Raw genomic sequence first — 72,089 nt, 5'->3', positions numbered from 1 at the left:
TTCAGCATGGAAATACGGGGCGAAGGGTGCAGCATTCTCTGACCACAAGCTACATTCAGGATTAGCATGTTAATATGTGCTTTGTATCCACATGCACATTTTTAGCACAACAGTATTTTTGCATTAGCACCAACTTGATATGTGTTCTTTTTTAAATCCACCCAATTGCATCACAGCTCTCCTGTTGGCCTGCTTTGCTTTATTTTAGCCTCCTCGTCATCTCCAACCATCTTCACCACCACATACAAACCCCAAATATAGAGAACATGAATGAGCATAAATGAGATGCTGCATTGTCCCACATCTCCTTGTAGCTCCCATGATCGTAAATCTGCCTCCATGGCCTGTGATCGTTTATGAGCATTTTACATGAAGATCACTCTCACAAACAACGCCCTTCAGCTAGTCATGAAAGCCAAGCATCAAAGCTGAAGACCAATATCGGGTTACATGTTTCGTGACAAGGCCTGCTTGAATGCGTATGACAGCCATGAGGTTTTGATAAGTAACAATAAATAAAGCCTGATTGGTTATGATGGCTGATATATTGTGATTTGGGGAGTATATAAGCTTTAGAATATACGCATTGTCTGGAGGGGAAAGTGGTAAAAGCTTGGCTTCATAAAGCTTCTGGAAGCCGCAGGTCAGTTGAAATGAACTGACTCCCCACATTGGAACATAGCAGAGGTCAGAGAGCCTGGATCAATTGTCAAGGGACCACTCAGATCAATGAAAAGATGTTGAACATGTGGATGAATTAGAGGAAGGGCAAGTGTCAGATGGGTTGATTTGCTGTTGGTCACAATTTCAGAAAATAACTGCAAAATATGGTGATGTATGTTGGAAAATATATCATGTTATCACAAAAAAATAATAACAGAGAGAATTTTGCTTCAAACACGGTTTGCATGATTTTTATTTTAAATAAGTACATAGCTGACTTTTCAAAGAATCGCCCAGTATGTATGAACTGGATCTTAAAGGAGGACCAACTCCATCTTCCAGGAGAAAAGCAAATGATATTATTCACCTTAACTCAGGCCGATGAAGAAAGACCAAGCTGTGTTTTTTTTAATTTTTTTTTAAACAGTAACAAATAGCTAATATGGTTTGTGCCATATTATCACGTAGGCCTTTTTGAACTTCACCTGGTTCCTGATTTGATTCAGTCTGATCAAAAGAACATATTTAAATGCTGAGCAGACTTTACAGGAAAAAAACCACTTTAGAATCAAATACTATTTTTCTCTGGTATATTTGCTCTATTTCTTCTGTCTCCTTCAAACTTTGACTCCTTGACCTTCACCTGCCGCTGTGACCAGACTCTACTCTGGCTGTGCCCAGGCAGGTATGGGCTTAGATGAGCACCCTACTCTGTTGGCCTGGGCCACAGATTAAAAACACGTCTCCCATTTGCCGACTTTCATCTACAGCCAACTGTCTAGCCAAGCATACCCTATGCCTCCTCACCCCTGCCTTCTCTTATCCTTTTCCTCCTCCTGCCTCTGCTTTCTCTCTCATGCAGGGGACCAAGAGTGGCATGCAGGGACAAACCTGAGACCTTACCAAAAAAAAAAAAGAAGAAAAACAGGAGGGGAAGGACATTGAGGGGTGGGGATGGTGAGGCAAGAAAGGAGGCGAGGAGAAAAAGAGAAATGCACATTGTACTTTTCAAATGGATGGGAAATGATTCGCTAGGATTTGCTGACAATTATACGGTGGGGTTTAATCAATTCGGACCATTCACAGCGTGGAGAGGGCTGATCCCCCAGTACAAAGGAACAGTCCGTGGGAGGGCGGTACCTAAGAAAGCACCGGCCTGGTGTAAGTAACATGAGGCAACACTCCCCTCCCCACACATTGCACTGCAGCATATGGCTCCTCTCTGAACTTATTAGCTGGCGGATTAAGGCCAATCGCAGAGACCCAAGGGCCTGTGGCTGGCTCTGTCACACCCTCCCTCCCCCCCTTCTTCACCCCCAGGAATGAGGCTGACTGACAAGGGGCATTGTGTTAGGCACCTAGATCGCCACACCTCTCACTTACCCTGTCATACAGTGCAGTTTGATGAGGTTATTTGGCAGAGAGAACAGGATCTAACCATTAATCTTCAAGCCAAAGAACACACTGTACATAGGCTCAGAAATTACGGCCTCCTGTTATATCTCAACAGCTCCTTTCAAATGTGTCTACATCATAATATTTCATACGATAATGTTACCCTTTTCCCTTGACCACTGTGGTAATACTACCTGCAAATTAGCAAGCTGCTCAGCTACGGAGTGGATTAAAAGCACCTGAATGTGAACACACAGATTAGACCTGTAGATATGAAGTCTAATTAGCATCTCATTGCAACTCGACATGCAAGCTCAACATGAGTGCAGACATGCTGAGAGAAAAGGCTCCATTGGCCAGGGGTTGATTATAGGTCCATTATGCACAAAGTACTTAGTGATGGGCTGAGAGTAGGAATTAAGAGCTTGATGGCCACTGTGAGGGGACCTGGGCTAAAGTACAGGGGTGTTAGCAGTCAACAGGGTCTTGGGTCTCCAGGAGGCCAAAGCTGGGGGAGGCTATACAGTAGTCTCTGGCCTTCCTGAGTATTCATAGAGAGAGATTTGACAAGAGAGGAGCCCCCTATTTAAGCCCTCATTTGATCTGAAAAGCGGCAGGTGATCCTCTGCCTCTTTTTGTGTCGGACCACAGGGGTTTGACGACCCCTTGTGACCTGTCTTACCTGGCGCCCCTCAAGACACCTCATTTAGTGGGGAAGAGAGAGGCTAATTCAGCCTTGGGTATCCACCCATCACAGAGCTCCACCTGGACACAGGGTTGCAGGGTCAGCTCTACATTGAGACAGCAGGGATGCTGGAGGCCTGCTTTACTAATCCCCTCACATACTGGGAGGTGTTGGAGGACCCAAAGGTCAGGGATGGAGCAGGGAAGAAATCTTCCCCAGTTCATTTAGACAGGATTAGAGGGCCAACAGGGGTGGGTCTTCTGGAGCAAGGCCTCACACTTGGAGATCATGAAGGCATTTCTGAGAAGAGCGGAAGGCCTAGGTTTTTGGGTCACTTTCCTCCGAAGACCACCTGTGACCTTTGACTTCACAGAGACATCCACAAGTTATGCTGACAAGTGTGACAGCAGTGAGTTTAATGGAGTTCATATACCATGGAAAAACCTGTTCTCCATTTTATGGTTCCCTCTCCAAGCAAGTGCTTGTTTGTTTGTTTGTTTGCCTTCAAGAAGGAGTTCTCGTTAGGCAGGAGTCGAGCACTTGATCTTTAATGAAAGGGGAAATCCTGCTTTTCCCTGCAGGATGGTTCTTTATACCTTATCTTGAACCTCCTGCTGTCTCAACACCATCCCTCTGCTGACTTTCATGTGCATCTTGTCATTCTGGGGTGAATGACTGTAACTCAGAGAGACAATGTCTTTGTCTTTGAGGAGAACCAATAATTAATGGCTTTTTTATTCCAAGGACTAGAGAGGGGCGGGGGTGAGGAGAGTTTGGTGGGTTGCAGTACCAAACCTCACCTTCTTCTCATACAAAGAAACAATGATGCTCCAGAGAGCGTGTCAATAAGAGAATCACACAGACTACTGGTACTTCAAAGATTTAAATGGATGTCCTAATAGTCAAAATCTTTTTCTCCCAGATCCACAGATACACGCACCTTGGCCCAATCAACGCTTCTGCACTTTGGATCTCACCATTTCTGACACTCTCTCACCTTTAAAAACACCCCAGAAGCCTGGCCTCATCAAAAGCGTTTCTCACAATAAAGTTAGTCACAGTGTGGGCGAGAAGGGAAAAAAAGAAGCAGGAATGAATATATCCAGCGCTAAATAAATACAGTAATCGAGATGAACACAGCCGTTGAGTGGGCCCAAAAATCTGAATCACTGAAGAGAGAACGCTTACACATAATTGCGTTTGGATTACATTTTATTTCTTTCCTTTACTGAATGACAATAAAAATCAAGAGCACACATTAGACTCAGCCTATGATCGCTTCAATAAACGCTTGTAATACTCGGGCACATTTAGCAGAGGCCATTAGATAACCATAGTGATAAAACCTAGAAAAGCATCAATGCAAGGCCAACTGTTAGCATTTCAGATTAGCTCTGTGCTGAACCTTGGGGTTCATTTGCCTCCATTATCAAGTGAATAAGCAGATCGAGCTGGCAGGGATCCATTTCTCTCCACACGCTCGTAGCTCTCCATCTCCGCCTGAGCTCAAATCACGTTAGCCGGTCAAATCAGGTTACCTCCTCTTTAGCATCAAACGCACTTTTAATTCAAAGCATCACTTCATCAACACCAGACGTGTTGGCATGCCAGAGACTGAGTTGTCAGTGCTGCTGCACTGATCCACGTCCACCAGGGTCAGACGGCACGGTGTGTGTGTGTGTGTGTGTGTGTGTGTGTGTGTGTGTGTGTGTGTGTGTGTGTGTGTGTGTGTGTGTGTGTGTGTGTGTGTGTGTGTGTGTGTGTGTGTGTGTGTGTGTGTGTGTGTGTGTGTGTGTGTGTGTGTGTGTGTGTAGGGGAGGACGTACAGATATTTTAGGGTTGGATGAGAAGAGTAACTGACAATCTGGCAGTCCTTCACAATGACATGTGTGCTTGATGGTACACACCGCCTGTAGTCGGCCTCTGTGACCCAGTGCTGTCACCGAGGGTTGAGTGTGTGACAACGTGCTGCCGTTTGTGCTATTGAGGACTATGGTTTGTTAAGGGTGGGTTGGTGGGGGCAAGGACAAGGGTGGGGGTTTGAGCTGGGGACAGGGGTTGTGTCGAGACTGCCAGTCTGGGCATGGAAATACGCCCACTGAAGTGTTTTCCTACCATTTTATCCCACATTGATTATCATATTTATCACTAGGAGACACATAAAGCAGAATAATGTAACAATGTCCTTTTATATTTAAATAAGAGTATGTGTAAACCAATAAAATGTGGGTTTCTTTCCTTTTGCACACAGAATAGGTTTGTGTGATTTTATTCAAACATGGCTCATTGTGTGCACTTTGTAATTCTTGCGGTCATTCAGTTGTGACCCACAACAATTTCACATGAAAAGCAGACTTCTAAGCAGAGAGAAACTGTATGTCCTATCTATAATAAATCACTAGGGAGAATGCAGAGCAGCGGCAGAACACAGAGGCTGAATTACATAGCCTTTGAGTCTGGTGTAGACAATGTTAGGAGTCCAACAACAAACCAGGTGGGATTTACTAACAGACCCCTGCTCTTATCCCACTTGCTGCCTGCCAGGTACAGTTAATGTCCTTTTTTGTGTGCAAAAATGTTCTGAAGAGCAAATAGATGTACAAGGTGCAAATGGAAGAGAGATAGACTCAGTTATAAGATGATTTCCCCCCCCCATGTGCCTGAGGCCACACTTGCCCCATGTAAGACCAAATAAGACCATGAGAAATATAAAATCGCAGGTCTCAGGTTGAGATGCAAAGGCTTCAACTTTCAAGAATAAAAGCAAAACTCCTATCGCTGCTTTTGAAAATATATAGGCACCGCATGAATTTTTCTCAAACCATGTATATTGCTGCACTCTAATGACAAACCTTTTGTTTGAATCTTGCAAACGTGTCTTTTGTGCAATATTTCCCCGATTCTGCACCGCGATTGACTACACACTACACACACGGAGCAATTATGCTCTTGAAAAATAACTGATGTTTCAAGTCGCTCTGACTCGTATACGTGCCAGGAGGTGGAGTCAGGTAGTCTGATTGTGTGAGGCTAATAACAGTGGAGTAGGAGGAAGAGGTGCACAGAGAAGTTAAAAAGGCTATGAGGCTTACAGTGGGTGTAGGCGGACGTCTGGGTCTAAACGACTGTGTGTGTGTGTGTGTGTGTGTGTGTGTGTGTGTGTGTGTGTGTGTGTGTGTGTGTGTGTGTGTGTGTGTGTGTGTGTGTGTGTGTGTGTGTGTGTAGGCAGCATGTAGTACACTAACCCTACTCTGATAAATGTGTGGGATGTAAGAATCGTTGTGGAGCCCCAGAGCCAATCTGCCCAGGACTCTCACAGTAGCCTGAGGGCCTCCTCAGTGCCTTCCTCTACCTGTCTGTCTCTATTTTCCGCTCAATTGCTATTCAAAAACCCCAGGAATTTCTGAATAAAAAAGATGTTTCTTGTAGTTTTAAATGTGTGAACACATTCACACTATGACATTCACTGGCTTAAATTTATTTTTTTGTGTAGACGCTATTTGCAATATGAACAAATAAACACGTTGTGTTCCCTGTTTATTTTTTATTTTTATTTTGCTAGAATGCAAATAATGTCCTTAATTTATAGCTAACTGATCTTGAAGAAGCAAACACACACACGAAAACAATTAGCCCAACATACTTCATAAAGAATCCGTAAACCACTGACATTAGTACTTTGCTGTCAAGTCCGTCATTAAGAGAAGCCCATTATTAAATGCCCTTCTCTGCTGAAAGTGTGAATGAGCTGCTTCGTTACGGCACAAATAAAGCCTCTCTGGAAATCACGCCGCGGCAACACTGTAATAACTCACATGCATCAACAAATAGCGATTACAACAAAAAAAATAAATCTGTGAAATATAGATGACACAAACACTTTGCAAATGTAATTTTTTTGCATTTGAACTGATGAGTGGTGCGATATAGCGATCTGGAATCAAATAAAGATTGTGTGAGAGGCAGAGGGGAATGACGCAGAATGAGTGTGTGATGGAGCTGAGCAGCAGAGAGAATAAGGTGGTTTTGATCAGGAGTTTCTCCGGGATAATTGTCAGGATCTGCTGTTTGGAAGATGACTGACAAAAGGAAAAATATGACAGTGGAATTTGTTGAGGAAACATGAAAATGTGTCAAACATCCGTCAAACAAAGAAATGCAATATTTATGCTCTCTCTCTCTCTCTCTCTCTCTCTCTCTCTCTCTCTCGCTCTCTCTCTCTCTGTGTCTTCCCTGCAAATCATTTCCCATGTCGTCATGCGTCTCACTAATGTTCTCTCATAAAAGGATTAACATGCAAAAAAAACTCTGTTTACATAACAATGACGAGTGACTGTTTAAAAATCTACAGTTCAAAGTATGATGAAGATGATGATGATAAGCGTGTGAAGGTTTGAGCAGAGCTCAGACATGTGTGAGACAAATTTCTTCTTGCGCCGCCTGTAATTTCTTCTTGCGCCGCCTGTAAGTACATAGAACTGCAAACACAGTTCAAAACCAGTCAGATTTTAGCTGTCTGGGACAAATTGTACATTTTAACACACAGAAGTTAATTGATTTAAAAAAACAACAACAATTTGTTCAAAAAAAACTCTCAATAAAATAAAAAATAAAAAACATTAAATGTGAATTTTGAATTAATGTCTTTGTTACAATCCTACATTTGTTTTTATTAAACCGAAGTGAAGCCGTCCTTTTGACACACACACACACACACACACACACACACACACACACACACACACACACACACACACACACACACACACACACACACACACACACACACTCACACACACTCACTCACACACCTACTAAGAAAACAAAACCCCACTAATCATTTGAAGCCTGTGCTTTGTAGGTGGGGCCCCGTCATTATCAGGCCTCAGCAGTGCCAGTTCTTGTTGGTTTTAGCTTTGCATCCTCAATCAATCGCTAACAGGAAGCGCTTTAATCAGGGTTGTAATGCTGCAGTACAAGAGGTGGGCCGGCCCATTGTCTGGGTCTTAAAGGCCGATCGGAGGGGAGTCCTCATGCGTTTCTTTACATTCACCTGCTGGGCCTTATTGGGTTCCTTTCTGAAAGAAAAGGGACACGGGAAATGAATAAAGGACACAGCCAAAGTGTGGGTCTGCTCAACCAGCCTATGGGTTAATCAAGGAGCTACTTGTCATCTCCACAGAGTCTCACAGTTCTGCTGGTTAAGCTCTCCCTTTCTCTTTCCCATGCCAATTCAGACGCACTGAGGAGCCGGACTGGGATGAACAACAGCGGGCCATAACCGAACCATGAGCTAATGATATGCTCCTCTGAAATGAATGTATGAAGCAGAGTGAGGGAGGGAGGTGGTGCGGGGGGGGGGGGAATGAACAGAAAGGGAAAAAAGCTTCATGAATTGCCAGAGAAACACAATTTTCAGAGGGTGGATATATGAGAAAAAGAATGAAATGAAATCTAAAATAGATTCCAAAATATTGAATGGTGGGAAAATGTGTTTTCCATGCGAGTTATTCTGTTAAAAACAAACATGCAGAGGAGGCCTGCTCAGACCGCAGTCAACAATCTGCAAATCCTCCTCACATCTAATCCGTCTCACTTTGTACAATACGTTTTAGAGGCAAAACAGGACCGATATGTCTGTGTATCTGCAGGTTTCTGTTTTATTTGGATTTCTCTTTGTGTTGAGGCACTTTGGTGAATATTGCTCACGCCTTGTCACATTTAAATGGGGGGAAGAAATAAGACCGACTCCTTCGGCACAATTCATGATGGAGTTCAGACCCTGGATTTTCGCTAAAAAGGAGAATTAGAGTTGAATATTATCAAGAATCATTATTTGTGAAGGTGCACAGGGACAGGTTTGTTCAGTTCCAAAGCCTATTAAATGATGCTCTAACCCCATCTAGTGATAAAAATGAGTAATTGGCGTCATCTGCATCTGCATCTGTATGAGTGTGTGTGTGTGTGTGTGTGTGTGTGTGTGTGTGTGTGTGTGTGTGTGTGTGTGTGTGTGTGTGTGTGTGTGTGTGTGTGTGTGTGTGTGTGTGTGTGTGTGTGTGTGTGTGTGTGTGTCTGTGTGTGAGAGATCTCTTAAAGAATGTATATAAAAATAACATACGTGTTTCAGTATAATTCCGGCTGTGATGGAGGAGGAGGGAGGGTGTGTGAAGGAGCTGCTTTTGGAGATTAAAAAAGGAGCAAATACATGAAACAGCAGATTCTATTAGCTGCAAATTAGCTTTTCTTTATATTACTCATGTAAAGACCACAAGAGGGCATATTAAAAACAGGGACACTACAGTTTACACTGCATCTGTGAATACAAATTATTATTATTATTATTATTATTATTATTATTATTATTATTATTATTATTATTATTATTATTATTATTATTATTATTATTATTATTAGTATTATTATCAGTATTATTATTACTGTTGTTGTTGTTGTTTGTTGTTGTTATTATTATTAGTATTATTATAAAGTAAAGACTAAACAATTTTCAGCTTCATATGTTATCTATTGACATCAGTATAATGTAGATCGATATAAATGTGATAAATAGAGAGAAAAAAACCACAATATATTTTATAAAATTACCAGATGAAAATCTTGTAGTAACTGTTATCATTACATTCCACTGATATATTTCCCATCGTCATTCCTCTGTGGAAACAAAATGTAACTGAACAAGGATCCAAATCAGCATTTTACGTCAGCGTGTTTTTCTGGAAAAGTTCAACCGCACTTTATGACATTTTCCAGGATTAAACACACGCGGTTTGTGCAACACACAGAGTGCTTTGGAAATATTCATGTCCTTTAAACATCACATTTGTCAGAGATAATGTAGACTGGTGACTAATGGCTGATCTACCTGACAGGGCTTTTTGTTGAAGTCCACAGGAAGTCCACAGGACGCCTTCACTGCTCTCCAGCAGGGATTGATGCACTCATAAGAAAGCTCTCGAACAAAAGGGATGGCAGCAATTAGGAAAACAAAAGACGGGAGGGGTGCCAGATCATGGTAGGAGCACTTCAACATCCAGACCCTGGCAATTAGAGAAGCCACAAAAAAGTGTGCGGAAACATTGCCTCGGTCGCCTAATATTTTCAATAATTCCCTTTATGTTCCTGCTGTATTTATAGAGAAAAATTAAATAGTGAATGTTAATGAACGATGACAAAAATAGTATTTACCTGAGAATAAATATACTTGTGTGTATGATCACTGTAGGTATTAGAGAAGGATCTTTTTCTTCTGTTATTCCTTCGTTTTCTAATTATATTTGGGTTCGGTTCTGACATGACTACAAACATCAAACCAAAATTGGACACAAAGGTTACATTTGAAATCATACAATTAAACATGGCCTATCAAGAAAAAGAAAATCAAGAGAAACAGCTTATATATGCATGCACCACTTCAAATTTATCCCGTTGAAATTTCCAAAGCTCTATTTGAAGGCTCATTTGGGGCGATTTGCTGTGTCTAAGGGTTCATTCTGACAGGCGCCAGCAGTAGAAGGTCAGCCATTCACCTGTAAGTTCACAATTTACCCTCCCTAATTTTTGCTGTCCTTCAGGTGCAGCCTGCCAACCCTGTTTTGCATTTTAATGCAGACAACCTGATTATTAAATCTTTGAGGGTTTTTTTTTTTCTCCTTTTCTTTCTTTTTTTTTTTTTTTTTTTGTCTGAAATAAATGGTTTGGGTTGCTCGGCAACCCGACTTGATCAAACACTGCTTCCCTCCCCCCAATTTGAGTCTCATAATTCTTCATCTATATTCAGACACTGTGTTCTTAATTAGATTAAGATGCATAAGCCTTCACTGCAAGCGAATTCACGCCGATAAACACATCCCGTATATACGGCTACATTCACAAAGCTTTAAACACCCATTAAAGATGTAGATGGAACTTAGAAGGAGCCGATTTGGCCGGCATCGTAATTTAAAATGCATTTACTAAATGTTACAAAGGAGTGTGCATTTATTTTGAGTATTATATTTAATTTACAATGTTTTGTTGGTTTTTTGTTAAGATTCAAATGGAATAATTGTCCTTTAAATTAAAAAAGAAATTTCAATTTACTTTATTTTGTTGTTGTTTTTTTTTGTCGGTAAATGATATAGATACAAAATTGAAGAAGAAGAAAAAACCCACACATGTTGCCGACAGCCCATCAAATACAGAAGCAACACTCCAGCTTTTTGAGAATAGGTCAGACATTATTGTATCTGGACAACATTTCACCTAAATGGCCTGGCTATTTTGGAAGGGTGAGAACATTGCCTGCTGATATAAAAGGGTCATTTAGAGGACTTGTTGGAGCCCTGTAGTATAAGGGATTGGATTTTCAGCAGAATGACTTCACCCATAGCATCACTCTATCTGTCCTCCTCCACATTTCCCTCCAAACTAAAGGTGCTCAGAATGATGGAGCATGATGTGTTTTTCACTCCCCGATGATTTAAATTCCGGCTGCCATTTACAAATGAGCCTGGGAGACTTTGTTTTCTAAATAAAGCATTTAAATCTGGAGTCGCCGAGGAGAGAAAATCAGAAACATTCTCGCACTGTGTGCATTTGTCTTCAAGGTAAAGTTCAAATGGGTCATCAAATTTTATCCAATTCTCAAAGGTATGACTGTGGAGGAAGGAGCTGTATGCATATGGCAAACCAAGGACAGCTGAATTTGCCGTAAAGAGCACGCCAGCTTTGCTCTCCCTAGAGCTATGGCTTTGATTGAATACTGAATTGAGATGAAATGTCACAAATCTCCACCAGTATGCTGGAAATGAAAATTGGCCTTGGGGTTTTAAGGTTCCCATTAAGGGTGTGCTTAACACATTCTGTTAAGTGTGGATGAAGTGCTTTGAAAATACAACACAATTATGTGCACTCAGGAAAAAGGAAAAAAGAAAGAAAAAAAAAAAAAACGTTCCTAAAAAAAAATTCCTTGATGCTGAGTAAGTCTCACTGATGAAATGCAAGACATTTCAGAATCGGGGCCTCAATGGGAGTGAAATGAGGAAAAAGTCAAGGAAGCTCCAGAGTCCAAATCAAACCTGCCAAAATACGGTCAAAGCTGAAGCAATTATCATGTGGCTGGTGCCAAAGAGCCTGGTTAAATCTTGCATTTTCCTGGTGAACGTTGTTGATTTAAGCTCAGAGAGGAACTCAAAAAGAAAAAAAGAAAAGTTGAAATCCGACTGAAATTGAAGCATCAAAGCATGTTTGTTTGACATGAGTGTAAAAGGGTTCGGCTTCTGTCAACCAATTCTTTTGTACAAACCCAGAAACTTTATTGTCAAATTAGAGTATATGATACCTTCCGCAATGCCTTGTTTTATTGAAAATAATAGACAATCTCTCTCAGCCTGGTAATGCCTGTCTTGCTCTGAATGCACTGATTTGATACAGCCGCACTCCTTCCTATTCACCCCTCATCTCTCAGGTAGCTGTATTTTCAGGAAACAGGAAAATGACTATCCCGACTGCTTAGTATTCACGGCACGTAAAGTGGGTCTGTGTTCCTCATTTAGTTCTGTACTGTACAGCTGGGGAGCTGTCCAGCACGCAGCGGCGGTATGCAAATGAGCCTGGATTTGAATGGAGACGGAGGTAGACACAAAGCTCAATTAGAGACAGAGAGAAAAAGAGACGGTGGGGGAGCGTTGAGTGTCTGGAGGGGAGGGGGATGGGGATGAAGAAAAAAAATAAAAGAAGAAGAAAAAAAACCTTGGCTGCTTAATGCCAACCTGAGGAAAACCAGTGTACGGACACATTCAAACATAAAAGGCGCACACAGATGTGAATGCACTTAAATAGGCAGACAGATTTCTAAATTCTTCAGACAGGCAGCTGATCTCTGAGGGGGGCTCAGGCGGCTCAGCTCTGTGATGCGTTTCAGCCACACCAATCACACTGAGAATATCCCACATCATCCATATCACACATATCATCAAAAACAAAACAAAAAGAGAAGAGGCAGCAGGCAGGCACAGGTAGCACCTCCTCTTTTCCTCTTCTCCTCTTCTCCTCAAAGCACCGCGCGGCCCTCCAACGCCAAAAATAAATATATAAATAGAAGTATGAGGGAGTTGGCAGCCATTTTGTTCCTGGATGTTAGGATGCCCGTATGTATCACCTGACCCGGCGCCTGCGTGAGTGTCCTTGGAGGAGCCTCTGACATCAGCCCTGCCACTTCCGGTTGCCATAGCAACCTCGGTACCAAAGGAGGCGGGGGACTCAGGGGTCGTTTGCATGGGATGGAGCGTAGAAAATTAATATGCGGCTTTGAGGAAGCTTTAATCAGGATTTAATTGGTGGTGTGTGAAGCTGAAATGAAGCGACCTGAGCTGCACAAGAACCCGAGCAGAGAGAGAAAGGGAAAAAAAATGTTTTTAAATCCAACAAATTAAACATAGCTCATTGGTCAAAAGAAATCGCTTGCATCACTGTCAAGGTTATTTCCGAGCTGCTTCCTCTTGTGGAATAAAGTACAACTTCATCAACGCGACATGGAGAGGTGGGCCGTAAGGTCAGGATAATCCTCCTCCAGCCTCTCCTCCACCTCTCCCTCCTCAGCATTATCGCCATCATGAATAGTTTACAAAGCTGTGTACAGCCAAGGTGACGCTCACACACGGCGGCGACTGGCCCGGATTTCAGCTGACTTTGTGTCCGTGAATCGCAATCATTTTAACGTGCCGGGAAAGGTTTTCATATGCAGCTGAAGCATAACAGACAGGAGTGCAGAGTTGACTCTGCGGGAGGATGACACTAACCTGATCTGGGAGGCTCAAGGATCATTCAGCTGATCTGGCAATGCCACAAAATCACTGCAAGTCTGATTTCCCATAAAACACTGCCTTGTCAGATCTTATAGGGAGAGCCTTTAGTCACAGGGACACATGCATATCCGAGAATCGTCTCTCCCCCTTGATCTGGTTTACTCACACAACGTTCGTTTTATTGGGACCTCAAACAGCATGTTCTCTCTCATTCCAACATATGCTTCAATATTGTACAACATCACATTATAAGATTCCACAAGAACCACAGATGAGCAAACTTTTAACACTCTGACAGGTCAAAGTGGCACAAAGTAAGTTTGACCACACAACAGCAGCAAAGACTGTAGAGACATTCATTTATGTATAGATGAATCAAATCAGACTTTCTTTAACTATCCAACAAAAGGAGAAAGTGATGTCACTTATTAAAAAGAGGCATCTTCAATCCTGTGCAAATACACCTAATACAACTTAACTAAAAATGACGCACCTGTCGCTAAATCTGCAGAATTATTAGGAAGTAATCTCTCATAGCGATCTATTGGTGGAAGCGCTCCAAAAGAAAGTAAAAAAAGAGACAGGCAGCGTCTTATTGCTGCGTCACTTAAGAAAGAACCACGTATTTCCTCTGCAAAATAAAGAAAGTGATGCAAACGCAAAGTCTCATTACAGCCAAAAATAAAAACAAGAACAAAAAAATCAACACAAAGTTTCAGTAGAACACAATAACGCAAGTCACAAAGGCGAAAATAAGTCGTCACGCAGTGCTGAGTGGCGCAGGCGGAAAGGTATCAATCGTGACAATACACACACGCGCGCGCGCGCGCAGTCACGCACGCATCCGTTGGCTGCCTATGCGTGCGATCGGAGCGCGCACAAGTGTTCACGTATAGTAAACGTTGCAACGGTCTCATCAATAATGCATCTTGCACTTCATGTTTATGCAATTCACAGAGCAAGACCGAGCGAGGGACACCAGCAGCCAACATACAGCCTCTCACAGACACAGCTCAAATAAAAGTTACCATCTTTACCGCATGTATGACCATACATTAAGATTATAAAAATAAAAAACAGTCCTCAACACATACCTGTTAAAGCATTATTTCTTTGATTCTGGTTTATGGAGGCTTGAAGGGCTTCAAGATAACACCGCAGTAAGGAAATAAAACTGTAGCTGCGGTGATATGCAAATTAGCGGCTCCCCCTGAATGCAAGAGCATTTATTATTCATAAATTACTCATGTTTATGCAAATGACGGTATACAGAAACACGGGTGGGGGTTGAGCGGCTCTGTCTAAACACACTGTGTGATTCAATTTCTGCTGCGCACGTCCCATCTAAAGTGATCCAAACCCGACCAGCAGCACTGTCTCAAAAACAGATGTGTTTGTAAATTCATCCAGGTGGGTTTGGGCTGGGAAATGATAAAACAAAAACCAAAAAAAAAGAAAGGAAACATCAGATACTCACAGCTTTTTCAGGCCCACTGGAAGCATGGTATATCATTTTATGAGATCTTCCAAGCACCTCAAGTAGCACTTTAAAAAGCACCTGCGATTTTTAAAATCGCAGGTGCTTTTTAAAATTTTAAATAATAATAAAAAAGCATTACAATGCTTAAGTGGAGTGTTCTGGGATTTGTTTTCTAATTGACGGTGACGGATGAATACAAATCCGCTTAAACCAACACCCCAAGTGTCCTACAATGACCCTTGAAGTTAACACGCACGCGCGCGCGCGCACACACACACACACACACACGCACACACACACACACACACACACACACACACACACACACACACACACACACACACACACACACACACACACACACACACACACACACACACACACACACAGACGTGTGTGTGTTTTGTTGCGCTTCGCTTTCTTTTTTACGGTAAAAGCGCATACGTCTTTGACAGGAGACTGCAGACTGTGTCGTGACGTCATACTGCAGCGACGAGCAGATAGTGTTTTCATACTCGCCTTCTTTAATAAACGTATGTTGTTGTTTTTTTTAAGCTTTTAGTAAAAGCCTTCACGTTATTTAGGTAACGGATATCTGCTTCGGATCTAAACCCCGGTCGTGAATGGAAAGGTTTGTGCACAGTATACGGTATTTGACGACACTGCGCCTCATTATTTGTGCTTATTTGTTGTTTTTAAATTTGTGTTCACTTTGGTTTTGCAGAATCTGACATGTTTCACAACAGCTCCCAGAGGAAATATTGGATATTCGACAGTGAGGATGAAGTGGGGAAGAACAGATACGAAGCCAACATGAAGTTTCGTATCAAGGCCATAGAAAGTGGGAAAGTAAGTAAAGAGGCGTTCATGATCTACGAGCTGTGATGGTCATCGTGTGGGAGTTTATTCTTCACCTCGTCTCCTCTGAATCAGCCCGGGGTGAGTGAGTCCATCTTCCTGGAGCGAAATGAAGAAGACGTCTTGTTCAGACACTATGAGAGGAGACTGCTGGACTTCTGCAACGCTTTTAAACCTGCGATGCCCAAGTCTGTGGTGGTATGTTTATTTTAGCTTCTGCTTCACCTTCTTCTCGGTGGTCATCCTCAGCTGAGCTTCATATGGGTCACTTCCACAGGGCACAGCTGCTATGTACTTCAGGCGGTTCTACGTGAACAACTCTATCATGGAGTACCACCCCAGGATCATCATGTGAGTTCTACTGATGGGCCAAGCTGGACAGGTCGCCAGTCCATCACATGGCAAACACACAACCATACACTCCCAGTCACATCCATTGAAATAATATTACTTGGATAAAATATTATTTCCATTCAATGTGATCAATTCTGTGAAGTTTAACCGTTTACCATGTTGCATACATGTGATGTGTCATGGATGTGCCTGGCTATTGCTTCCAGCATATTTATGTTATCACATACGCAACACTCAAGCAAGTTGCAAAGTTAGAATGAAATCAGTAGCAGCTTCAGTATTAGCTTGTTAACAAGATATTTATTTATTATTGTTCGCTGATTATTCATTGTCTTCACCCCCTATTTCCCCTGCTCGTTCCAGGCTGACGTGTGCCTACCTGTCCTGCAAAGTGGAGGAGTTCAACGTGTCCAGCACTCAGTTTGTGGGGAACCTCCTGCAGGAGACGCCCGCGGGGCAGGAGCGGGTTCTGGAGCAGATCCTGGAGTTCGAGCTGCTCCTCATCCAGCAGCTCAACTTTCACCTGGTGGTGCACAACCCCTACAGACCCATGGAGGGTCTGCTCATCGACCTGAAGGTGCATGTTCTCCCGAGGAGCTTTGTATGTGAAAATCGTAAACACAGAAACTGTCCCAATCCGCCCTCATAACCCCCCCCCTCCATACAGACCAGATACCCCACACTGGAGAATCCAGAGTCACTGAGGAAGAATGCCGACGACTTTCTGACCCAGGCAGCCATGACGGATGCAGGGTTGCTTTTTTCTCCCTCCCAGATCGCTCTCACTGCGATTCTAAACAGTGCCTCCAGAGCCGGCCTCAGCATGGAGAGGTGGGCCATAAATCTATCATCAAGTTTCTCGTCTGCTTTAATTACTCTGGAAAACCAGAAACAGTATTTGGGTTTTCAGAGGAACACAAAGAATTGCATATTACACGTGATGTTTCTCAGAATAACATTGTTCTAATCTTCTGCGCCCAGCTATCTGAATGAGTGTTTGGGACTGAGAGACGATAAGGAGACCCTGTCAAAGATGTATGACGCAATGAGACGTGAGTCAACTGCAGCTCCAGCCTCTGGCCGCTTGGCGGTGCTGCTGAGCTTACCTGGCAGCTTGACGTTTGGGATCTCATTGATGATGGTTTTCATGCAGGAATGAAAACTCTGCTGAAGAGATATGAGCTCCCCAAGCCAGAAGAAGTGACCGTGTACAAGCAGAGGCTGGAGAGGATCCATGCCGAGCTCAACACGTCGAGCAGGTGAGCTCAAATGAACAAAAGCAAAATATGTGAAATTCCACATTTTTATATTCAAATTTGGAGTTGTGACAAGTCACCATAGAGCAAGTAAAAAATAAAATTAAAAAAAAGCCTAAAAACCATAAACAAATGATATAAATAGGTATTTTATGTGATTTTGGCTTGCGTGTGTAAATCATCGGCTATCAAGGCTCATAGATGCAGTTTCCACCCACAAGCAAGAGATGCAGTCCAGGTCCCGTTGTCATATGTAGTAACAGCTTTATTTTCACCAGGTTGTCGTATCTAAGATGCAAAAGGTTCAAGGTATCAGGTAGAAAAATAAGAAGGAACACATTATCATCAGTCGTATGAAATACAGAAAGGAAGTACAACTGGGCGCCACGTCGCCGCCGGAGAGGAGACGAGTAGGCTCATTCGCTGTCGCTCGTCTGTGGCCAGTTGTCTCGTTAACACTTGGTGAGGTCCGTGGTATCTTAAGTGCAACTACAGTAAACAGTTTGGTAAACTCTCGAGCTATGACAGGCACAGATTCAGACTTTTGCAGCTGCTTGAATCATCAGGAGGCACACGAGGGCCAAACCCTTATGACTTATGACTGACGAAGGTGATCAAATCTGTGCATGGCATGACTTCTCCGGGGGAGGGGAGGGGGAGGGGATCTACATGGAAACAGTCGGTGCAGACGTGCACTGAGAGAGCAAAGACGGACTGCAAATGCGTGAAAGCTTTCAGTTTTACATCCAAAAGGCATTGAGGGAGTTCAGGTGACGGTTGGTAGAGCAGCATATATTATGTAGGCCCACACACTAGAAGAAGGATCCGTTCAGGGTTAACATGCACGGGACAGGTTACAGAGTTCTCCTACAAACTCTTACACTATCTTTCAGCTACTTCATACACAAACACAGTTTATTCCTATACAAGCCTAAGTGTATCATATCAACAAACAAAGCAGCATTTAAAAACAAACCCCAAAAAAAAAACCAAGTGGTTCCCGTGCTGCATGGAAGTTTTTTTTTTTTTTTTTTTTTTTACACAAAGACGGTGGAAGTTCTCAATGGTTTTGGAGGAAGAGCTTATCATTAAAATCAGGTTGAGAGGAAGGCGAGTAGAAAGGGAGTTAAGGCTCGTGTCGTCTTGGAAAGAGGTGCTATGTTTAAAATTCCCTGATGACAGCAGAAAACGCTACGTCAATGCTTTGGATCGCCTCCCCTCTGATGTCACTGCCAAGTTCTGTCGTCCCCAAGAAAGCGGTGGCCAGTCACAGGGCGGCCCCGTTTGTCCCGGCGCCACCAACCGTTAATGACCTTCCCGCAGTTGACTGTGTCCCGGAGGTCTCGGTGTGACGGGGCGTCTGGGTAAAGGTCAACACACCGTCTGAAGCGTTTCGGAAAGGGCTTTGGAAGGACTGTATGCAGCAAATGTTTAGGTTTTTTTCTCCGTTTTTTGTTGTTGTAAAGAACAGCCGTATTGCATTTGTACCGCCAGGAATCTAGGCCACACGCTTAAAAAGGTACAAACTCACATCAGTCCTCGGGTTGTGCGCCGCACGGCAAGAGGCCTCACGCTTTGGCTGGCCGTGCGATCTGACTACAGCACTTTTGATTCTCGGGCGCAAATCCGTTTGACAAAAAAAAAAAAAAAAACCCTCACATTACCTGGATGGCAGCAGCCAGTGACATGATGGTGCACTCTGTCCTGTAAGATAAAGCGCACAGGTTTGTGAAAGGCGGCGCAACGACGAGTCACACACTAATCTAGATGACGACACAGAGGTTCAAGATGAGGCGGTACAGGACTCTAACGTCTACGGATGGTGATTGTCATGGACACTAAGATGCAGCAACACCACCTACGTGAAGTGACGACAATGGTCGGAGGGGTGGGGTGGGGGTGGGGGGTCGAGGGGGTTCTGTTGCATTGACACCGGAGAGACGAGTTCACCAACAGCTGCAGCTTTCAAACGCCAAGTCGTGACTCACGATCGCATCTGCCAAACTAATTTTACACTCAGCTGCTCATAAGTGAAATGATTTCTGCATTGCAGCAAACGGAAGCGAGGGTACGAAGACGACGACCATGTGGCTAAAGAAGCACGGATGATGGAAGAAGTTAGTTCTTTTCTTTTTCTCATATCAGCTTCTAGCCAACTTTGTCATTTCTTTTAAAAAGGTACAGTACGCAAGATTGAAGTAAAGCCACTTCAGTCACTCCTTTTTGAGCTTTCACAGAAGTTTCCAGAAGCTTCAACCATCGTGTGGTGGTTGTTTTTCAAAACGTGTGCGTCTAATTCAATCGGTTTCTACCCCATTTGTTCATTGCTTGATTGTTTTGCGTCTCACATTCAGCTCGGGCTGTTGCTGTACTGATCCGTTAAATTAGAATGTTGTCTTGGAGGCTGCATAAATACACGAGAGAATAATCGATTTATCGAAAGCATGTGGCCTCTGATGTTTAAAGGGTGCGTCACTTCAGCTCGTCAGTATTGGAAGTTTTCCGGTTGACCTACAGCATCAGACCACAACAGTAGTCAATAAATGAACGACAACGCAGCTGCGTGTCAGCCAACTCCAGTTAAAGTCTTAAAGTCAGGTTTTAGTTGAAGTATCACAATTCGTGTTTTCGTTTTACAGTCGGTATGTTAAATATTGGTTGGTTTAATAACACATCCCAGCGAAGCGGATGGAGATAAATGGCTTGAAACAATATTACATATTGTACCTTTTTAAGCATTCCTCCTAAATCATAACCCTTTTTTTAAATTTCAGGAATGGACTGATGAAGACCTGATATGAGAGAGATACAATTCTGATGATTTTTCTGACAGGAACACAAACATTTACTTTTCTACGTCATACAGCAGCCAGTTATTGGGTTGCCTTTTGTTCTACTGTGATAATAAACAATATTTTCTTACATGTTTCCCTGTTCAATGAAAACATGAATCCTCACCAAACGTCACATGATACTGCCTCCAGACATTTCTTTGTCAGGACAATGAATGACTCCGTAACCTACTTTACAAAAACAGTTTAATAAGTGCATGCATGTCCGATACAGTCTGTACTATTCCAAAAAAAAAAACAAACAAAAAGAAATTACTGCTGTAAACACTTTCATTTTACTTGGTTTCTGTGATTATGTGTCTGACATTTTTGGGGAGTTTCAAAACAAGCTTTTAACCAAATAATTAAAGAAAAAAAACAAAACAAAAACAAAGCTGATACACAACTGAAGGGGAACAAATTCAGCTCATCTCACTTATATACTCATGATTCCAGCAAGAGAATTTATTCATATAAAATAACCATATTCTTTCCTGAAAGACTGTTCCAATCTAGGAAATAAAGAAAGGAGAAAATAAAAGAATAAACAGACACAAGATGCTTGTTTCGGCACTTTGCAGATATTGTCATAACGTTAAAATAAATCAGTCACTAATTACAGTATAAAAAGCATTCTCGCTCATAATCCAGTTACCAGTAAAGGGGGCCTGAGAGAACTCGCTTCTTCATGTCAGTTTTCTCACGGAGCAGGAAGGGTGGATACACTTTGGCAACTTGTGCTCTCAAAACACGCCGCAGGTACAAAGAATCCTTTTGAAATCTTTAATATTTGGCCCTCGTGATGAAAGAGATTGAAATGTACCCGAGTCAGAATTCATGAACACAGTTTATAACGGTGGGGGGGGGGGGGGTAGTTTTCTTGTGCATACAGCTGTCAGTCACTATTTTTGTTTTCGTTTAAAGTACTGCGTTTCATGTTCGCAGCTGCTGTTGTTGCATAGCTCTCTTGTTGGTGAACAAGACAATATGGCAGGTGGGTGGTGGGATGGGACGGGACTGTCGGAGGAACACATGATGGAGGCGTGGTGGATGGGTTGCCATGGTGATGAGGGCAGAGCATGCTAGGTCTCCTCTGGGCTGCACTCCGGCGCAGGGATGATGGGGGGGGGGGGGTGGAGATGTGAGGGGAGACGGAGGCGGAGGAGGAGGGGTTGCAGTACTACCTGTTGCTGTTGGACATGGCGTATTGAGTCTGCTTCTGCTGGAGCAGCTCTGTGATGGCCAGCAGCTTTTTCAACACGTGCTGCAGGAAGAACAAAAAAAAAAAAAAACCCAAAACAAACCAGGGTGAATCCGGGGGCGAATGAGAACATGAACTGTACCGCGAGCTGTGCCGTCGTCGTCGGGTGGCTGACCTGCTGCGCGCCTCTCTCGTTGCTCAGCGTCCGGAGCTCGTCCGAGTGTGTGGCGCAGAGCTCGTGCAGCGCAGCCAGGTCTCGGGACAGGTCCCTCGAGAGGTCCGTCCTAAAGTGCTCTGAGGCTTCAGGGAGGTCAGGAACGTTCTGGAATCAAACGGCGAGGCTCCGCATTAGTGCAGGGATCGGTTATTTTCTTCATCAATCGTTTAGAAACAATTGGAAGATGATTAAAGACGAAATCCATCCAAACATTTATTTTCTCTGATTCTTCTTAACAACATTAAAATAATCACCATTGTGCTCTAAAGATCAGCAAAAACATTTACTGCTGTGTGCCAATTAGAGGTTTGCATTTTAAACTTGTATTTAAATGAGATCTGCTTTAAAAGTAGTTCTAAACAAAATTCTCAGTCTTGTAAACTGAATAAACGAAGGCCTGGAATTCAATGTACATTTTCCTTTGGATTTATGAGGAAATTCTAAAATACAAGAAATATCTGTGATACATTTTGTGCCACTCAGATAAGCAACTCACGCCCAACTCATCCAGAAACATGATCATCCGATGTTTGTTGTTTTTGATGAAAGGGTTTACTCCCTCCATGTAGGGTTCCTGTTGGAGCAGAGAGAGAGACACACAGTCCACATGTATTGGAATCTCTCTTCAGAACAAAGCGCACTAGTGTCCAGATCAAAGACGGTTTCATACCTTGGCACCAAATTCAACCAGGTTGGCCAGATTCTGCACCGATTTGGCCACCAGGGTGAGCGTCCGGCTCGCTGTTGATGATGGAGGATCTGCAAAGGGAAGCGGAGGATTGGAAGACGTTCAATATGACACACGGCCGGGCAGAGCTTGAGTGACGTGTGTAAGTGACGCTCACCTGCAATGATGTTGAACATTCTAGGGTTGAGGATGGCAGGACAGATCAGCCTGAGAAAGACAAAGCCGCTAGGAAAAAAAAAAAAAAAGAAAGATCATGATCAAGATCGTGAAAAAAGGATTTCAGGATTAGTGTTGTTAAATTCCTCTTATATTTACTATTTCTGAAAATGTTTATTCTGTTACATTAGACATTTTGTCATGCATTTTTAAATTTTCTGAAAAGCATCGATGCAAATATCTTTTTTTCCCTCTCCAGCGATAGCTAATTATTTCATCTTTTTCTCGGGTTGCATTTGTAGAAATGCCTGGAAATGTACAAAGATAAAGATTTTCATGATAAATAGACACAAGGAGTCAAAAGCAAAATCGTAACTGGAATTAAAACAAAGAGGAATAAAATTGTAAGAAAAAAAAAGACTAAACTACAACAGAAAGCATAAAACTAAGAATCATAATTGATGTGATTGTTAAGAGAATTAAAAGAAGATTTCTTGAATGGAATTGAGTTTTTAAAAGTACATTTTAAAAAATAGACTAATAAAGCAACCCAGAGTTCTTCAGTGATTTAGTTTTGAGCCATACAGGAGGAAGTGTCAGCAGAACAACTAAAGAAAAATACAGTTTCTTTTCATAACATTAAAAAGAATGTTTGTGTACCTTACAACTCTCGTCCTCATGGTGGTGTTGGTGGGCCACTTTTGTTGCACGGACTTCTGCAGACAACCGTAGATGAACCTCAACGTCCTGTGAGGGTCAAAGACACGGTTTGCATCGTTGTGGTTTTCTGTTTGAACTGCTACGTACAGAGGAGAAACTCAATAAAACAAACTATGAGTGTGTGCATGCGAGCTCACGGTGGTAAAATCTCCGCCGCCATGAAGATCTTCTCCACCAGCTCCGACAGGATGTTGAGGAGATGAGCCAGGTTCAGGTTCACGTCCTCGTTCTTCTCCAGTTTGGAAGGGTTCAACTTCAAACCAAAGAAACATGTGATGAGGAAGTCTGTGTTAAATGTACTCGCGGCGTCATTCGACTTAGTCCTATGTAGGCGGGAGTGATTCATCTCAGCGGGTGTCTGCGCGCGGCATGTTTTAAAAAAATGTTAATCTCCACATCGAGGCTCCTTCAGAGTCGCGGGTCGTTACCTCGCAGGACTGTTTGCTCTCCATGATTTTGAGGATGGTGTCTTTGAGGGCGTGGTGGACGAAGGGCGTGGCCGTGGCCTTCATGTACTGCTCCATCAGGGTGCTGGCCAGCGTGGTGGCTCTGAACAGTGTGGTCGCTTCATCTGCCATCGGCACACAAACACAGAGATTAACCCAAATGTCCGGGCACAGGGTGTGTGTAATGTCACATTATTCACAATTATCACCGATGACATCAAGACAAAGTCATTTCGTGACATACCAGCCGAGTAATAAAATGCGTGGGGGTTTATTTTTCCTTCAAATAAAGTGTCTTCGGCTGATCTAATCTAATCTCCATGATGTTTGGAGTCAGTTAAAAAAAAAGAGAGGAAAAAAGTCAGTACTGTTGTTAGGCATGTATAAAGTGGCGCTCTATTGGACCTCAAAAGATTGTTGAGTAAATCTGAAGTTTCAATTTTTGCAACACTGAAAAATAAAAATAAAGGCAAGAATTTGACAAAAACACAAAATTTAAAACAGAGCAATTCTATAACAACAACTCGGACCCAGAAGGAGAAAAATCTACATTATTCATTGCTGAATTAAAAAAAACTGAATTGTAGAAGATCTCATTGTAACATTTTTGCAGAAAAAAAAGAGATTTATCTTGTCATCTAGTCATGCTAACCTTGAATATTTTCACCCAACAAATACCTTGAAATAACATTATTTCAGCTTTAAGAGCCATTTTACACACCTCTAAACTTACTTATGCTGAATCAGTCATTTTTAATGTGCTTTATTTCATAACTTTTTTCCACAATATAGTGAACATACCAATCGATAAACACAAGCAATCAAAAAGAAAATTTACTGGTAAAAGTACATTAAACCTCTAATATACTATATACAGTTAGAGCATGATACACTTTCTAGGCATACATCAAAAGATTAAATTAATAAATGTTTTGCATAAGAAACAACTAGTGGAAGAGGAACTCATCCAAGGCCTTTTAAATGTAGCGGGATCTTTGTTAGTCACTGATTCTTTGAGCTTCTTACCTTCCATGTTAATCTCTCTGTCGTTGAGCGTTCGCAGCAGGGGGGCTTCAACCTTCTCGTGTCTGAAGATCCGCAGCAGGAGGCTCGCCAGTAAGGTGCGGTCCTGACCACACACGTGGGCCAGGGCGTAGATGACGTGAAACTCCTTCTGCAGGATCATCTGCGGAGGACGCGGCGATTTGGAGTCAATGAGGGAGCAGACAGTTAAGAACCAATGCAATCAGAAAGCACTTTGAAGGGAATCGGACCTCCTTGAATTCGCTGTACTCCTCCTCAGGCATGATCTTCTCCATCGAGTAGCGGGCGCGTACGCGCAAGGAGCCCGGCTCGATGCCCTTCAGGGGGACGTGGGAGCTGAGGGGGAACCACTCATCAATCATCTGGCCCTTCTGCAGACGGTTTAGCTGGCAACGCATGAACACTGCGCCGCAGAGAGAGCGAGGTGTCCAGGGCGCCGGGAAGAAAAGATGCAACAAATTAGACAGGAGCCAAGAGTAACGTCGAGTCTGGGACACAGTTTTTTTGGGGGGGAAGTTTTAGCGATGCACTCACAGATGTCACTTTCTTTGCTCTTTTTCGTTTTGTTGCTCAAACTGATTTCGAATCGGTTGATTTCACTCGACAGGTCACTGAGAATAACACGAGAGGGGGATTAAAACACAGTCAAGCGGGAGAGAGAGAGAGTGAGACGAATGTAAACCGTAGAAAACACCAACATGGCCGACTTACTCAAAGATGAACTCCTCGGTGAAGACGGGGTTTTGCCCCTCCCTCGGGTGCGTTTTGGCAACCTGGACACTGTTCAGGTAGATGTTGCAGTAAGGGTTGGTGAAATACTTCACTGGCAGCTTGTGGGCCTCCTCAACGTAGAGGACGAGGCTGCTCACCTGAGAAATCACCCACAAACACAAATGATCAATAATCCCGTCCGACACCACGACATTCATTGGGGTCACCAATGTCTTGCAGGTGTGTGTAATCGTAAGATCCAATAGTTAATCGACATTTTGTGTTCTTCTCCGATATTTCATCCCCCTGCACACACGGTTCTTGCAAGATTAACTACTTCCTCCCATAGTAAATCAATGTAACCTCATACAGATTGTGGATTGAAGATTTCAGAATAAACTGCATCTTCAAGCGAAGGACTAAAATTCTACCCAGTAGCAATACTCGACAGACTTTACAGAGGAATATGCTTCCCTTTGTTGCATCTGCTGACGGACACATACCTGTCTGAGCCTCTTGTTGGTGGTGGGCTGAGTGGTTTTCCTCAAGTTACTACAGAACGTTTGAAGGCATTTCATCCAGTCCTGCAAAAACAGAGCAAGGTGAGAAGCACTGGAGTCGCTGCTCATGCCGTTTTATCCTTTAAAAAAAAAAAAAAAGAAATGACTCGTCGTCACTCCAGAGGCCATCGATCTTGAAGTTTTTCAGCTAAAGCAGTTTTGACCCCAATGGGTGTCCTTCACTTTGTTTACCGTCAACTCATAAATGATTCTTAAACATATTCAAGCATTTGCATGGCTCCACGTGATTATTTCCAAAGTAGTCTCGATTGGTAGAGATATTTTAAATTATAGTAAAAACCCTAAAGGGACACCTTGTGATGGAGTTTTTGCTGTTTTAATGAAAACATTACTTAAAATAGCACCAAAAAAGATACAAATCTTTAAAAATATTTTAAGCAATTTACAATTTAGCAAAACATCTCTTTATATTCCATGACCATTTCAGGAATTGTGTGGCCGTGGGACTAAAAAACAAAAGATTGATTCATTGAAATGTGTTTTCGACATGGGTTTACCTTGAGCTCGCTGTAAAACAGCTGAAGGGATTTTGAAAAAAGAGTTTATTCGTTGATTCTTGTATCTTCTTTATTTAAAAATTACTTGTGTGTTTAAAGATAAAAGGTATGAAAATAACAATGCCAGAACAAGTCCTTGAGAACGTTTCCACTTGAGACCGGACACCAACAGCGAGGCAACACCACCACCATGAGGTGAAAGCAGATGTTACAAGATAACGCTCTGCAGCTCTTGTGGACCCGCCATTATCATTACTGTGTAATTATATATTAACTTCCAACTGCCGGTGCTGTGTCACGTCACCCTGGTTTCTTTTGTTACACTTTTTATTGTTTACTATCAGGACGCCATTCTTTGTTTTCGTCAATGGTGGTTTAACATGTATCTTTAGATCGTGTAAGAAAAAAACTAAATCAGGACTCCGAAACGAGGCAAATATGAGAAAAAATGAGGCTGACCAGCATAGAACATGCCACTGTGATGCAAGGTTGAAAACAATAAATCAGAAAATGCCAGTTCAGACTTTCTTAGTTGCATGCAATCCTGGAGGAGTGAGAGTTGCTTTTTCTGGATTTAGCATCAGCAGAAAAATCCATGTGCACCTGCTTCTACCAGATTTAAAAAAAAAAAAAAAAAAAGTAGTGGTCTTTTTATTACCTGTGCCTGTTCTGGAGCGTCTCCCGCAAAGTAGAATATGTACTGTTCCTCACTAAAGTGCTGGACAACAACTTGGAAACAGTTTGGCCTGGAGGAATGAAACAGAGGGGGAAAAAAAAACAACATTTTAAATGACTTTGTGTCCCAGCTTATACATTTTTTCGTCTTGTATGCGTTGTGTACAAGCTGTATATTGTTCATCGGATTGTTTAGGTCCGTCGTGACAGTTGGATGTCTCACCTGCCAAACAGACTGTCATGCACACCGTACACCGAGCACACGCTTAGGTCGATCAGCCCTTTGGGTTTGGTGGCTCTCTTTTCACTTTCAAAATAGATGAGTTGTGCATCGTTGCCCTCCAGGATGAAGTAAAGGTTCTTCCATCGTTTGCCTTTGCCTGCAGTCAATAAAAACGAGAAAAGTTCACATCCCGGCAGCCTGGAGTGCAAAAACCAAACCACGACAGCATTATTTCGGTCATGACAAAGTAGCTCGAGTGGTAATGAAAAGTACCTTTATTGAACCAGAGGTAGCCTTTCTTGACAATATTTTTGTAGAAAGCATCTTTTGTTTTCCGTCTGATAGTATTATAAATTTCTCTCCCATCCACTGTGTCCGTAAGCACTTGTTCCTGGTGCTACGATAGAAACAAACAAGAGACAGAAGCCGTCACATAAACACAATGGAAAAACACTAACCGTTTACAAAAAGCCAATTCACATGGCATTATTGAAGACAGTGCTTCGTTCTGTACTCGATGAAAAAACACTATGGTCTAAAAAGTCAAGGGGATGGTTTCCCCCTCACAAATGTTCCTTTTCATGCTTCCGGAGGAATCATTATTATATCTCAGTTGATTCAAAGTGTGATGAAGATTGTTGAAAGTTGTGAATTAAAACAATTACAGCAGTTGAAGCCTATACGTATTTACCGTATGTTCAAAATCAAACGTATCAAGCAAAGAATTGTTGGTGATTGTTTTTTTTTTATTATTATTACTTAGAAATCACAACAACTGTTACCAATGATATCGTTTGTGAAAAACCAAAGTAAGCCCAGGAGTTTGAGGTTCATCTGCCCAAATGGCTAAAGCAATGCATTTTCTGAAATACTAGCTGTTGTAAACATTGTGTAAACATTGCGCTTACCTGCACGGAGACGGGCTCTTTCAGGTTGTAGCCCTCAACGATCTGCTCGTTCTTGTAATGGTCAATGATGTCATCGACACTGCAAGAAAGATCAGGATTTGCAAATTGCAATAGAATCCACAACACTTGGCAGGCGTTTGAGCTTTCCCTCTCCATAGGAGACATACCTGTTGTAGTACCTCCCCCCCATTATGTACTGATTGTTGGGGGTGGGGGAGATCTTAAACCTTTGGATGTTTTCATTGGTGCGAAAAAAGACGGAATAGTCCCCAGGTGTGTTGTCTGATGGCCGGACTAGAAAACTGCACACCTGGCCAACTACAAAAGCAGCAGGTATCAGAGGGAAGTGGAGACAAGCAGGCTTCTGATAAATTGACTTTGATGTGCGCAATATATTACTGACAAAGAGAATCCATGATAATGTCGCCAATGAATAATAACTTTGGCCTAATGAAAGCAAAAGAAAAATGGTACCTGTCATCAGGAGGTTGTAGGCCTCTTGCTTAGTGATCTTCCCGTGATACCAGCTATAGAAGATCCGACATGAACAACAGGGAAAAAAAAGAAGGCAAACAAAATTGAATTTACACAATCAAACTGAAAGAAGCTGACGCTACGAGAACATTTTACAATACTGGAATCTTTAAACCAAAAAAAACAGCAAAGGACATTCATCAAGAGTATGATATCAAATTAGTGAAATACTACTGTATACAAACACATCAAAAGAAAATAACCTAATTGTGAGCACAGTTTAATTTGTATTCGTCACACTTGGAAATTTGCCATCGCTGAAGGACATAGTAAGTAGGAGAAACCTGTGACTCATACAGTAAGCAACGCACCGTCATGCTGCTTCGCTTGTTAAAGCAAGAAATTAAAACATCAGTCACATCCTCGGGACAAAAGCAAAACAGGCTGTGTGTGCAATAAACAATAGGCGTAAACCAGCAGGTCGGATGCCGCACGTGTTGCAACAAAGCAAAAAAATGAAGCGACCGTTTTCACATCAAAGTTCAGTAACGGGTTGTGGAATGAGTGAGGATTGTGAGTGATGAAACTTCTGTCCGTGCGACAGTCACCTATTATATTCTGTTGTGAAATTTTCAATATCGATTCTCACTGTGCAAAATAACTTACACTTTTCCCTCATGTGGATCCTCCTCCCGGCCCTGCAAAACATCACAAAGAAAAATGTGTCAATGGACCAATAACGACAGTCTTTGAGGTAGCTATGGGCTCTTCTGTTGCATAATTAGAGGCAACGTGACCAAATTGTGGGTTGTAGTATGTTGCTACTACCACACTGCATTGTGAGCCAATGGAATGAATCCAATGAATGCATCTGTGCAAATACAAATACAAGTACAATGTGCAAATACAAATCATTTGCTTTTATTTACAAGTTTGTAGTGCGCTTGTTGCCACTCCTTTATCATCACACTTTCATTGTGTTGAGATTACAGTTTGAGTTACTGTTACCACTGAAAACATACAAACAAGTGTGAGTTTTGCCTCCACAGTAGTCTTTCATGGGGCCCTCTTGGTTAAATTAATTGCCCACAACTAGCAGCAAATAGACAAATGCACTCTATGTACCTCGCAAGGTAAATTACACAAACCTGTACATTACTGGTTTCACCGGTGATGAAGGAAAATACACAAATTTAACCAGATTTAAAGTCAAAAGACTGTAATTGTATGAAGTTGAGTCTTTACATCAAATTGAGACCATCAGTTAATGAAGTTGCCCACGCTTCCGAAGGTTGCATCAGCTTCAAAAGATTTTCTGGTGAAATCACAGGTTACAGTTGATCCTTGTTGTGCACGACTCACCACTTCCTCCACCAGGTCCTCCACAATGAGCCCCTGCTCCTCCGTTCGGACGTTGGTCACCCACATCCAGCCGTCGTCCAGTTCATTGTGAACAATAAACATGTCCCCTTTCAGGAAACTGCAGAAACAGTCAGTCCCAATCATTGTTGGAAAAACAGTCTGATCATTGCCTATTTCAACAGGTTTTTCAAATAGCAACACAAGAATTAAACGTTTGCAGACATGCTTTTAACCACTTCCTGTGCAGAAGATCAAAGGCGGGGGACATTTGTCAGAATAGCTACATTTCTAATATTTTAATTGGTCAGTTTAAGTGTTCTTGATGGTTGTCAAGTTTACTGGTGTTTTTCTTTTGATATTGTGATGTCTGAGTTACTTGTAATATCAAATAGGTTTTACTTTTTCTATTGTTTTTCTTACCTTCTGTTTCTTTAGCTTGTATTTCTATCGGTTCTCGCGGCTTCAGTAATTTTCTTTTTCTTCTACTTTCAGTTCGTTATTGCTTCTTTCAGCAAGAAATATTTCTAAACTTGATCAAATTGACTTTTTCCATATTTACATCACTTAAATTGTTCTGAAAAGCAAAATCTTATGTCCAAATACTAATATTTTTTTTATGAAGCTCTTTGATATTATTAAGATGAAGCACATTAAAAAAACAGTTAAAAAAATCTCCAAAGAACAAAAGTTATATCAACAGGTCAGCTGGTCCAAAGCATCAATGCTCAAAATGAGCGCATCTGCTAGTCAATCATTTTTTTTTCGTATACCCAGCCTTTATTATTTGTTTAAAGGATTTAAAAGACCAGCCAAGTAAGGTGGTTCAATGCCCCCTAAGAGTTTGTCGGTGAGCAAAGCAGTAACCGGTAGTCAAAGGGGTCATATTTCTACAACTACCTTCTCTTGTCAGAACCATTTTGATGCTTTCTCCTACCTCCCTGCTGCACTACACTCAAGATACTTATCACCTTCACCATGATAACTTAGTTTCTGCAAAGTGCACAAGCATCTACTTGGTGTAGATTCTGAAGCAGCACCAGCAGGTGTCTCCTGTGGCACACAGCCTCGGAGGTGAACGTCGCATGACTATCTATTCCGTTAAGCCCGTGGCTCGCTGGCGGGCTCAAGCATTGAGGTTGACTTCAGACACATGTTTATCAGATTTAGGAAATCGGGGATAGCTGGGATCATCAGTACGTGTGCCTACTGCAGCTTAATGACAGGAACAAGACCGTTTTTCGATAACGAGTCAGATGATGCGCTTTCCAGGCTGCTGCACCAGGCCACCAAATCAAAGGGAAACCAGGCTGCTCTGCAGGAGCAATTTGGGCAAAAACTATTATTTTCCTAAGCCTCTGACGTCATCGGTGCCCTTTTGTATCTGTAGCATTACGGCTCCTATAAATAGAAATACTTTTAGGAAAGCACTTCTTTGAATATGAGGGTCCAGTTGTATGAAGGCGAGACAAATACATTCAATTTGCTTACCTGATCTCATCAGTATCTGGCACTTTGGTGTATGGAAGTATGGCCCTGACTCTCCTCCTGTCTTCTACAGGCTGTGGAAACACCAAGAATAAAGATGGTATTATTCGCCTTGACCCGCCAGACTCGCATTCATGTTAAATGCCTCAATTAATTCCACAGAATCAAGTATTCTACTACAATTCCCACAGGGAGCGCTCAAGCCCGGTTAAAAAACATAATTAGCATTAGCCAGAGCTTTAAACAGCTCTGATACCGCCTGAAGGCAAAACAGGGGGAAAAAAGGAAAAGGGAAGATCTGAAGATACTCCCTCGTTCAATGAGCAACTGGCTGAAGAGAGGAATCCAGATTGAATTCGAGTTATCTGAAAAATTGCACGTTTTCACACACTTTTCAACCCTGGCACATTTGATCAGATCAAAAGAACTTCTGTGAGTCCTTTTTTCAGGAAATGAGGTTTCATTATGCACACATTACTACCGATTGTCACATTTTGTATGCTCTTAGTGTATATTAAAAAAAAAAAAAAAAAGTGTGAAATCCTGATAGATGCCTAAGAAAGATGTCTTCCTCTTCATCCTCAAAGGAACAGACTTTTAAACCCACTCAATGTTGGTGATCCATACTAAATAACCAAGATTGATCAAATATTACTGTAATATTACTAATTTGTTTGGCTTGCTAGGTTTAATTAGTGCTGATCAATTCAGGCCTTCATACGTATGATGTGGCTATGGGTCAGTTGGTAGAGCGGGTCGTCTCTCATTAGGAAGGTTTTAGGTTCAATCACCTACCTGTCCATGTGTCAAAGTGTCCTTTAGCAAGACACTAAACTTGAATCCCAAACGGTCCCCAATGCATGGACGGAGCACCTTGCATGGCAATTGCTTCCATTGGTGTGTGAATGAGTAAACGTGACGAACATTGCAAATACACTTTGGGAGTTGTTAAATCTATAACTTGTGTAAATTAACCCCATTTACCATGTTGCCATAATATCTAACCTGAAAGTATCAGTTCATTAACTGTCACACAAGATGAAAAGGGTTCAACTTACACTAGAGAAGAATATAGTTAACAAATGCTACAATTTACAGTGAATTCAGCCTCCCTTTCACTTATTATATTATAATCTCATATTCACTGTTCGCAGTAAATACATTCTTTTTTACTTAATGATCCAAACAGAGTATCTCATAATAAGGCAGAATGACATTTCAAAAATGTTTGCAACTGCCTGCAGTGATAAAATCAAATATTCAGATGGTCGACATTGACATTAAGCTTAGATCGCTCCCATTTTTATTCAAAATAGACTGAGATGTTTTTACACCTTTATTGCAGATTCCCTGTAGTTAAATAAACTGACTGTACATCATTTGAAACGTGGCTGACTACATACAATAAAAAGCCTATTCCAGTTTTTCAAATCGTTGCTAACATGGCAGGAATATTGTGTTGAAAGTTTTCATTTTGCTGAACTGATTAATTACCTAGAAAACAAATATAATCGATGGCATTTTCTGGCTAAAGTGGGCCGTCCGACTCTTTACACTTTATATTTTAACAGGATTGGAAATGTTGTGGTGCGTGCTGGACACTCAGTCTGTAGTCAGACTCACCTCAGGAGGCGCCACTGGTGAAAGCAGCTTCTCTCCTTTTAGGAGGCAAGACACGTAGCTGTAGTAACCAATCAGGTCTGATAGAGAGGAGAACCGCCGCCCCCCGATGTAGTAGTCCCCACACATGGCGATTATCCTGTTGGAAACAAAACACAGATAATAAACAGCCAAAGCACTTTTTGATATGAAATCTTCACGGAGCAGTGGAAATAAATGTTTAATTTAATTTAGTGAAAATATCACTATTTCTCCCCATATCTGCAATTGAAAAAGGACTTATAGAAGACAAAAGATTGGTATTACAACCCTTCAATCTGGGAGAAATGGTTAATGTCTATTGAAAGAGGATGTCAGACAGTGACAGAGATAGAAAGAAGACAAGCAATCCATTACAGACCCACAAATCCAAAGACTATATCTGGAAAGTGAACGGATCTGACTGAGGGTTAAAAAAAAAAAGAAAAAAATCACGAGCTTCATGTAAAAATCAGAGGTTATCTTCCTTTGTAAATGATGATTAACCTTTTAGTTAATGAACTCCGTTGTAATACTTCCACCTCTCGACTTCTCAAATTTAAGTACGCTTCTATATGCAAACCCTCTGAAGTACAGGGTGGCGCATACTTTGACCTGGATTTAAGAGAAGCTCTTCCCCTTCAATGTGTGATCTGCTCTGTTAATATAACCTCATACACGAATGCAACTATACATCATTGAAGGGGAGGACACATTGTAATGCTTTATCTGCCTGGTTTTATTGACGGTACGATTATAAAATACCACTCCTAAAGTGCTGCTGTTATACAAGTGTGCTGTCCTTTTCCTTTTGCACCAGGTCCACCCACACACACCGCGTCGAAAACAAGAGTGGCACACACGCACAGTCAGTGGTTGAAATAGATAACTGAAGAAGCACTCTTCTCAAACTCTGTACTTGATCCGAAAGAATGTGACACAAATAGGCTAAAGCGGTTTGAAGAAGCTAAACATTTAACACCAACTGAGAACACTCGCTGGTGTCTGTGGCTTTTTTATTTTCTACCTAGATGGTAACTCACTTAAATTCCTTAATCTTACTTCAACTCTTATCATAGGATGCAGCATAGATAAATCGGTCGGTCATATTCCTGCAAATAGCTCCTCCAATAATGCTAACTCATTTACAACACGGTCACCTTGACGTGACTGTACAAGAATACAGCCTGTGTCAGCCGATTTCGTCTGATTATCCCTGAAATCATACCTGAAGTGGTTGACCACATTGGTCATACTGAGGAAAGATAGGACAAAGGAACCGGGCCGGCGGTCACTCTCCCTGATGAGGTAGCTGCCAGGAGTCCGAGCCTGGCGCAGACGCTCCTCAGCAATGGTTCGGTCTAGCTTGCCATGGTACCACCTGAGAAAAGACGAGACAATGACAATTTACAAAGTACATACAGTTTCACGATGCAGAGAAATGTACAGTCTGGAAATGGTGATACTGCAATGAATCCTGTATATTTAGAAGGTGCATAATTAACATAGTTAAAGGAAGTTATAGAAATTATATAACCAATGCTGTATTAATTTACAGTGAATGACCAACTTGAGGGCTCAATAAAGTGTTGGTGCCGCAAACCTTTTTACAAAACCAACGCCAAAAGGGGACGGCACAGGAAAGTAAAAATGTGAAATCTTTTCTTTTCGGTTTCCATCGCTCCAGTTTAGCCTCGCTTTCTGAATTAAACAGGAGGCTGAGGAACAACACTGCTTAAAATTTCAGGAGGTGAGGCTGTACTTGACAGGGCCCTTCCAGCTGGGGTAAAAAATTGACATGCTTTTTTTTTTTTTCCAAATTTAGGCCACTGGTGCTTCTGAGAACAGGGGGCAGTGAGTTGAAAAACATGCAGTTGGTAAGAGGATGAATGAGGTGCTGCAGTAGCTCTTTTCACAGGAGACCTAAATGGCTCCCATCTGGTTTGGGGGAAGTACAGGTCTCTACTTGTAAAGAAAACGTGATGGAGTCCGCTATCAGGCAGTAAAGCTGGAGAAAGCCTGCTGAAGAGGGGCGACAGAGTGTCCATGAAGGGGGCTTTTGGGAGGGATTTCGACGATAAGAGAATTGAAGAGGGCAATTGAGAACAGTTTGGGAGTTGAGCCAAGGAGGCCTGAAGGAGCTGGGGAAGGTGGGGGATGTAACACTGACGGGGGATCAAGCAGTTCAGATGGAAAGTGGAGGACGCGTGTCAGAAAGTCTCAACATCATCCAACAAAGAGCCTGGCTTCAAACTAAATTGCACCATGCAATTGAGGTGCCTCACGACCAAGGAAATTACATTAAAAAGCCAAAAGAAATTAAACAAACTCTTCTAACACTAATCTCGGATGGCACACGATTCGTCAGAATGAAACGACTTGGCAAAAGCAGTATTTTCAAAGGCTGAACCGTGTTAAGTTTCACCACAACACAGCAAAAAAGAAATGTGAGGGTCACTGTTTCCATCACCCTAAACCTTCCTCGGCAGATGGAGCCAGACCTGAAAGTGTCAGAGAGGACAGGCATGACAGAGCATCGATTAGAACCGACAGGAACATACTAGATGATAATAAGGAGCTCTTTTTTTCCCCTCCTGTGCCTTATTTTTGGACTTTCAAACCAGAATCTGATGCAAGCAGGGCGCAAAAAATGAAGTTAAACTCCGGTTTGGTCATTTTCACCATTAACACAGATGGTTTTTGTTGCAAAAAGACTTGTGGCTTAGTCTGTGATAACTTTTTCAATATTAGTTGATGTATCTCATTTTTATTCGTGTTCTCTGTTGCTTTATATTTCTTAGCAAAATGTTTAAAAAAGAATTAAGGTTTTATTTACTTGTGGGCAAAGACCCAGAGGACACATGAAATAACAGTTTTTTGTTTTTTTAAACAAACTTGAAATGGGTTATAGGGGATATCATCATATATGAAAGTGTAATTTAGCTACATTTGATCAAATAAAGGCAATCTGGGAGGCAGTGTGTCAAAAATAATTAGTTTTTCATTCGTTCAGGTTTTGTTTTAAATGTTTTTCAGCATCTGATCCAATTACTTTGTTATTATGGGTATATCCTAACATTTCACTGTATGAACAATAAATAACATTGTGCACATTTGCAGAGTGGGGCGTGCTAATTCAAGGAAATGCTGATACAAACTGATTAAGTGATTATGCTGTGCATCATGCTGCTCGACAGCCGGCTGCTGATGTTGCTGCGGGACAGGCTGCACACGTCCGAGAGCTGTTTCAGCTCGCCTGTTCTCAGCTATCAAACAGTAAACACAGCAGAGCATGCTCTTTACTAAAACACTCAAAGTAAGAGACCCGAACAACGGTATCACAAAGGGGACCGTCTCATTTCTACACGAGCTGCCTATCAGACCTATCAGGAGGCTACATTTCTCATGGTGATTTTTGCAGTAAAAAAAGGCGACCGGATTTTTTTCACCAAAGACAGAACAGTTTTAGTAAGACAAGTAAAGTAGTAGTAAAGACAGATTTAGTAATAAACATGCTACATGTGTATTTGGTTCTGTTGGTAAAAAGGGCTGTCCTCAGTTCTTGTGATTGGTAGTTTGATCCTGGCTCCGTCTGTCCAGGTATCCTTGGAGAAAAACAGTGAACCTCAAGCGTCACCCAACAGTGATCATTGGTGTGCAAGAGTGTGCATGAATTGGTGAAAATGGATAACTGTGCCAAGAGCTGTAAGACTATCATATTCAAGTGTAGTTGTTATCAGAAAGGCTGGAAAAGGCACAGAGTTAGAAAACTCTCTGATTAATATCAAATTATCTCCATAGCACAAAAGATACTAAACTCAACAGTTTTTTTGGGGTAATTTTTCCAGCGATACAAGACGCCTCTGTTGTACGATTGACAGGTACATAAATACTGCACACTTGTTAGAAAAGAGAATTTATCCACAATATTTGATCTGAATATTCAACTGGGAAATCTAATGTATTTGGCAGCTGACTGAATACTGCGATAGTCTAATACACTGTATATTTAGTCAGACCTGCCATTTCATTTACTTTAAGCTCGCTTTATTCTTTAGCGCTCTAATGTGTGCTTTAAGGAGTTGCTGTTGCACATTTAATTTAGGTCATGTGCGTGATTTTCATGTCCTTGCTGATATGACAAGCTGTACGTCAAACCGGGAGCACTTTACTCCTGAAGGCTCAGACAACAACATGTTCAAGTTGTGACAAACCATCTTTGGATTGAGACAAAACACGAGGTTTTGTGAAGCTTTGTGGGTGAGCTATATAATCCAGTTGTTACATTTCACAGTGCCACATGCCAGCATGTGAGAAGAACGGGTGAATCAGACAAGAGAGGTGTTGGACACATTATGAATTGGAGCCGTGACAGTGGTGATGGCGAACAGCGCTATTATGAGCTCGAGGAATGTCCGTCGTGTCAGTACATGAACGGCGAGCCAGGACTGACGCTCAGCTCAGGATCGTGCATTTACATTCTTGTATAGAGCTCTCCGAAAGTCAGCCGCAAGAAGTTCATAATGCAAATAGAGACAACGTTTCCTAACGGTACCGAAATTGTGGCATGCATGATAAATGACTGCACTCTCTAAAATACCCATGTCAAGTCTCCCTGCTAATGACAGTCTTGGGGGGAAAGAAAAAAAAAAAACGTGCGTCAAAGAGCTGAGGTTAGGAGGATGGAGGTGTCACCACCGCCAAGGCTGACATGTTTAACCTTAGTTTCACACTCATTTTGTCACCTCGTCGTGAAACGGAGGCACAAAGGCAAAGCTTTCAGCCGTTACCGGTGAGTGTGCTCCTCATACGGATGGTTCACATAATCGTATCTCGCTGTCGAGGACAATATCACAATATCGGCGCGCAGAGCCGAAATCAAACATGCCTGAGCACTAGTGAACTGGGCAAGATGACAGAAAACAGGGCCGCAGGCTAACAGGCCTTGAAACGATTGCATCACGAAAGCTCCGACAGCACAGGAGGGCAACACTGCTCGCATTGTGCCTCCAGTGTTTACCTTCAGTTTACAAGTTTTAGTTTACTGGATCACCAGCAACTTGCATCATGAAAATTACACAAGAGACATTGTCACTGCTTTTCCCAGCTTAAATTTGTTAATTGAAATGAGAAACTGCATCTAAATATGTCAAAGAAAGAGTGCTTTTAACAGAATAACTCTTTTACTGAAAGAATAAGATGTTACAATGATTTTAGGGATCATACCTGGTATAATTTACACCTTACTCTTTTATTTAGAAATTAAACTGAACACAAAACACTCAATTGGAGCCACGGCTGCAGAAAGAAAATCTATGTTGCGCTATGCTATGTATGCAATTACAGCTTTAATTGAATGGATATCGGCTGTTTAATGGAGGTGTGTTTTTACACAGCAACGTAAAGGTGGCAATATTAAAATAAACTGAATTCCAAATTGCAAATGACGCTCGCATTATCCGGGTCATTATTGTGCACTCAACTCATAATTTAAGTATTTTCATCTCTGGATCGTAGCCACATCAGTCTCTCTATGCTGCACACTCTTCACAGGAGGAATCCGCCAATTACTTAAAATTTAATGAAGATGATTAAAGCTAATAAATGTGGTACATTTACTGTAATGAAACTGTAATGAAAACAAAGGATTTCACACCGTCTGTGCACTATAGTCAGTTTCGCTTCGGCATGCAACAAGAACCTGACAGAACGCTTTTACGTTATTTTCTGCTTACTGGAGCCAAGTCTCGAGGGGAAATGAGGCCACGCAGGACAGACACAGATTGCTGTGACTTGAGTGAGTTAGACATCGTCTCTCTGTCAGTCCGTGTCTGACCGCCTCTCATTAAACTCTTTTAGGAGCTCTTTCTGTCCAGCTCATGTCTCGCTCCTTCGTCTTCTCCTGCCTTGATGGATGCATCTGTACTCAAACGTCTCCACAGACGTACCGTCACTCCTCATCGGTATCAAACTGTAATGAAATACTGCATTAGCAATGCTCCTGGAAGGAGCTACAGACTTCATACAGAACACGCGGCATGCAACATATGCGCTACATACGAGTTTAACCTGATTAGGGTTCTCAAATGGAGACAACGGACAGTATCAGGCTCTTATCACATTAGCTGCTGTTTCGTAGTTGCATGTGTCAAGGTTGAGAAGAGTGTGATGAGACACTGGAAAAGTAAGAATTAAATGAGACATGGCAAGATAAAATGATACCATGAACCATTAAATAAGTAAAATCCACACATGCATGACAAGTTATTTCCTCTCGAGTGCTGTAGCCTGATTAATATAACCGCCGCCGCAAATACAAAGTCAACCTATGCAATTACACAACCACAAACCACTACAACTTCTTCCAATTAAAGAAACTGAGTCATATGCAAACGTGAACCGAGCAAACCGTCTGTGTGCAGTGTGCTTAGTCACCATATTCACAGCAAAGCCATGATGAGTCAGTGATGGTCACATGACTATCAAGTACACGCAGACCATTTGGAAATTGATGCCAACAGGCCAGCTGATGATAATCTGGTGGCTAAACAACTGCAACCTCTGTGGATCTCCACAACTGCGAGACTTTGTTTTCGTCGCCGACTATTGGCGTGCAACAGACTCCTGACTTCTGTTTAGAGAGCTCAGAGTCAGAACACAAAACTTTCAAGAAGGAATATCTCTCGCTTCAAGTCTGCGCCTCTCCTGTCCACGCGAACGAAAGTGTGCTTCTTCTTCAGGAAGACCTCAGCATGTCTAATACCTCTGATTCAGTCTGATGAGGCCACATCTTGCTTCAAATATTATGTACCAACGTTTACTGACAGACTGAAAAAATAGACGATTCTCAGTCATCTGCACTTGAAATTGATGTATGGTTTAACAGACAAGCGACCAAAATGAATAACTTGCATGTTTCTTTAAATAGTATTATAGAAATCACAGAATCACAGAATCGAAGCTCATATGTGCAAAACAGGTATAATCTGTATAGTGAATCCTATTTTGGGTACTTGTTTCAAATACACGTCTCTTAATTTTACAATGCATTTAATTGCATGACAGCAGAACGAAGTCTAAGTAGTGTAAATTTAAAACATTAGCCGACATCTACTGAGAAAACTTTGACATTGAGAAGCATTTTAAGCCACAAAATGAGACAGCTGTGTACTTTTAAACAGATTTGACTATAAAGAAAAATCCTGTAATGGTGTTGATATCTGTCTATACTTTACATTCTTGTTTTCAAGATTTTAATAAGTTCCCTGTAAAAAAGGTGAGAAGATTTGACATATGAACCTTTCTTTTGTGGATGGTGAACTTAAGAGGGAATTTTCAAGTTATATTTTGATCAGTACTTTTAATTGTCCTAACAATCACAAATGCATATTCACAGAATAAGATACTTATTGGCAGAACTGCATTAACATACCACAACAATCACGGTGAATCCATAGCCAAATTGCGCATCTTATTTTAATTCCCCCAAAAATGGTACGTTGAAAGAAATGAAATGCGGGACGGAGCCGTTTTTAAAATCAGCTCCAGGCAAGGTAAGAACTGCGGGGTGATTTGATGCTCCACTTACGCCGAGTTCACCCTCTGCTGCATCTCCCTCGGTCGTCCCGTGGTCTCACAAGGTGCGCCCACTCCACCGACACTGTGAGCTCCGGTTTGGAAAGCAGAGCAAAGACGGCTCTATATCCGTACGGGGCATGACGACGCGACCCCCCTGCAGCCCCGAGTCACTCGTCTCCCATAGTTAAGGTCAATGAACAACATCCATGGATGAAAGACGAACCGAAGGACACGGAGATCAAGCCTGCCCTGCATACACTTGGTTGACGAACTAATTTGATGACAATTGAATGATCAAGTCGAGTTGTGTTATCCTTGAGAAGCCTTCTGAAGAATTACACGAGTTGATCCTTCAGCTGCTGGGGCAGACTGAAGCCTTGTGTTCTTTGCTCCGACTTAATCCTCCTCTGACGTTCTCTTTCTCCTACTCTCTCCTCTTTCTCTCTCATAAAGACACGCATCATGAGCATGCAGCCTATTGGTTTCCCGTGTAAAGGGGGAGAGATCCCTATAGTTGCACAAACAAAAACAAGTGTAGCCACAGTTTTACATGTTGCTCATGCACACTCAAAGCACAGACGTGCTCACATGAGACAATCTCATGACCTTAGCCAGGAGTTTATTTCCCCGTAGAATTAACCGTGATGCCAATGTAAGGATCAAAACACCCAATGGTGTGAAGCTTCTTGGTTTTAACCTCATTCAAAATCATTATTTTAGTAAATTAAGAACAAAACTTTCAATTTAAACGTGATTTCAGCTTATGCATCCGCCAGCCAAGACGAATTGGATTTCTCACTTTTTTAAGAAATTCAATGATGTGAACAGTGCCAAATAATGTCAAATATGTCTAGAAATAACGCTTCAATTGTGATGGACAGAGGTATTATTTATGACAGATCTGCTTAATCCTCTAGCCCAATTATTGATCATAGTACAATTCTGAATTAGATTCCAAATAGGATGAATAACCAAAATTGTGAAATTCTGCTTGCAACACCTCTGTTATCGTCTTTGTATGACCCTCATCTTTGGGGTAAACAATTAATTGGCAAGATAACTACAAATCTAAATCTTATATACAACTTGAGGACGGCTGTGCAGCAGCAAAACACTACACAAATGAATAACGACCTACGGTAAATAAGGTGCTCTAATGCTATGGCCTGCCAGTGTAACACAGCTATTTGACAAATCTGTGTGCACACAGACACACACACATTACTGAAAGGGAAGGTGTAAGTGGCCTGTGTTATTCATATTACCATCTGCGACTTCTGTAGCTGCAGCTCTGCCATCCTGTGAGCAATAGAGGCATTATCAGGGAGTGACAGGGTTAATAGGTGTTATAAACCCGATGTAAACTATGATGTAATATCTGTTTTTCACGCCAATCACACAGGTTTCCTTTTTTTTTCACTTTGAAAATGTAAAAAAAAAGAAAAGTCCTGAAGCACTTGAAGAGCACAATATCCACGGTTGTAGCTTTATACGCCAATAGCCAGAGTAAGTGCAGGCTGAACTTGGATTTGAGATCAACTGAAATGCTAGATTTCATGCAACCTTCAGCCATACGTTGTTTCTCCATTCAGGAAGAAATGTGTTTGAGGCCAACTTTGGATCCTCACATTTTCTCAGTTTAATTACTAACCAACCATCGTAATGCCCCACCAGACACACAATGACTAAAACTGACATCTCAGCTGTCCTGCTGTGAATCAGGATCCCTCAAATAATAACATTACATTAGTAATAAAAGGCTTCCAGTGCTATCCACCCAAATAATTTTCCCTCCATCCTAAACTCAACCAGGAAGTACATTCATTTTCTATTCAAAGTCAATTTTTTGCCAAAAATCAACACAAAATACGTGCAACATAAATGAAACGTCAACAAGCTGCTGAACAACATCAGAATGTGCAACATAAGCTCTCAGTCATGTGGTTACTCCGTCAGAACAAGAAACAATGCAGAGAAAAGCCCACTGTTGAAAGAAGCTCTTTTATTATGTCGGAAGTCATGACTAAAGCACTATACTTAAGCCAAACCTACCACTGTTACGCTTTCCATTCAAAGTCTGCAACCTATCATTCAGCAAACAGAGCCAAGGAGAAAAGTTATTCAAATCAGAAACCCTGGGTATTGTCACACACAACTGAAATGCTTCTGAGGATCCTGTTAAGGCTACAATGAATGGCTCAGAAGTCTTGAAAACAGGATGCCAGAGAGAAAAGGCAGGGTAGCATGGGTATTGGAAGGGCATGACAGGACATTGTGTAACACATTGCAAATGCATGGAAACCATAGGCTTTGCCTTATCAATGCGTCGCATGGAGCTTACACTAATATAAAGTGCAAATGACCTTACGATAAGTGGACCGAATAAATCCCCCCCCCCCCCCCCCCCCCCCCCCCCCCGAGCCTGGACATCCTTTGTCATATAATGGTTTGTGGAGTTGTGGGGTATTTGTGGAGCAAAGTACAAACAATGTTCAATACTGCTACAGTCACGGGTCTATATACTTTCTGTATTAAGTTATCGCAAAATTAAAGACCTACTAACTGTTCCTTTTACTTTGCAGAAAATGCACCGTCAGAGGATAAACCAATTCAGTTACGTGACGCGATCCTTCATAACTGCATTGTCGCCTCTCTCTCAGAGCACTAACGTGAGTCAAGAACACAGTAACAGGGTTTCCACACGCCAACTGCTAAATCTGGTAAACGCATTCACACAGCCACCGATCTTCAAATCCAACTTTTCTTTCCGCTTTTTCCTTCCTCCTTCCACCACCTCCTCAGGGAAACCCTTTATGACTTAAAATCCCCTCTAATCTTCGTGGAAACTCAAAATCAACGACTCATTTCCCAATGCGCTGTTTGTTTAAGCCCAGGCGTGGGGCCAGAGGTTTCCAAAGGTAGCAGGAGCCGTAACTGCTGGGGCCACCTGACATCTTCACTCTTGCCTGTTCGTCGAGCCGCCGACGGGTGTTGAATTCTTATCACACTGCAGCGGCAATTGTTTATGAATGACATAGTGTTGTACGGACGTGTGAATGAATGTGACTGCTGTTTGCCCCGCGCTCACTCTTGCAAACATTTTCGCTCCACTGCACTCTCCGTGCGGGCCAAGTTTAGCTTCCGCAGCCACTGTGAAACAGCGACATCCCCAAAGTGTGAATGATTTCTACGATCGCTCCTCCGACATGCTCTTCCCAGTCTGCTAAAACAACTCCGAGGAATACAGAAATAGTCTTGGAGCGTGACAGCAGAAAACATACACAGCTAGCTACATAGCCGAGGGGATGGGGTGAAATTCAGAATCATTCAGGGTAGTTAGAGGCAGTCGACTGTGAACATTGTGCCCATAGCAGCCAATAGTAGATTGGCCTCAGGCATATGGTATCATGGGCACGCTGGAGAGGAAACTAAGGCACAAACACACACACAAAAAAAAAACCCCATCTTATTACACGATAGGGTTGATGTTCGCACACAGATAAATTGATTTTTATAACCACAAAGTGTGGTTATGAGTTTCAGTCGGTTGCCTTCAGGTCAGATGGGCCCATGACTGCAATGCATTTAGCCTGAATCCACGATTAGACGTCATCTAGAAGGCAACAGCACTGGATGGAAAGGCAACCTCATATTAGCTCTGTCTATTATCGAAGATCAGTGGCACGTCCTGAAGGAATAACAGACTGGATCAACTGTAGAATACCAACAGATCACGTTCCAGCTTTTTTCTGTTCATCCTTGGTGATATGAGCTTTTAAGAAGGACAGCGTTTGGCCTTATTTGGTAGTTCTTATCCGAAGACCGCGTCAATGTAATCAAAAATGTACCTTGGGGGTATAAAACGCTGGATACCAATTTAATTCATAGTTAAAGTCAAGGTTCCATGTCCATTAAGACCATGGGATTTCTAATTGACTCTGCAATACAACATGTCTAATAATGACCAGGATTTATGCACCATCGTTCCAGCACGTTCCTCAATTCACAAACACCACAAACCTGACATAAAGGAAAGGCTTGTGCGGTTTACATGTCTTGCAAAACTCAAATAGTCAGAGACAAAGTGAGCTACAAAGTTAATTGTGAGTCCCACCAGCATGTGATAAAAACAATAATGTTAGTAATCAAAGGAGATGAATGTGAGACTTCATACATCTCTTTACGATCCAAACAAAAACTAAAGAAAATCCATGGCTGCTATTCACAAGTGACAATTGCACGACCTTTAAACTGAAAAGAAACTACTCATCAATGAAGTTTATATTTCTTTGGCAAAACTATTTCCACAGTAGTAGTAGTACAGCAAGGACCCTCATGTGGGCGCAGATAATTCAGGTAATGCGTTTCCACACCAGGCAAGGCTATTGAAAAACTGGCCTTCCCCTTCCTCTGTAATCTGACAGGGAGATATAGGGTGGCTCCTAAAATAAGAGCTGATTCCACACTCCGGGCCCAGTCACTTCCATATCTCACAGTATGAGGGCCAGAAATCACAAAGCTCAGCAGTTCTCTAATGAGACTGTAACAAATGGGAGGGCCATATTTAGGTTATTACAACACACGCACAGGTTTGGACATGCATTTCAGTGCATGCCTGATAACAATAAAAAATAGCTATAATTAGAGCTGTGGTGTTAAAATACAATGCTTTGGCTGCTATTGCCAAGCTGCAATCACTTTTTTTTTTCTTTTTTTTTTTAAACAAACACCCTATTTCATGCTTGTTTCACTCAGTTATAATTAGATGTAAAACTAAGAGGTTAATTTTGCCGAGCTGGACAAAATACATACTTTTGGTTTTAAGTGGAAATTTGCCACAAAGCAGAAACATTTATTCTCATTTAAACTCCTAACGCAGGATGATAAAGCACTTCCAAGTCGCTTAGATTAATTGGACAGTTGCAGTGACACCCTGTGCTTAATATGATAAAGCCAACGAGTCATCAGAGAAACCTCACTCTTGACTTATATGAAGAGTCTATTACTCAAAATTCAGATTTTACATCCCACACATATAAAGTATGTCCATGCAGATATGCCTGTATTAAACGGATCTAAATACAGACATGAGAAGATGTACCGGTAATCAATACTCCACATTGCAGGCATGATTAGATGGGATTTTGATCCAATAGGAGATGTTGCTAAACTGAATGTGCTTACTTCACCTGCACTTCAGTCAATGCATTTCATAAGAGAGCTTTATCAAAAACCACTTCATCTGTTGATCTGCTGAGTTGCTGCCTTGTGAAACTGATGCAGCAATTCATTTGAGGGGGAGAAACACTAAATGAAGGCCACAAATAGACTGACATGTTTGTAGTCTTAAAAACCTTCAAAAGGATGAAGCAGACAGTCCAGATTATTTATCTTACACTGTATTAATGACATTATTTTACCTGTATGACTCAAAAATATGTAACGGAATAATTTATTGTAAGGGGGAAAGCATGACTATTTTACTGTTACTCAAATGACTCATGGTGCAATTTGCTTGTATACATGCCTTGTTTTGGAAGAGATACAGTATCCTGATTCTAATTTGAATGGTACAATAGTAGAAAGAATAGGAAACAGTGCTATCTTCCACTTAAAGCTTCCTTCTGGGGCGTAATCAGTCAACCCAACATAATGATCACTGCTTGGATAAATATTTAATGTTCCATGATAGTGTTACCTCGGAAGTTGACCTGAATAAGTGTTGGGACACTCCAGAAAGTATGAAATGTGGCAGATGCATGCAGGTCTGGTTATTAGACATACGAACCCGGATCTGTGGTCAATGAATCTAGGTCACATCTGATGTTGGAAGGGGCACAAGTTACAAGTGAAACGGCAATGAAGCCCGGCCTGAAGAGCAGAGCAGCAGGAAGGAAGTGGACCAAAGTGAACTTGTTCATACCGAGGTGTCACTTCTCCAGCAGTGTAGATTATACTCACTGGTTGGTTGGAGGTGCAGAGAGGGGGAACACCACCTCTTCCTCCTCGTATTCCGTCCCATCCTGCATGTCGCTTTCATCCATGGTGCCCCCGAGACCCCCGCAGCCTGGAGGCGGAGGAGGAGGTGGTGGCAGCGGGGGGAAGACGGTGGGTCCATCCGGGCCGGTTGATGTGGGTGAGATCCGACTGGCTGGACCCTCCGAGGAGGGCGAGCTGCTCATGCCGCCCACTGTCCCTGAGCTTGGGTGTCCACCTCCCGCTCCGCCACTCCCTGCTGCCCCGGACAGCACTGGTCCGGACATGCCTCCACCAGACACGGGGTAGATCATACTCATGTCGGGAAGCGAGTCCGGAGAGGTGTTTGAATTCTGGCGGAGGGTCGGACCCGGCCCCAGTCCCAGATCAGTGACTAGCACTCTGCTCGGCTTGGAGTAGTAGGGGAAAGGGGCCGTCTCCGGGCCTCCTCCGCCTGCCACCCCCGTCCCCGTTGTGACCGAGCCCGTATCCTCACTGCTGACCTCCGCGGCCATCATATTAGAGAGATACGTAGAGGGGGAAAAGTCCAGAAGGGAACCTGCCCTTCCCCTCCGTGTTCACAGTAATCCTTCAGCGTTCGGGCTGTTGGGAGAAGGGAGGGAAAAAACACCAAAAGAAAAAAAAAAAGTTTGTGGGAAAGGCGGTTTAACTCGGCAGCTAGCGTTAGCTCCAGCTAACTTAGCTCGCTGGCTGCACGAGCGGGCGTTAGCAACAAGCAGCCCGGCTAACGCTAGCGGGACGGCTAGCAGCTCTCCACACACTTGATGAGTTCTCTCTCGCTAGGTCTTCATTGTTTCCTGAGTTTAAAGTTCACGCAGAAAACGCCACTTGGAAATAAAAATAATAATAATTAAAAAAAAACATTCACAAAGGTGTCCAAATCGGATCCGTTTTCCAGTATTTCCTGCTTCTTTTCTTGTGGCGTGTGTGTCCAGAGTAGATTTCTCCCCCTCGCAGCAGCAGGCAGACCACTTGTCGAGGAGTGTTGTTTTATTGTCACTGTTGTGTGTGTAATCCCCGTCTCTCTCTCTCTCTCTCTCTCTCTCTCTCTCTCTCTCTCTCTCTCTCTCTCTCTCTCTCTCTCTCTTTCTCTCTCTCGCTCTGGCTTTCCAGTGTTGTTGTTTTGTTTTCCCTCTCGAGAAGTAGTCCACCCGTTTGGGTTTTTTTGTTTTTGTTTTTGTTTTTTTTAAATCCCCGGTGAGGCGCGCCGTTCCCTGCGAACTACCATGCCGTTCTGCAAAGTGTAGGTTTTCTTACGTACACAAGCTAAGTTCGCCTTTATTTCTGGGTTTCGGGGCTGGTGGCTGCCCGCTGCTCTCTCCCCCTCCCTCTCCCACTCCTCACCCAGCAGACACGGCTAGGTGAACGCCGAGAGCACGACCCCGATCCATGACATCTTCAATCAACAATGCCTGGAAAGCACAAATAATAACAATGGGTTTACTCAGTTGCAGAAAACAGACTTTCTGCTCTGTGTGAAAACCAAGAAGGGCCTGTGGAAAAGTACAATACTTTATGTTTGTTTTGTTTTATTTATTTTTGAAACTGCGTGCCAGTGCCATTCACGTATGGGTATTCAACTAAAATGTGAAGAGGTCCATTTTGACAAGATTTCTCGAAGCAGAGGTCTGGAAGATCGTAATGACAAACTTTCTAAAGCGTTTTGACAATATTTATTATCATGGAATATGGGACTGACAATAGATATAGTACTGTCTAAATAATGTTCTCATATTTACCGCAGGCTCATTTTCAAAACAAGAGAAAATAAATAAAATGTGAAAATTGTGCATGTTCAAAAACAGTTATTGACTTCAGAACAATAAAATACATTCTCCAGAAAATACATTTAAAGGCTCACTTTCTTACCCCACTTTTTTCCACAGTGAGAAAACGGAACAATTTCTTGTGCTGCCAAGATTTTGGCTTCATCAGACACAGAACGAATAGCTCATTGGTGAGCTTAGAACTATATTGATTATGATTATTGTGGAAAAAGCTGAAGAGCAGTTGTGTGTGGAGCCAAATATAGTCAAGATGTATAGAGCAAGGGTGAACAACTCAAGGCCTTATGAAGCTCATGTCTGGGTTGCAGGTTAGAGAGATGGAATCCAGATCTGATATAGTGTGCAGTTGCAGACTTCTGACGTGATATCAAATAGTGATGGCTGTCATCATCTACTTGACTCCCATTTTGAAACAACTTTAGATTAGATGTCTTCCCAAGTACACCTTGACATGTGGACAGGAGGAGATATTGTAACAAAACTTTAAGAGCTGACAACTACTAATTGGGTCACAGCCACCACTATGTAAATGACCTAGAATAAAATGAAACAAGATCTATAAGAGCTGCATTATACAACAAATCAAATAGAAACAGGCAGTATCCTGGAGATATAAGTCATGGCAAGATGTTCCATTGGTTATCGTACATGTAAGTTTGTTAAATCTGTTCACTTATCCTTCATATAAAACTCTTCAAGTTAGAGGAGATCCTTCCACAGCCCAGAAGCATTGTAATTGATTGTGTGTGTGTGTGTGTGTGTGTGTGTGTGTGTGTGTGTGTGTGTGTGTGTGTGTGTGTGTGTGTGTGTGTGTGTGTGTGTGTGTGTGTGTGTGTGTGTGTGTGTGTGTGTGTGTGTGAGAGAGAGAGAGAGAGAGAGAGAGAGAGAGAGAAAGACTGACCATCTGTCTCCTTGTTTGCCCAGTGTTGATTGTGGTCAGTTGCCCTGTGTACATGGTGCACTCTGAAACCACGGTTAGAGCAGATAGATGAATCTTCAAGGATATTCTTACACAAATTGCATTTTTTTTCCTTTTCCCTTTCAAATATCCAAATGTATTTTTTTTTCTTGATTAGGTCATTATATTTCTCTTCAATTCTGAACTTAGACTGAAACTGAGAATATACCAGCCTCCATGACCTGAAGTGGGATACCGGTATAAAAGATATATGAATGGGTTTGTGGGTGATCTAGATTATTAAGCAGCAGATTAATCAAATTCTGGTTCAACTTTTAGACAGATGCTTAAACATTATTCTGCAGCGCTCCATAAACACCAGATTTTACAGATAACTAGTAATTAAATGGTTAATTGACTTGTTAAAACCTCAGACACAAAACTGCTGGACTCAAATGCACAACTCAGAAAGTGTAATAGTTTATTTGAAATGATTAGTTTATTTGAAATTATTAATATTGCTCAAAATAAAAATTTAAAAAATATATACATATATATATATAAATAACGAAACACGTGTTCACAGGATCAAAAATAAACAAAAGCTTGAAAAACCTGGAAACCTGGTGAGTGATGACACAAACTTGGACAGAATAAGAAAAACTGTCAAGGAGTCAAAAGGACAATTTATTTACACATAAGATAGGGGAGAACAGGTGAAATCAATAAGGGGTGGAGTAGACAACTACAGTGGGGAAGAAGACTATCTGAGAAGAAAGAGAAGGGAGAAAGGTAAGTACAAGAAGTGCATGAAACCAAAGACTTGATATAAACCTAAACTAAGGCATGACATAAAACATAAAACATTAATACAGTGGGCGAGGCATAACAAGACTGCTTAAATAGAGCCTTTTCACCAATGCAGCGGTCTCTGTACTAATAAAAGTGCTTTATGCTTTCAGTGTCTCTTCATAGTACATATTCACTCATATACATTTTTACAAACCACTACAGATGGAGTTGTTTTTCATCTTGTCCAAGGACCCTTCAGCACATGAACAGTCATGAAAGAAGGTTTAACCGTTCGACCACCTGAGCCACAGCTGCCCTCAAGCTGCCCTTAAGCAAGCCTGCTTCAAGCTCCACAGACCCTGAGGCAATAAAGCAAACCAAAACCATTTCCCCCATCATGCTCCGCTGCTGGTTGTTCTCCTGACAAGCTGTCATTGGTGTATTTCCACGACATCTCCTCCAGCCACAGTTACGACTGAACAGCTCTATCAGTAAAGCTTTTTAATGCCTTGCAATGCAAGTTAACTTTGAGCAATATCTGTTTGATGGCACACTCTGACAAACAGTTGTAAAAGCTGCGGTTTCTGTAGTTCTAATATTTCTTGCACCTTTCTTTTCATTGTGATTTTTGGATTATCTTTCTGTTGCAGGAATTGCTGGACAGGTCCATCCAGGAGAAATTACATGACATAATTTAATAATAATCAGGAGCGTGATTTCAATCCCTTGAAGGACTTTTGTTTTGTTTTTTGTTTGTTTTTTCAGGAAGTGTTTTGGTATGATGATAGCACATATCCAAACAGCAACAGCAGACCTGAAATACTGTAGGTTTTCAATCAATCAATCAATAATTAAAAGTGCTTCACAGATGTTCTAAAAGGCCACGACAATACAAAATCAATAAGAACAAAAAAAAGCAGTAAAAACAGGATTATTTCTAATCAAAAAGTTCTTCGATTTGACAATTCATTGAAAACCTCCAACAAAACCCGTCACAGATTTTCAGATGGGATCAATTTAGCGGGGCCTGCACAGTGGCGTCGAGGTTAACACGCTCACCTCATAGTGCATAGTGCATTTGCTGGTCTTCTTCATGCAGAATTTGCATGTTCTCCTCATGCATGCATTAAATTAAAGTAGCAAAACGTGAACTTTAGGCTGATGGCTCCTCTGAATTGCATGTAACTTTGAATGTGTGTGTGTACGATTGTCCATCTCTCTTTGTTTGCTCTGTGATGGACTGGCTCTGCCCATTGTGAGCCAGGATTGATGCCAGCACCACATCCTCTGAGTACAAAAGATGGATGGATAAATGTAGAGGGATTTTACTGAGGGTTTTTTCATTTGCATTTTTCATTATTCATCATTATTCCATTGACTCCTCACTTCTTTTTTCCCTTGCCTCAGCCTGAGATTATAGACCTTTTCACCACAGGAGAGCCGATATTTACATGCAGCAGTTAAGCGTTTTCTACTGTAACAAGCCAAATAGTGTTCTGTGGAAAAAACATTTGTTTCTATCATGTGGGCAATGCCGTTCTAGTAAACTGACAGCATTGACTCTCACAGCCTGGTAGTCAGTATTGATTCTCTGTTTATGTGTTTATACAGTAAAATATGCACAGTAAAGTATATTATCAGGTGTATGTTTTATCATCACCCGACACTTTGATAAAGATAATTAGAATAGTATGCTCACTTTGAGACAGTCAGGTTTTTTTTGTTCATTTTGATCAGGGGTGTCAAACTCAGATCCTCGAGGGCCGAAGCTCTGCACGTTTTCCACGTCTCCCTCCACTGAATGTCCTGATGCTTCATCACCGAGTTCAGCACAAAGCCAGATAACGAGCTGCTCATTGCAATCAGCTGTGTGGAAGCAGGCACACATCCAAATCGTGCAGGGAAAAAAAAATTTTTTAGTTTTATTTTGTCATTATGGCTCATACAGTGCATATATGCATACAATACAGTTATAAAGTATGAAATCGTTATGTGGAGTTTTGGTATTTTTATTTATTTCATTGTTTACAAGACCATATTGGGTCAACGGTAACTGATTATTTAGCTCTTTTTGGTCCACAAAATGAGTTTTATGAGAACACAGTGGCACAAGGATCCTAATCACTTCCTCCTTCTGAAAACAGCAACCAGGGGGTCCTTTGGTAGCAAAACAGTGAATAGATTGGGTAAGTCAGATATAAAACCAGAAAACAAGTAAAGTCATGACTGAACACACATACACACGCACATACACGCACACGCACACGCACACGCACACACACACACACACACACACACACACACACACACACACACACACACACACACACACACACACACACACACACACACACACACACACACACACACACACACACAAAGGAAACTGTGAAAGAAACACAGATAGCTGCAGTACAGGCATGACTGAACATTACCAGAGAACATAGAAAAAAAAAAAGAACATCTGCAGAAAAATGTGGATATGTCACATGTTTGGGCCAGGACCTGTGTTTTTATATTTAGTTTCACCATGCTGGCACATGAACTAGTGAACACAAGCACATACATTCTATTGCAGAACACAACTGCACAGCAACCATAACGTTTTGTCAGGGGGAGCACTTTTTCCCCCCGCCGTTGGCATGTATTCATTTTGAGCATTAACCAACCAAGTAAGAAACTTGAAGTCTTGAGCTCACAATACAGAAATCAAATCATATGTTTTTTGGGTTTGTCACACCCGGCTAAATCAATAACACAATTTTTGGAGGCTATAAAGTTAATTTCTTGAAGCCATGGGCTCACTTTATCGGGAGAGCACAAGCAGCAGCCCCCTCTTGTTCTCCACCCACCCTCTGCACTCTTGTCCCCGGGGCAGCTGCCATCACCGCTCCACCTCCTCCTCACTGATCTGTTTCTGAGCAACTGGCATGGTAAAAAAAATATCTGGATGTCCTTTTCTTTCTTCCTTTCACTTGAAATGTTAAGGCATTATCTTAATTCATCAATTATGAGCTCTTTGCTCATTCTATTTCCGGGCCACAATTTGACGGTGAAGATGCACCGGCCTATCGAGATGCATAGATAGCCTGGAACAGATTGGTTGATTGATGCGCCTGTTTTTCTCTTTCGTTCGTTCCCTGTTTCCTGAGTGCTCCCCTCATGATGAATGGCTTCCAACATGCACTGTGACACAGGTGGACCGGGGCGGGTGTGAAAAACTATACTGTCACTCACCAGGAAGTGCACCCTGCCCCCCGCTGTCAGTCACTCAGGAGCTGATGCCCGGGTCCTCCACTAAAGCACTGGGTTCCCTGAAGTCCTGCGACACAGAAGGCCAGCGAACTGTGAAATCTAAAAGCCGACACTGACTTGACATATAGGCATTGGAGGCACTACACTTGGAAGGCACAAATACGCTGTTGTAAACACTCAGATAAACACACAAGTGCTGTAAGGACTCTAAGGAGTAACACAAGTGAAGAGTGCTTATTGAGCGCAACACTGTGGTGTGAGAGGTTTCTTGAAACGCCATAACAACCTCATCATGTTTCATCAAGACATCGTCATCCCTGATTTACTTTACTGTAGGAGTCTTTTAAGCTGCCATGTCCAGTTGTTGGCAGTCCTAATTTGACCTTATGTGGTGGTGTCATCTCCAGGGCTGGGATCATCCTCTATCTGCAGCAGTGTGACTGTGTCCTGTGGATCCTCCCAGACTCACTGTAATGAGATTGCAGACAGGATGTGGCTAATCGCCTTTCCTTGGCAGATAGATGATATGAGAGGACTGGCTTCATACCTGCTGGAAGGTGGATCGGCTATTCACTGCCATGTCTGAACTCAACCGCAGCCGCAAACATCAAGCGTTCAACCCATGTGTGCATGTACGCCGCGATTTTGCCTGCAGGCTATCTGTGTACACCTTCATCTCTTTGTCTGCATCTCTGCATGTGTGTTACAGGACAGGGGGCGGAGAGCTGGCACTGACAGACTGAAGGATGGAAGAAAGGGTGTGTGAAGGAGAATGGCTGTGCAGCGTGGCTGTTCTGCTCTGTTTCACCATAACTGTGTTGTCAGATGTGAGGATAGGCACTGATGTGAGTGTCATGGGAGCCTGACTGTGTGTCGACTCGGGGCTCTCATCCATATTCACTGTCATATTATCATAACACTTCATTGCCCTCAATGACAGCACATGTGAAGATCCTAACAGCCTCATGCTTTTAATAGACATTCGGTCAGTTTGAGCATGTATTACCATGCGCTGTCATTATCAAAGTTATCATTTATCTATTTTTTTTTTTTTTAATAAATAAAGATTGAATTTTTTTTTTATCAATAATACAATCAATGGTAGAGAGTGAAACAAAATTAGATAATTACAATCTATGCTTTTTTAAATTATGAATGCATTCCCACCATCCTAACAGCATTCAACATTTTTTTAATAGTTTGATGCAGAAGTACTTCTAATCATGAGTTTAATTCCTTTTAAATAGGAATTTTTCTGAAGATGGAATAATCTGTAAAACAAACAATGGATCCATGGTTATTTGAAAGGAAAGCACACAGTGTTGTTCTTAGAGAGTACTGGTACGTAGAACCACTGTCTTCAATTGATGTGAATGAAGGTGAAACCTAAATGATGGTACATTGGACAGAGCTCTGCACAGTAAAAGTAAATGATGTGTACATGATACAATCACTATCTGTAAATAACAAAGTCAAAAATAACAAAATACTGTGAAATACATTAAGGTATAGAGCTTTATACAGTGAAAACCAACATGACAAATAAAAATACTTTGATAGTGCCGCAAGGTAAAATCTGAGATCCTATAACACTGCAATATTATATGATGTGTTATATCTAACTTAGTTATCATTGTTCTAAATACTTCTAAAACTGCCTGATTTGTGAATCTTCCTTTGAGAAATATCAGGGCTGTGCTGTGTGTTTTTAAGAATCTTAATTCAAATGTATTTTAATCGAATGTAGTTTAAATGCAAATAATCTACAATCTGCCATTGCCTTCTTGCTTGGTGAGTTTATTGTGGTGGCACTGCTGCACCAACCAACAGTCAGAGTGTTGAGATGCACATCTTTCTTCCTGTGTGGTCACGATGAGCAAGATGAGAATTCATATTTTAGGTTTCAACTGCGATGCAGCAGCACGCTTAAGAATTAATATGTGCATTGAAAATGTCTCTTTTTTTTCAGACTGTATACAGACGTAAGCCCTCCTCCCTGTTTTTTAGACAAAATGTGACAAGCAGTTGACTCTTGATGTCTCATTTAAATCTTAAAATGGTAACTTTGAATTACACACATTAACACATATGTTTCAAGTTTGCGACTCAGTGCACAAGCCCACTTGCCTTCCCACTCAGACCCTCTCAATCAGGGCATACTTGTAGTCACATCAGGACCTGTGTGAATTATTCAATAGGTTAACATCAAAGTTTTAGAAAGGGGTTGAGTGACACATGGATGGATAGCGTGCGCAAAGGTCCTTTGGAGCTGAGAGCTGGTTCTCCAACATCACTTTCAAGGGATTTATGAAACCCCTTCCAGAGCCATGTCCGATGTTAACCAGATGCTTAAACTTTAATGTCACGTGTGAATTAACAATGTGAACGCCAAGCTGGTGATGATGACATGAAACTTTCAGCAGTGATTTGGACAAAAAAGCCTATTATGGGTGGATGTCAGTCCTGCAGGGATGTGCTGTAGTGTATGCTACTGAATTATGTGCATTTACATCACATAGAAATGTATTTATCCTATTAATACTGTATGGAATTACTTGGACACAGTCACTCAAGACACTGCACAGATTGTAGTTCATGTTTCGAATTGGTTTTGCATAACTTTAATCAAATTCAACTTTTTAAAGTAAAAAAAAAAAATAAAGCTGAGAATTACCATGTGACAGCAATACACACGACTTCACATCTTGTTTTGTACCAGTTGTATTATGCAGAGGAAGCCAACAGGCCCTCGTCTCATTCAATGTTAGGGTGTTTATATATTAGGTGACATTTCATACATTGTGACATATGTAAAACGGAAAGTGTGAAACAGATTGAAGAATGAGGCCTGTTGCATATTTGTGTCTCAATGTCAGTGGTGCAACCATTCATATGTGTCCCTGCCTGCCCACTTGTCTTGTAATATGCTAATTGGCGCTGGATGAGACCCTCTGGCATTGCCTAAATGTGTGCCCACATGCGCCTGCTGCGCTACACCTCCTGTACTCCCCGCAGCGAATTGGGAAAGGCAGATGGGAAGGTTTTTTTTTTAATGAATAACTACGGATTGTGCATGTGTGTGCGCAATTACAAAACAGTGTGAAAAGACAAAAAAAAAGAGAGCTTGTCCATCTTTACAGACAAACACGAATGACAGAGGCCTAACAAATGACAGAATCACTGATTCCTTCAACAATAGCTTACAAAAGCTTTTTCTTTGTCCTTTTCTTCTGGTTTCTTCCTGGCACTCACGGTGGCTGCCAGAAAAAGCTCACCTACTTTTGCTATAGTGTCGAGGGCTGTTTTTCACTTTCTTTTTTTCAGAGGGCAAGCGGGGGAGTTTGCAGCTGCCACTCTAATGCACATAAGGGCTGAGTGGTGGTAAGAAGGGGGTGGGGGGCAGAGCACATGGCCCACTCACTCACATTAAAAAAGAAAAAAAGGATGGCTGTATAAAATGTGTAACTCTGTCCATGCACAACTTTACCATTTGATAATATGGGAAAACTTACAAAGGAAACTTTTTTATTTAGTCTTTTTTTTTTTTTAAAGAAGTGTGCTAAAGCTCATCACAAGTTACTTTTTAAGGCTGTTTCTTTTATTTTCTGTGTGTGTATGATAACACAGAATTTGTGGCAGAGTTTAAAAAAAATTTATTGGATAATGCTGCTCTCGCAAGCAAATTATTTCTACATTGTAGACCCACATTTATTGTCATTCAAACCATTTACACGACTACAACAAAAGTTTCTAGAAGAACTAAGAAGCAAAAATAGAGAACACTGAATGAAAAATCTTGACGATTTAGAATTGGATAAAAAAGAAATCTGAGCCATTGACAATATCACTGCTCGACAACGGCAAAAAGATTTGCCACAGTCAAACTTATCCAAAAAACTCAAGCAGCAACAATTCAGAGATATATTCCCTGTATCAATCCTCATCGCAAATACAATTCATCCAGACATTCAGATCAAACATTTTATTTTTCCTTTTGTTTTTCTGGGATTGGTTGCATAATGTCCATGTCAGAAGCGATATTTGGAACACAATGCAATGTCGTACTCACTATCAATATAATTAGAATTTTATTAACAATGATCATGCATAATGATGTTGCTAACTGAATATACTGCCACACATTTCACAGTATACATTGTATTCATAGGTGATTGAAATTGTTTTTATAAAAATCCAGCTTTTACGATGCCAGCCTTTTGTATTGTTTGAAAATATCCTTGTCCAGAGGGGCTCTGAAGGGAATTAAGAGCACTCAAGCACAAGCAGAATGACAACTGATACTCCACAGACATACTACTATTACAACTAATGGACTGCATCAATAAGAAAAGCTACATTTAGGTTGAGGCTTATCATCTTTTTTTTTTTTTCCTAGTGATTCTAGTTAATAAGCCTAATTTACTTGGCAACAGTTCAAACATATATAACAGTTACAACTTCCCATTTTATATGACAAGCCAATTTCACTTGTTCTGGTGGATCAATATTTGCAGAAGAAAAACCCACTCGATATAAAAAGGGAAAGTGAAGGATGAAGACCTTCCACTATATGAAAATGCACCGCGTGGCTCTGCGCCCGTGTTTGAGGTTGATTATCAGATGATATCACCCTGGCACCAGCGGTCTGGGCGGTTCCTTTTCCCGTCTGGGGATGGACAGCAGCTCCCTGGGGGCCAATGAAAGGGGGCTGTCATTAGAGGCACTTCCTGTAAAAAGTTACTTACAAATATCAGCTTCGTAAAATGCATTAGTGTGTGTGTGTGTGTGTGTGTGTGTGTGTGTGTGTGTGTGTGTGTGTGTGTGTGTGTGTGTGTGTGTGTGTGTGTGTGTGTGTGTGTGTGTGTGTGTGTGTGTGTGTGTGTGTGTGTGTTAGTCCCGCTGTGAGAAAATCACCATTGCATTTGAGACATTCCACATACAGAATGTGCATCATGTGTTGAGCTTGTCACAGATGGACACATTTAGCATTACTCCACACAGAGCATGCATAATTACAACCATCAGTTGTGTAAACATATGCTGGGAATTCATACTTCAAAATGTGACATTCATGGCTGTGACCTCAGTCTGCTAATTTTATCACCTCACTGTAACAGGAAGTAGTGTTTGTTGCCCGCAGCCTCAGTGTATTGTTTTGCTGCATCAGGTGATGAGTCACGGTCTAAATGAGGTTATTCCATTATATAAATACATATATACCTCACACTGGAACCATCTCACTGTACGGCCTGTTTGAGTAACAGCTGAGACATCACACGCACCACTATGTGGATGACATCATCGTCTCCTATGCATTTTATTCGAATAAGCAAATTAATAATGTCTTTACCTCTAACTTAGGTATACTGTTGCTCCCCTTTCTGTCCTTTAAAATTAACCTTTCCAATACAATTGTTATGGGTCACGTCTATTGTTGTCTTCTCCTGTCAACATATATATTTCAATTGTACGTTCATGCTACTTCTTGGTCAATATCTTTTCCTCCTACTACTTTATCTTCTGCTGTCCCTGTGTGTCCTCCTCCTGTCTGCCTGCCTCCCCTCCCCTCCAGCCCCTCAGGCTGCAGCGACATGTGCGCTGCAATCTGCAGCGCCAGTGCTGTGCCGTGTCCTCAGGCACCCCCCCCCCCCCCCCCCCACATCACCCTGTACCCTCCCTATGTGCTTTTAGGCCCGTCTGTTTAATTCATGAGCTTCCTGTGGCTCCTGTCATGTCTCATCGGGCCGCAGGAAGGCACAGTGTAAATAATGGAGCATCCCCAAAGACATGTTCAATGCTGACTGTCACAGCAGTGCACCATGTGGCCCCATCGAGGGAGGGACTGCAGCAGGGGCTGCGTTTCCATGCCTTGCTAACACAGATGCCATGCTCACAACACTATTTTCACAGGCATTTCCAAGAGAAAGTGAAGTTACTCGACTGATTCTCGATTTGTGTAAACACAAGTGATCGACCACTTTTTCACTTCGCAGAATTGCCATAAATAATGATACAAGCAAAATTCACTGGTTTAAAGCTTCAGCACTGAATTAATTTCTACTGAATTTCATGTTTTATTTTAGACTACACAGTTTTGCTTTATGACCCAATAAAAAAACAGCAGAGTTAAAAAAAAGAAAGAAAGAAAGAAAAGAAAGCAGAACATTTTCCCACTGCTCAAATCTTTAACATTGATCACCCCTGGGCGTTTTATTGGCATTGTCAGCGGAGGTGGTATTAAAGCAATAGGCCATCAGCGCATTGCCGTGGAATCATTTCTTAAGCCCCCATAATAGGATGGACGGATCAATATTATTGTTAGCAAAAATGAGAAATGAGAGTATATGAAGAAGCTCTTGGGGTAATTCTCACATGGCAAGTCTTTAGAGGTGTGTCTGTCTTGAAGGTTCTGCTTGTTAAACTTAAATGAGGATTTCCTCAAACACAATAAAGATCACACTGTCTCAATTAAATGTCACACCTTATAAATATATCTGTGTGGGGAACCGGCTCGTGCTATATAGCTCAAAAAGTGTGATTAAATAAAGTCCACACAGTCACTGTCTTTCATCAGAGACATAAATACAAACCCTGCAACTTCTACAACCCACCATGTGACGACAGACATAACCAGAAAAAAGTAAGCTGGGGTTTCTGAGTTTTGGGATACAGTCAAAAGTATGTGAGGAAACACACTAACAGATTAGACATCAGGGCAGGGACACAAATAAGTTCCTTTTCTGGAAGGTTGTGACATGTTTTAGATGTAGAACTGTATCAGAGCCAACGTCAGGTTCAGGGTAGCAATGACAGCATGGAAACATTAGTGCCTGCTCTTCAATCACTCCTTGTTGTCTTAAAGGAGAGCATTGTCATTCTTAGCAGAATCATTTGAGAAATAAGTGTTTGAGTGCCCATGTGTCTTATTCATCCAATCAGATTGTGATTTCCAGTCACTTCCTGCAGGCCACAGTGAGGTAATAAACACTGTGACAGCTTTCTCACAGTAAGGCCTCCCCACAGAGCAGAGACGTCAAAATGAAATGCCATGCTTGTGTGCACATACATGTTTATGTCTCAGCTGGAGAGAGACGGGTGATACGGAGAAACAAATATAACCACAGTTTGATTGCATCAATATGAAATCTCTAGGGGTGCGAGAGAACCCGCTTACGCTGCATGTGCTTATTGATCTGTGCTATGTTCTGCAAATCCTCTACTGTGTTTTACACCACCTGTGTAACCCCCACCTGTTCAACTGTGAAGTGTGTGTTGTTTAATTCTGTGTGATCTGCCTCCCTGTAGCTGACGGTTAGAGCCCATTTGGTGCTTGTGTAATGAAATCTGTGTTAGCATGTGGGGAAAACATAAACTAAACCCTCTGGTTGTGACACATGGGGTAGTTGTATTCCTCTCATGATGCATCTCCTAATGCTGGAGATTGGAAAAACATGATATGGGGGACTATTACATTGTACTGCACACATAGAACATGTGTTTAAAACGTACAACATACAAATTAGGCTTAAAATGTGTGATTTGCAGGCTGGTAGCCTTCAAGATGTAACTAATCTCAGGTAGAGTGGAAATAATTTAAAATGGATGAGAGTAAATATTACAGCTAACCACACATTAATTAATTTTGCCACGGGCACACCTCCAACATAATGTTTCTGAATTCAAAAAAGTTGTGTTGAAATGATGACAAGCCAGAGATGGCCTTATGGCAGTGCTGTGGTGTAGGAACAATAAAAATGACTGACAATATGTATAGCTACAATAGTATATGATTATAACTTAAGCTATAATTCTTTGGGGGGAAAAAAATGAAAGAAATAAGTATTCATCCTTGATCGGTTCTTAAAATATGAGTTAAAAATGGTCTTATTTTAATGGTTGTGATTCTATAGCATATTAATAAGCTGCCATACCAGCTCAGTTATAGCTAAAAAAAACATTTATTATTGTCTATATGTGGGATTTCGGGATAATTTACAGTCTAAATTATTTAGTCACTGGCAGCATCCAAAGCATCCTGGAAGCCATGCACAGGGGGAACATGCAAATCAAATGCAGAATGACCACAAGCTGGGTCTGAACTTGAACCAAAGTCACTACACCACAATACACAATGGCAGGATTCCTGTAGAACTTGCATTGCCTGAAAAACATGGGCTTTTCCACTTCTGAAGTAAACCAAAGTCTTTACTTAGATAATTACTGCCTCACATTTACAAAAGCACTACCAACAGGAAATAGGAGAATGATCAAAGTGTGCCTGCATGCCAAGAGCAGCACTTTACACCACTGTTAGTGACATAATGACAGTGTCTGTTATTAAACTCACACACAGATTCTCAGTCTGACAACAATATTTTTGTTTGATCTCTGTAGCTGAAGTGACCTGCATCAAAAGGAACATGCTTACAAGCCAATAAAGTCCCTTTTTGCAACTCTTTTGCTTCATTCAGTGGTTCAATAAAAAGCCAATTATCTCTTTGGGAAGAAAAAAAGGAATTTCAGGCATGAATAATGCAGAAACAAATTTAGATTATGGAATAAATTGCATTATAAATCAGCAAAGTGCTCAGAGGCAAGAGGTGAATGCTTTCTATCTATATATACATAATCCTCTCCCTGGAATGGATGTGGTAAAAGTGTGCTACTTACAATGTGATGAAGTTGGGTCTCAGAAGAGCAGCTCCCATGGGCTGCCTAGAGTAACACTGTTCGAGGCTTTGTTTTGTGTTAAGTGGAGAAGTGATGAAGGATTAGGAATCACAGTGAAAAATAAGGGCACTGCAGGTGGGGAAATCTAGGACAAGCCATTAGAAGAGGGAAGATATTCGTCCTCCACACTTAACCCATGGATTTCGACAGAAACAGGCGAGAAATGAAAGGCAATCCATTTGCGACTGTTTTTAACTCACTGAGTCAGACAGCTGAACCAGTGGTTTCTCTGGCACTCAATATACTGATCCCTGTGCTGATGTTTAGATCCCAGTGCCACTGCTAAAGGCCTGCAGCATAAAGTCTGTATTTTTACTTGCGGCGATCTTCTTGAACTGTCTGAAAAACATGAGCAGGCTTGTTTTTTTTTTTTTTTTTTGCTCGGGGGTAAAACTTGTACTGCAATAAATTAAAGACTACTTTATCCCCTTCTGTTTATTAGCTAATGCTTTTTTCTGATCCTTTGCAAAGCACACACTTGCTGTATCCGCCCTCCAGCAGCCCACTTGCTGTAATTAGGACATACAATTTATCCCAATACCTTTGAATTTAATCAAAATGTTCAAGCATCTAAAAATACGACTGGCCTTCTGAAACGTCTTGGGATTTAGAAATCATAAAATACATTACATTAAAAAAAATTTGCTGTGCAGTTTGTGCATGATTGAATAGGTTAGATGTTCTTGATGGTGCTTTTAAGATTTTCAAAGGCGATGAAAGTTGTTTTTTGATTGGGAAGCATGTTTTTATCATTATCGTTAAAACAGGAACCATTTTTTGCTCTCTCTTCCTTCTCTGTCTTCCAAAGTACTATGAAAAGGCATGAAACTGCTGAGCACAATGCCGAGCAGTGAATGTAGCAGTTCTTTGTGCAAACCTTGCTCACTTTCCACAACAATGGCAGCTTATAAATTTATAATCCAAGGATGTGCAAATACTTACAAAGTGTATTAAGTGGTAGAGTGCAAATTGAGAATATAGGCCTATATTCTTTGCACGGGGTTGCAGTCTAGAAAATGTAACACATTCCATTATTTTTAGTGCAAAATAAACTTGTGCCTATTAAAGCAAGATGGGGTTTTTCTTTGGGGGGGGGGGGGGGGTCAGAAGTGAAAAAAACTCTCTCTAAAAAAAGGTCTTTATCACTTTTATTACATTTTTATGCTTAATAAATAACTTAATGTGTGTGGAGGCTGTGTGACTGAATTTATGTGATGAACACTCATCTGTGAAAAAATGCTGCAGAGAAAATCTGTGAGCAAAAACAACTAGATATATAGATAGATGTGCTGTGTGTCTTATGTAACCAAATTCTACTCTTGTTTCTCCGATTTTCCCCCTTTTGTGGACATCCCCAACCAACCACATTCAAAAGCCTCTTTCTGAGGACCATAATGACTCGTAAGGCTCTACATTCACTCATTATGCCTCAGGGCCTTGTTGCATGTCTAAGCTTAGGTTCATGCCCCATACCCATTCAGAAGGGTTGATGAAAGGATGTCATACACAACAAACAAGTAAAAAAAAAAAAAAAGAAGGTGGAGAAAACAAAAAACAAATACACTGCAGGCTATTCTTAGAAAGCTCAATAACAGCTTTTGGTGTGAAGCGAATGAGGTACAGAGTCTGTTCCCCATCAGCACTAGTTATAAGATTAAGGTTAGGATGTTCTTGGCAGACGTTATGAGTTAAAGTGGTAAGGTTATAAAGAGATGTGCCACTTACAGTATCTCTATAGGATACATCATTGACACAACAGTGACCTAAGCTCTTTTTATATACAACACTGCTGATATATATCAGCCCATCAGTGCTCGTATTTTAACTCTTACGTTTTGAATCCCTTTAAATAAATTCAGGACAAAGGTCAGGCTGTCAGGCTTCCTGACTTCGTGCAATTCCTGATTACAGGCAAGAGAAACGTGTGGATAAAGCTCCCTCTTCTGGTCGGGCATGGAAATACCAAAAGCAGTTTATCTTTATCTCACAATAAGATGAATATGATTCACTGAGATAATTAGAAAAACATAGAAAAGAAACAACCACAGACATGATATTGTGTGATACTTGCTCCACAATGCATGTTCTGATGAGACTCATGTCCTTCTGGAGTGACAACAATGCCAACAGTCAGAGATTTTCAGTGTGAGCGTGCCACATGGCGGCCAGCCAGAGCTCACTGAGACACTGCCATGTGTTCTGATGGTTTGACATAGAGATGAGAACAGTTGTCAAAAAGGGCCTCTGTTGTCAAAACAAACGGGCCCAGTACACAGAATCACATGTTTCCATTTATTTTCTGTATCAGGAACCAGACAAAGTGGGGACTATGTTTCCTGGAGGCCATTAGATGGCACTGCAACATCAAAGCTGAGGCAAGTGTCCCCAGGTTGCCAAATGAAAGAGGCATGGAAATACATCACCGTTATGGGACAGAGCGGCCTCATGTTGCCGCTAAAAAGAATGAAAAATGTGCGTTAAGAGGAGATGACAACAAAACAAAATGCATAATTTTGGATTAAATTGTTTTGCAAGCAGGATGTGTTTTGAGACACTTTGAGGCACAATGCGTTTGAATAGTAACGTCCTGGCTATCCATGTTCAAACACCATGCATCATAATGTGAAATGGCCCTACTAAGCCATTTCAATTACTATTTCAATGTAAGTAGAGCTGATGCGGGATGCATGTAAATATCCGGTTCCACCAAACAAAACATGTGGCCTACATACCCAGGAGTGTTGTTCTTATATCCTGGGAACAATGAGAAGTAAAGGACAGAAATTACGACGTCTCTATTTAGCTCACACTGCCATGAGCTCCCCATTGCCTGCTCCATGCAGCTGTAAATAAAGGTAATTGTACAAAAGCTTAATTAAATGACATAAATCCGGTTTACGACAGCTGTGCTTTACTGAGCCACTGAATCATGGGCGGAAGGAGGTTTGCTGTTTTGTGTGTGCAGTTTCTTTTTTCCCTCACCCATTCACGCAGCCTTGTGTGTGTTTGCTTCCCTTTTCCAAATGCACACACATAAATACTACTCATTGTGACCACAATTCACAACACAAGTCATTCTGCTTCCACTCTATGTGTGGATACAAAGTATCACTTTATTGTGGCACCCACGAAAGTCACTTTCTGCAAAACTCCGACCCCATAATTCATCCCTTTCATTAAAGCTGTGTGTGTGTGTATGTGTGTGTGTGTGTGTGTGTGTGTGTGTGTGTGTGTGTGTGTGTGTGTGTGTGTGTGTGTGTGTGTGTGTGTGTGTGTGTGTGTGTGTGTGTGTGTGTGTGTGTGTGTTGGTGAGGATGCCTGACTGGCCCTAAGACTGAGCCTCTCTAGTATTCCGTACCACAGACAACAGAGACAGCTCAGCCCAGTGTCTATGACCCTGAGACTTGATGAGAGGATATTTAATGAGCACAGACAGCGAATGGAGCACACAGACAAGGACATCCCTCGTTGAAAGAACAAGTAAATATATTTATGGAAGGTCAGGCAGAGTGTAAAGTAGTCTGCTCATATTCATTGTGAAAAAAAGAACATCATGCAAAGCCAAGCTCAGGAGGAAATTTAGTCGGTTCCTCAATCGATCAACATTTGTCGCCATGCAGAATATATGGTGGGTATGTATAGAGCACCAGCAGAACCTGCCTCCATCTCTCTGTCTCAGCAGTTTCATCCAGTGAGTACAATTTCTTATGATTGATTGATATTAGATTGAACTGGCTGGCTGTTGTTTCGGCACCACTGACTTCTGCAAGAGTTGCAGCTGAAGATTACAACGCTGATTGCATTTCAATTTTTAATGGAAAATGCCAGAATATCCAAAGCTCCTTCTGGTGAGTTCACGCGGAGTGTTTTGCACCATTAGCAATCCTCAGAAAGACAAATTGGTTGCATTACCCATTACCTAATGTTCATTCATTATTTGTAATAATAAAGTGGCATGTGTTTGTGCTCCCCTGAAATGTATTACGTTGTTACAGTGCACCCTGCTCATAGAAGATGATGCTTTTACACAGCCCCATAAGTCATCTGAGCCTTTCTGGCAGTTATTAATTTGTCTGTGTGACGAGGTGCCCCTGGATTCACCGGGAACACACCCAAAGTCGTGGTCGTGGTGGATGTGTCGAGTTGACCGGAGATTCAGTGGTTAAATCAGATGGATTTCTCACATACTGAATGTGTGAGCATGGCTGGGATGATGATCAGAGATAATGCATTAAGTGCAAACAAGTGAGGAGCCGCAATGTCTCACAAATAAAAAAAATATCGACATCATCAAGGCCCCACACGCTGGCAGGTGGATAAGAAAGTACAACATAAGACAGTGTAAAGATGCCAGTGCCTCAGAGGAAACATAATTCATTACATGAATTTTCAACAGCCGCCACTGTAACAGATTTCAATCTTTTCCTCTGAAGAGGGCCCACAACTTGAGAAAAATGCTGAAAGCAGAGTCAGCTGTTAAAAATCACAGGTGAAAGTGAATCAAGCAATCCAGAGACATATCTAAATCAGTTCTGCAGTAATGTAGCAGATGAATAATTCACCAGCGGAAATGTTACTGCTCCCCTCCAATACATCTTGAGCTCTCTCTGGCTCTCTGGCAGACTACAGTGACGCAGCCCATAATTGCTCGGGGCATGAAGTAGTACTTAAAGCCCAGAACGATGTAGATCAGAGTGCAGCGCACACTACAGTGACAGGCACCACTAGTAACTAGTCCATCATGGTAGCCTCTTTACTGTGGCAGATGAGGAAGTTAAGCACCTATAATATCGCAACACGACGTGCGCTAAGGCAGGCTATATCTGACTTGTAAAAAAGAGCACACATAAGAGCTATCAAATCACAGAGAGAGTTAAAGCACTGGTAATGTCTTAATGAACGAATGTTTAAAAAAAATAAAATAAAAATTGAGATAGTATTCAGGCCCATGATGAACTGCTAGTGTTGAGTGAAAAGGCAGCTAAAGGCACTGTAAAAGGTTTACTCCAATTGGAACAAAGTTTGAAAGAGTTGCACTGTGGTATTGTGGTTAGTTTCTAACTGAACAAGATAAACAAATTCTCACATATTCACCCTGCAGCTCGAAGACTGAGAAATCTCCTGCCCTCAAACACATGTAAGCACAAAACTCCACCAGAGTGCTCGGGCCTCCCTCCTTTCACTCTTATCTTCCGCGGCAGTATGTTGCGAGAGTATTTCTCTGTAGCACGAGTGAAAATCCCAATATTATGGCCAGCTCAACTCCCCCACCCCTCGGTGGATTATTACTGTATGTAGCTATTCTCTCAAAGGTCAAGAGAAGTGATTTGTCTCTTCACAGCTCTTCAGTCTCTCACTCTAAATCCCACTGGTGTCTGGGTGGAGATGATAGAGCAGTGTATTTCTTTCCCTCCCCAACTCCCTGACAAGCCCTCCCCCTCTCAGTTGGTCACTCTCTTACTAAGTCACTCAATTACATGCAAATGGGCACAGAAATGCACATTTTGTTTTGAATTCCCTCGCTCACAGGACACGGGCACGACTGTTGCTGAAAGCACCGTGTAGCACCATTCCATAAAGTTTATTGCGTTTCTCTCATGAAAAACTCAGTGCCGCTCCGCTCATGCATGTTTTATAAATCTACTCAGCTTTCTGATGGGTAAGAGAGAGAGAAAAAAAATTTAAGTAAATATTAAAATCTTTATTTTGCAAGTCTAATAAGTGTCTCACCTCCACCAAGGAGCCTTAGTGTACTAACATTTAAACGTTATTTTCTCAAGATATCAAAATGCTTGTATTTTCTTTTTTTTCTTGCTCTTTTGCTTCTTCCTCTCCCAGGCCTCCGCGTCTTACTTTTCTTGTTTTCCAGCTGGTAGTGCAGATTCGATTCAGCATTTCCAGAGTTCTCAAACTCCCTGCAGTACATTCTTCCAGCGTCACATGCAGATGGCTGCTGAGGAGGCTCCAGAGACTCCAGGCTTGCGAGGAAAAATTGGATGGACACTCAGCTGTAACACCAAACTCAAGTGATGCTTCAATGTTTGGCTTTTTCTATTCTAGTGTTTTCCCACTTCATCGCACTAAGCTTATGAGCCATTCTCTTTAAGAAGTCGCATATTCATGTATGTGTTGTAAATACTTTAAGCGATGAAAAGTTGGAGTGTGATTACGATATTAATGACAGTGTTAAAAGAAATATTGAACATTTGCAGACTAATCCTCAGGGCTAAAACAGTAGCTTAAAAAAAAGAGATATGCTTTCACTTTTACTAGTTATTTTTCATGATCTATTTCAGTTTTGATTCTCTTTCCCTGGGTAAATCAAAGACAAAATGTTTGCTCTTTTGAAGTAAAAGGACTTTGAGCTGACATCTTTAGACAAGAGCTGCTATATGATGAAATGATGAGTAAAAATATAAATTATCGTTTATTTGTAAAGAGTGTAAGGTTTATCTCAATGTGTGTGTGTGGAATGCTATTGTGTGTGTAAGTATCTATTCATTTAAGATGTAAGGTACATGAGCAGATCTTTAGCCGTGTGCACAATACAATAAATTCAAGTCATGTTGTGCATGTGATTGCTGAGATTTGTGAATGCCTAAGGACATGTAAATGTTTTTGCCTTCTGCTGGGGCTCTCCCTCAGCTGGACTTTTACGAGTAGTTGTTGCTTAATTAGTTGAGGTACGTATTTCCATCAGTCTATACTCTAGACTAACAAGCATCCTTTGGCCAAATCCAGTAATATTTTTCAGATCCTGCTATGTTATGTTTAAAGTCACTGAGAAATATCATGGTGCTACTTGGTGTCAGAAGCCTGTATGGATAAAGGGAAATAGTGTAGCCCAAAAGGCACAAGAGAGTGCAACTCATATTGTTATTATATGAGCCCTGTTGTAATCAGCTGTATGATTTTACTGTTGGGATCACCTACCTTCATGTGGTCACCTTGAGTAAGTTCAAGGTCGATGAAGATGGCTGAAAGACACTTTTACATTCATGTGGATATGAATAGCTGGAATATAAATCAAACCTGAGGAAGTCATTAAGTACAGAGGTTAAATAGCAGCAGTGGGCACAGATTAATTAGGCTTTTCCTGTTCTGAAAGGCGGGCCATTCATGCTAACTTTGACAGACCTTTTTGGGATCTCACTGAAGAAAAGAAAACTAATGAACTGATGAAATTTAACGCCAATAAAAGTAGTACTCTCATGAATTTTAATTAAAGAAAACAACAAACGGCAACAATTAAATAGCAAATCAAAAGACGTTTCCTCCACAAATCAAATCAAATCAAATTAAACTTTATTTATAGAGCACTTTTCATACAAGTATACAGAAGTATGTTGTGGCCCAGATTCCATCGAGCTCAAACTTTTAATTTTGCCTGACATTGAGGCATTTGACAACAGGGCGACCTGAGAGTAGAGATATACGCAAGGTGTCATAAATGCCCATTTTATACTGCTGAACAACAGCCTCTAAAAAAATGCAATTAACTTCCAAGAATAGACATTCAGAACAAAGACACCCCAGAACAAAATCACATTTAAAGTCAAAGAACTTGGCTTAATTGTGTTAGGAGACTTTGAAGGTAGGTGAAATTCAATTTCAAACTCTAAAGGACCATAGCTGCATCGAATCATGCCTACATACTCTGTTCCATTTATTCGGTTGAAAATTACACCAAAGTAATGAAATATTGTGCTATAGCCATAGGGAAAGCTTTTCAAGGATAGATGAAAACATTTATTCAGAATAAGGGCACTTCATAATATGATGACATTGCACTGAGATAACTGCTGAGAATGGCTTCTTTAAGATCTCATAATGATAGTTTAGATCTCCACTGGAAGTGATGAAACAGCTGTGAAATTCTGGCAATTTGTGGCTGAAGGTCGTGGGGGGGGGGGTTGTTTTTTTTCTTTAAGAACAAATTATAACTCCCAACTTTCATAAAGCACTTTGTACCTGTGCTATTCAGTGTTATCATCACTCACCTTCATGGAAAATGTACACATATATATATTTTCCTCCACATTCTTTGTTTAGAATATTATTTTTCCACCACGTTTGAAATGCAACTCTCAAGAAAGCTCTTGAGTTTTGGAGCCCCCGGGAGCCGAAGGGCTACATGTTCTATTCAGAGTCACTTTTCTCAAAGTTTGAAAAGAAGTCTGCATGCAGTCGGTTTGGATTCAAAAACCAAAGCATGGCAGATGTGACGGAGATAGCAGGGCGTAGTGTGAGCTATAAAGCATAGAGAAACAAAGACAGTAGAGGGGAATACTTCTCTGCCTGCTGAGGAAAAATCTACCATCAGTGTCTCTATCTTGAATTTAGGAAGAACATAGATGTGCGTAAGCATTGTCCACAGCTGCTTGTCAGACCAGAGACCAGCTCTCACAATGAGACACACGTGAATGCTATATTTTAGCAGCGGCTATACGTCATCTTTACTTAGTTGCCTGGGCAGAGTCAAGGGAGTGAAGCCTTTGATTGTGTATCCATGTGAGTACTCTGAGAAGAAAGAGCCATGTCACTGTCACATCACAAATACTTTTGATCATGTACTACTGCTTTAAAGTGAAACAACAGAATAGTCTTGATAGTGCTCAGTAGACCGACTGATGGAAGTCTCAGACAACTGGGGCAGTGAAACCTGCAGTGGACTTATTGTTTTGTTTTGGGGGTTTTTTTTGTGCAGAAGTTCCTCTTTGTTATAGCACACGACCGCCTCCCCAAGTGGTCTGACGGTTCCCATTACCAATTCAGCAAATGTTTTTTGTTCAGTCAGCCTCCTCATTTGCCATGCAAGCTGAGCTGTCAGGGGGCCAAAATCTATCCCTCAGTCCTTATCGTGCTTCCACTCATCCATCCATCCCTCTTTTCTCGACTTGCCATTCCCTAAGTGGCTACCCACCCCCACCATGACTTTGTTCACCAAATTAACAGGGGCACCTACTGTGATTGGATCAACTCGTGGAGAGGCAACTTTGACCTCAAATATTAATTGGATGTTTTGGCCGTTTCTCACAGAGGAAGCTTGGGGTGGTTTTCCTGTGGTAGAACTGCAGGTACACACAGTAAACAGGTGAGGATTTCACCTATTCACTTTTTTTAATCTGCATGTTACAAAAATGACTTTGAGAAATGTACTACTCGGTTGCAGTTACTAGTTACTTCTCTACAAACAAGTGGGGATCCTTACAAGTTACTGAAAATAAACATTACCGAGTTACTTGGAGAAGTAATTGAGTCACTTAGATATATACTTATACCTCAATTCAGATGTCTTAATGCTGTGCATATGGTTGTAATATAGTGTTATTTGAGCAGCCAGCAGTGTTTGTGTGTGTGTGTGTGTGTGTGCATTTTTTTTTTCATTTAAAACTTTCCACAACACATATTCTTCTATAATCCACATTTCATAATCTTTTTTCTGACTTAGAGTTGCTGGTTGATGGAGATGACAATGGGTTGAAATCTTTTAGCCCCCTGTACAAGTCATCAGTTCATCGCAGGGCAAATACAGGGATAAACCATCACAAAATCTCACATTCACATCGACACGGAATCCTGGGTCTTGAATGCATGTTTTTGTACTTTAGGAGAAAAATTGTACCTGGAAAACACCTATGTATGAATGTACAGGGAGAACATGAAAACTCCTCATTAATAGGTCTTAGGCACAGTCTAACA

The 72,089-nt window shown here is 41.5% G+C and overlaps 2 protein-coding genes across 3 annotated transcripts; one reads left to right on the top strand and one right to left on the bottom strand.

The window, feature by feature from the left end:
* The first annotated feature begins 15,518 nt into the window (after positions 1-15,518).
* ccnh (cyclin H) lies at positions 15,519-20,384 on the top strand. Of its 2 annotated transcripts, XM_080498873.1 has the most exons (10): positions 15,519-15,656; positions 15,750-15,874; positions 15,959-16,081; positions 16,161-16,234; positions 16,601-16,814; positions 16,905-17,068; positions 17,219-17,289; positions 17,391-17,496; positions 19,547-19,610; positions 20,268-20,384. In XM_080498873.1, exons 2-10 carry the CDS (start codon positions 15,758-15,760, stop codon positions 20,292-20,294), a joined length of 960 nt encoding a protein of 319 aa, XP_080354999.1. In that variant the 5' UTR covers positions 15,519-15,656; positions 15,750-15,757; the 3' UTR covers positions 20,295-20,384. The 2 variants fall into 2 exon arrangements, with proteins under 2 accessions (XP_080354999.1, XP_080354998.1); XM_080498872.1 differs by having other exon boundaries at positions 19,547-20,295.
* Positions 17,784-48,203, bottom strand: LOC308131956 (ras GTPase-activating protein 1-like). The gene is made up of 26 exons (XM_080498871.1): positions 46,890-48,203; positions 34,579-34,731; positions 33,336-33,471; positions 31,716-31,786; positions 30,228-30,345; positions 29,532-29,563; positions 28,866-28,918; positions 28,559-28,709; positions 28,392-28,470; positions 27,757-27,880; positions 27,484-27,640; positions 27,244-27,331; positions 26,011-26,091; positions 25,508-25,665; positions 25,331-25,407; positions 25,027-25,199; positions 24,779-24,938; positions 23,735-23,877; positions 23,444-23,559; positions 23,247-23,333; positions 22,588-22,655; positions 22,413-22,501; positions 22,239-22,316; positions 21,701-21,847; positions 21,509-21,588; positions 17,784-19,197 (listed from the first exon to the last, which is right to left on the bottom strand). The coding sequence occupies exons 1-26, from the start codon at positions 47,420-47,422 to the stop codon at positions 19,149-19,151; spliced, it is 3,201 nt and encodes a 1,066-aa protein (XP_080354997.1). The 5' UTR covers positions 47,423-48,203; the 3' UTR covers positions 17,784-19,148.
* Between the last annotated feature and the right edge of the window lie 23,886 nt (positions 48,204-72,089).

The sequence above is a fragment of the Blennius ocellaris genome (assembly GCF_963422515.1).
Source record: "Blennius ocellaris genome assembly, chromosome: 7".
Classification (NCBI taxonomy): Eukaryota; Metazoa; Chordata; class Actinopteri; order Blenniiformes; family Blenniidae; genus Blennius; species Blennius ocellaris.
The sequence above is the reverse complement of the archived record's forward strand: the minus strand, read 5'-3'. Positions and strand labels throughout refer to the sequence as shown.

Bases quoted from the DNA above. Each gene is read 5' to 3' on its own strand.
- ccnh (XM_080498872.1), top strand. From the start codon at position 15,758: ATGTTTCACAACAGCTCCCAGAGGAAATATTGGATATTCGACAGTGAG. The intron at 15,875-15,958 runs GTAAGTAAAGAG...CCTCTGAATCAG, and splicing joins AGGCCATAGAAAGTGGGAAA to CCCGGGGTGAGTGAGTCCAT. The intron at 17,069-17,218 runs GTGGGCCATAAA...TTCTGCGCCCAG, and splicing joins GCCGGCCTCAGCATGGAGAG to CTATCTGAATGAGTGTTTGG.
- LOC308131956 (XM_080498871.1), bottom strand. From the start codon at position 47,422: ATGATGGCCGCGGAGGTCAGCAGTGAGGATACGGGCTCGGTCACAACG. The intron at 27,881-28,391 runs GTAAGCGCAATG...TTTCTATCGTAG, and splicing joins AAGAGCCCGTCTCCGTGCAG to CACCAGGAACAAGTGCTTAC. The intron at 23,560-23,734 runs GTAACGACCCGC...TTTGGTTTGAAG, and splicing joins AGAGCAAACAGTCCTGCGAG to TTGAACCCTTCCAAACTGGA.